Here is a 72,089-nt window from a genome sequence, read left to right as displayed (position 1 = left end):
CATCTCTATTGTCTTAAATTGATATTTGATATTTAATTGTTATGGGTTACTCGATCTTCAAAACATTAACATAGTTCATGATTGTCAAATACAATTAATAATTCATTATGTGTACATGGCCTTTCCTTCATTTCTAAGTTAGTTTTGGACTTCTAGAAGTGTAGTAGTTGTCAAAGGCATAAGATCTTATGGTATGTAATCAAATTCCTGAATGCATTGATCTTCATGTTAGTATTTCTGATGCTTTGACTCATAGTGGTTGTGCATGCATGCCTTACAGGAATATTTCAGGAAATTCAACCCACCTTGTTAACGCTAATTATGTGAATGCTTTGCCTCACCGTGATGTTCTGTTTGACCCTGCAGCGGAGCTCTATGAACTAAAAGTTGTGATAGAGACATCTTAGTTGTAGACCCCTTTATAACACCATATACCATATTGGAAATTGGAAACCGAGACCAGGAAAGAGATATAGCTGATCAAGAGAGGAGTGATTATGGGTTCCCCCGGCCATCTTGTTAACGCTAATTATGTGAATGCTTTGCCTAATTATAACCGTGATTCTCTGTTTGACACTGCAGCGAAGCTTTACGGCATCAAGCCTGAAAACGTCTGCTGCGTAATCCAGTTGAAAAGCGAGATCTTCGCAGATGCCGAACTCTCGGAGTGGCTGCGAGACCAGTTGAACGCCACTATGAACGCACGTGATGCAATGGGTGTTCTCAAAATTAATCTGCATCAAGCCCGGCCCTTGGTTCTCATCTTAAGAGATGGAGATGAAGCTGAAGCTGACCTCGAGGAGACGCTGGAGAAGCTCAATAACTTGGTGACCTTGAGGTATAAAAAGAAGGCCTTAATTTCTTTGATTAATTAATACAACCATTCGAGGCATTTATATTAATTATATATATAATTCTTCTAGTCAGGTTAATTTCTTTTCCTCCAAAGAAGGGGCTTCCCATTCATTTGTTTGGTTGTATACATACTGGGCCGGGAGTTGCGGCCCATTGGCAATATCAACCTTAACATTCTCTCTTTCTGTGTATCTAATAGCTTCTCTTTCATGTGCATGGTTAGTTTGAGATTCTTTTACAGATGCTCTCAAAGTTTACTTATTTATTATTTATTATTTATTTTTTATATATTTTTATGTTTAAAATAAAAATTAAAAACTAAATATATCACAGGTCATGCTAGTCCAAACCCTGGGATCGGTGGGCCGTTTCGGCCCTAAAAGATTAGAGACTTTAGTGCCTAGTTCATTTTGGGCTAGCGCGTGCTAAATAGTTTGGCACCTCCAGAGATATATTTATAAAAAAAAACTATTGAAATAATTTATTTGGTGAAATCTTCCTAGTAAGGGTTGGGGCTTGCGATCAAAAGTCTTCAGACTCTTTATTGAATTAACAGTGAGAGTTGGATCTTTTATCTGCAGGCCCATTCTGGAGGGATTTAAGTTGGTGTGCGTCGAGCATGAGAAGCTGACGACGGTGTTAGATGGCCTTCGCCGGAGGAAACATAATCTCGATCACAATCTCGGCAGGATCAAAGCTTGGAGGAAGGCATGGAACATAGCTCAAGGGATAGCCAAGTTCGGAGTCACTGTGCTCTCTGTGCTGATCCCGGTGGCAGGTGTGCGGCCAGCTGCCACCGCCGCTAACAACGGAGCCAGCGGAATGATCGGGCTTCTTCAGCCGTTGGTTGACTCCCATCTATCTGGTCAACAGAGGTCGTGCGAGGTTGAGATAGACCTCACTGCAAAGATCTTGAACGAAGCTTGCTTCATATTTCATAGGGTCAACAGCGCCCGAGTTCTTGTGGAGGAGTTGCAGGATGAGATGGGGTTGTTGGCTAAGTGTGGTGAGTTCCTCGCTGTGGCTGGGGAGGATGAAGATGGGGTTGTGAGCAGAGAGATGGACAAGATCAAATGTAAGGCCGGAGAATTGGTGGATAAGATTGAGAATTTGGAGAAGGAGGTGGATTGCAGCCGCGTGGATCTCCGCAGGGCTGCGTTGACTCTACTTCAGACCGTCACTGACCAGGTATCTATCAATTGAAGTTAGAGATATATATGATCTAAGTAATTTTTTTTATAAATATTATTAACCCAAATTAATCACAGTAGTCATATTATATTTATTCATCAGTTTATTGGTATAGTCTATACATGAATTATGATGTGGGTACTGGGCAGAGGCCGGGTTGGAAATTTTTAAATTTATAGAGTTTGATGTTAGTTTAAGGATTTTCTAATTAATGAAGCATTAAAGTTTAGCAACATTAGGATTGAAAGAAGAAGAAGAAGATAGAATTTAGCAACTATCTCAATCACAAGTAGTATAAAAAAAAACTCTTGAAATGGTATGAGTTCTTGGGATACTGTGAAATGTTAAATTAATGAGTTATATGAATGTATGAATAATTTTTGCAATTGTGTACGCATATGAAGCATTTTAGAGATAATTATCTGCATAAATAATGCATAAATAATGATATGGCTAGTGTTTTTGTTTTAATATGAAATTCTAAATTGTATACTAAAAATTATTTTCTTTTGTATTTTTTACAAGGTTGGAAATTCTCAGCAAGTGTCCATTGAGATCCCCGCTTAGTAAATGTGCCCATTGAGATCTTCGCTTAATAATTAAAGGTGATTCTTATTTTGTATTTTATATGCCAGTAAAACTATCAGCATGTAATAATGGTTAAGAGCAGTATCAACTCTCAAGCGGACTTGGTTTATGCTTGCTCTATGATAAGTGGACATCTATGTTATTTTGCTTATGTTTGTTTTCGTATTGTACTTCTGAACTTCTGTACTTCCTCTTATTTAAGATTGTGAGTGAATTAGAAATTGCAATATTATTATTATTGTTGCTATTTGTCTTCACTCAAAGTCTAATATTGTTCAGTGAATGTCACAACGAATGTGACTTATATTACATGAGCTTATATTTGGTTTAACAGTTCTATATTTAGCTCAGGTTATAATAAGATAAACACATGAAAACTGGTGCATGCCCATAGACAGGACCATGAAAGCATGGAAGGCCTCTAATCTAAACACCACATGTGTGTGTGTGTGTGTTTTAATCATATATATATATATATATATAACATTTTATTTTCCTTTAATTCCTTGATAATCATACATCTATCTATTATTAGAGGTGCAAATGGCAGGCAGAAAGTTGATTTGGTAATTTGGTAATTTGATAACCTCTTTGTGGACTTTGAAAGTTTTTCTGAGATAGTTTGAGATCTCTAAAGCAAATGTTGGAATATTTATTAACCCTAAGTATCATCATTGAGAAAATTTCATTCATCCGATATTACTTCTATCAATTAAATAATTATATTCATATTGAAATCATAGAATATTCTCCATAGATTCATGATCAACATGAAGAGGATAAGTTTTGAAAAGTTGGCAAAATTGTAATCCACCTGGGGAAAAGAAGAATATGTTTTAGAATTCCCATTGTTTGAGTGTGCTTTCAGAGAAAATGTGACCTCAAATTGAGGTGCTTAACAGTTACTGATACTCCAAGTTATGCTTAGAAATGTTTCTGTCGAACCTGCGGTTGTATAAGATTCTGCAATACTTGCGGCCATCCAAACAGTTGGAGTTACTTTTTCTCTTGTTTGAATATATATTTTGCAAGCAAATCTCCTTCAAATGCACCTTCAGCATTTATACTCATCTATCCATCTTCTTAAAATTTAGCAAAATGCTTAAAAGTACTTGTGTTGATACTAATGAATGCACTGAAATGAATTTTAATGTGTTCTAATCTATAGAGTTCTAATTAAAGTTTTGTATTCTTGCTTCACTGCATGTCTATGGTGAAAGTTAAAAATACTGTCTATTATTTTCTATAGAAAAATAGCTCATTTTCATCTCCATTTCTGCAATAAGATTGAAAATAATAACATTTCCAGATGACACCAGTAATGAGGTAAAATATAAAGGCTTAATAAATAACATGAATACCCACAAGAATCATAATGTATCAATGGTTTGTGAGTACATTTATGATTTATCAAATGCATGAGTGAATGTAAGAAAACAACATTGATCATGTTTTTTTGTACTATATACCCATTGCAATTGGTATGATGCCAAACTGTTAGTTGATGATGTTAAAACATGTGCAATCAGTGATCTAAATGTTTAACCACTTGTTTTAATAGAAGAAAAGGAGTCTGATTATTAGAGATTTATATTTCATAATTATTGCACAGGTTTGATTATTATCTTGTACATCTCTATTGTCTTAAATTGATATTTGATATTTAATTGTTATGGGTTACTCGATCTTCAAAACATTAACATAGTTCATGATTGTCAAATGCAATTATAATTAAGGGAAAATTACTGTTCACCCATCGTAATTTTCAAAACTTCCCAAAAACCCCCTCCAACTTTTGCACACCCTGACACTCCGTTATATTTTACATTCCTTTTAACCCCCCGCCGGTAAGTTGAAGTGGGTCCACGATATGAAATTCCTTTTTTGCCCTTGCAAAAGGTGGGAAAAAAATGGCGTCCCAATCATAACTTTCTTTATCGATAGTTTTTTTCAATGCCTCCCGCTTGCTTTTTCTCAAACAAAGTTTAGAAGGCTCATATCTTGTTCTTCTTCTTCTTCTTCTTCTTTTTCTTCTTCTCATTTGGTGTATTCAATTTTAGCTCTTCCGATTAAATTATGGAGAGTTTTTTTGTGCTATTGCTAGATACAACGGGGAGGGGACGAGTGCTAATGTTCACTGTACCGACTTCTTGGGAATCGATGTTAGCTGAAATATGTGAGCGATGGGGTCTCGATATTTCCGTGTCGAGGTGAAGTTTATCACACCCGATGGACATAAAAGCAGTATGTCTCATATAAAACGAGGTTGACTTCCAGTAGCATGTGTCGCGTGCGACTCCATCTTCAAATGTTCCGTTGTTGATCTTGTTATTGGGAGCAGGATGATGTGGCATCGTATCCTACTGAAAACGAGTTCTTCTCGTTGTAAGTTTCTTCTCGTTTATGTTTATATAGTTGTAGAAGTTAATTATTGTTTATTATCCGTGTCACTGTTTACATTTATCAAGTTTCCATTTAAACACTATTGTCTCCGATTAACTTATTAACTTATTATTTAACTTTTTGTTTTTAACGCTTTAAGATTTATGTTTATCGCTTTAAATATTTTTGTGTCTCTGTTTAAATATTGATCGTGTTCGTTTAAACTAAAGTGTTGGCGGGAATTCGAATCCCGGCATCGCTCTGCTCCACATCATGGCGAGCTCGAGGGTGTGGCTGCCTTCCTTCCTCATCCGATCAGTCGAAGTGTTGTCGTTGGATATTGGACAATGTTTTGAAGGCGTTGAACATTTTCGAGACGCACTTAGGAATTTTTGCAATCAAAAGGAATTTTTGACTTCAAATTCATCAAGAACGAGAAACACCCGGGTGATCGTGGAAGGAAGCTTCGACTTCAAAAATGGCGTATAAGGAAGCTATATTCCCCATACCGAGACAATGACGAGCCGATGGATGAAAAATCGCGAATCGCGTTATGCATCACCTTTGTGACGACAAGGCAACCTCGGGTGTCCTAGATGAAAGAGGATCGAGTCGTAAGCGTCCCGAGGGTCCGCAGAGTTGCGTTGTAGCCATTACACGCTTTCGGTCACAATCGCGGATCGTGGAATGAATCTGTTGCCGACTAGGCATTGTGTATATACTTCTTATTATTGTTTAAATATTGAACTTTATATTTAAATATATCTCTTACGCTTTTAAATATTTTTATTCTCTGCTTTTAACTCATTATTTTTATCGTTTAAAAATAAATTTGTATCCGCTTAAAAATGTACTAACGGGATGGTGCTAGCGGTTCCCCAGCGTAATTAATACACGCTCGGTTCCCCCAAGCGCTTTCCACTCCCGTCGCATATAAAAATCGGAACATTACATTACACTCTATAAAGAGATTATTAAGTAATAAGGATATTTTTAAACGGAAAATATTAAGTATATTTTTGTTGTAATTACATTGATATTATTAAATAATAAGGATATTTTTAAACAGAAAAATATTAAATTTAAAGCAGAGAAACCTAAACTTAAACAAAGTAAAACGAAAGTTAAAGGGTAAAAAGTTATCATTATACGATTAAAATGAATGTTGATATTAGCCGATAATGAAAAATGAAAATGAAAGCAGAACCCTACCCGATAATGTACCCTGCGGACTACAATATCATCCAACAAGACAGAACCTCAAAAGCGAAACAAAAATGATATTTACACCTATCTGATGACTATGACCCCGCTATGCGTACACTCCCCTCCGGTTCGCTTTTTACACGATAGAAACGGAGTTTAAAACAATTACATTGATATTTACACAATGAACTATATACTTAAACACTCGAAAGTGTATGTTAAACAATGAATCGGATTATTAAAGAAAGAATCGTGTATACAAATATAGAAAGAATGACTAAGAACCCGCCTGCAAGACTCCTCTCGGGCCGTGATGCCTACCGCCTCCCTCCCTAAGTATGCGGGAAACATACCTTAATCGCAGATAAGGGACGTCAGTCTGCGGTACTCGTAGCTTCTCACCGGCGAGTAACTGCTCGATAAACCGCGATGACATAGACGCTGCGATCGACACTTCCTTTTTTTACGTCGTGGGGCTTCGATGTACGTGAACAAGCGGGTACTTTATGCGATCGCCGACTCGCCCAACTCCATGTCGATACTAGAGGTCGAATAGGTTCCAGTGTCGAGATATACAAGTTCATATTAGAATGCCGATTATTTACCGAACACTATTACACAAACACAAATTATTAAAGCACTTACCATTTCTAGCGTGCTTTTTATCGTATTCTTCGCTTTGGCATGAAGAATAATGCACGTATTCTTGTTTTTCATTGTCAGGGGACGACGACATGGAAGTGGCCACTCATAATTATCGGAAGGATGACGATGTCCACTTCATGCAAGTTGCGCGGCATCTCCAATCATAGCCATCGTGGATTCATGTGCGTCGTCGCCCTGCTTTGACATGAACAAGGCCAGTGGCCGTGTGATGGAGGCGCGCCTCTTATAACGATATGACACTACGCTCATCGTCTTTTTGCAAGATACATACGAATCGTCCCATCACATCACATCGCGACCATCTCCTTCCCCTCGAGCAGGTCGAATAGATTGGCCCGTGTGGTGCTGACAGAGTCATTCTTCCACACGACAGTGCTGTGGTTGAACGGAACAAAGACATGTAAACAATGTTGTAAGTATAAAATTAAACGTTAAAGTATAAACTTTAAATTCTATATTGAATGTTTAAACGAGTAGCGGTAATATTTAAAAGGGTATCACTTATAAGTTAAATGTTATCTCAGAAATTTTAAACGTTAACACTCCTACTTAAATGGTAACTAAAAAGCAGTTTTAAACAATATCATAAAAAAACTTCAAACTTACTTGTCCATAGGGCGATTGAGGAAGATCCTTATCAACTCCCCGCTCAGTACTTATTGAGGCTGATTGGCAACGATTTTTTTCTCTTGAATGAAGACTTTCCGAAGTTCTTCTACTTTTTTATTGACTTCCTTTAATGGGGGCACGACGGCGGCATCAACGGGAGACACTTCCTTACATGCTTCTTGTTCTTGTGGGATTGTGTCTGCCTTCGATGCGCAGCGATCGACCGTTGGTTCCACCGTGAATTCCCACTTCGTTGAGGATAGACTCAACGACCTTCTCAACCGTGAGTTCCACGGCAGCGAAAGCATCAATGGGAGACACAGCGTTATCCGGTTGTTCTTCTTCATGGATTGTGTCCATCTTTGATGCCACACTGTCAGGCGCCGGTTCCACCGTATGCATGATGTCGTCAACAACAGAGTCGACGATCTTTTCCACCGCGACAAACTCAGCGCCATCTTCAATCTCCTCCACCGTGATGGCCATGTCATCAGCGTTAACAACATCGACCGCCCGATGGTCCTGCTGCCGATGGTGCTCGCTATTATTTCATCGTCGGTAAGACGCGGGTGGAGACGGAGACATTATTGTTTTTCCTCTTTTTGCAAGCTTCTTCGAATGAGGGCCGTCTTTGAAGGGCCACCCCGATGATGTCCTCGTCGTCGAACTCCGACGGTGTATCCGTCCCGGGTGCTTCATTTGTTTGAAGGGAAGGCGCAGTCGATTGTGACTGTGACCGGCCTTCCAATGCCTCCACCCGAGCGACAAGCCGAGGGAACTCGGTCATCAAAAATCGCAAGCCCGCATGAGAGTTGCAGTGACATCCTCGCTTAGTGCCCGGCGAGGTGCCACGTTCAGGGCGACACGGTCGGGGAAAGCCACGGTCGGGCGGGGTGGGGAGGGCTTCTCCGGCCTCGGCGAGATGCGTTTTGGCTCGAAGGCGGAGAGCGGGCGTCCCAGTAGCGCAAGGAAGAGGTTGCCCTCTCATCTTGCCTTTGAGCAAGCGGTTCCGGAGCAATAACATCCGACCGACGGTTGGCCCGAACAAATACTTCTTCATCAGCATTCGCCGGAACCAGCTCAGGAAACTAGCATGTGTAAAACAAACAATCTTAGCGAAATTATTTAGTTTAAACAATTAAAACTATATTTACACATGTAACTCGTATATTTAAATGTTATAACCTATTGTGTTAAACGATAGAACAAACAAATTAAACATTAAACTAAAAAGTTTAAACGGTAGTTGAACAAAGTTAAAGCGGTAAGTTATAATGTTAAACGATAGATGAATAAAGTTAAAGCGGTAAATGATATGGTTAAACGTTAACGCTCTGACGTTAAACAAAATATTTTTTTGAATTATTACCTCTTTTCCTTCGAGAGATGACAAACTCGTCTCTATCGTCGCTTGCTTCGGTAAGTATTTTTCACCGTAGTACAAGATCCTTGGGATCTTCAGAACGGACTTTCTTTCCGGTTCCGGTCACTCAGTAAAAACCGGATGTTAAGCGCCACAGTGCAGACCCTTAACATACCCGGTGTTGGTCTTCTTCCCCGCAGCATCTAGATTGCACTCGGGTAGCGGCTTGTGGTATGTCCTCCATAAGCCACTCATGCGTCGCTTGCGCCCATGCGTAGCGCCCCATTCCGGTAAATCATCGACATAATCAACGATCCGATTAGGGAACCGAGCGGGGAGGTATTTGGGAAGAGGATTGTACCCGGGAGGTACACCATCGATGGTTTGGCAAAATTCTCCTCTTCTCCCTCCGTCCAACGAGTTCTCAAGAGTGCTCCTCGATGGAGTCTCCCGTGTCTCTCGTGACGTCTTCGATAAATACCTCTCTTCGAAAGTCGACCGTGTTTTCTTCTTCAAACACGATCGCCTCCCCATCGCAACGCGAGCCAAGAACGATTGCCACATCTTCGAGGGCTCGAAAGTCGCATGCTTTTCCCGATCCCGAATTTATTAGTGCGGTTATCGTATCTCTGCAAGAGAGTCAAGAAGGGCCCGCTCTTGGTATACTGACTCCAACTCGATAGAATGCTCGTGAACGGTGTCCTTCGGATGATCTCCCGATGTCGAGGGATCATGTGAACTTTCAATTCGACCCACGGTCTCCACCACCGGTGTCAAGTAGCATCGCCCATTAACTAGATTGACCGCCATAATCACAAAGCTCGCGACAATAACAACACATTGTTAAGCTTAAAATGTAATTTGTTAAACGAGTAAACACTCGGCTCTTAAACACCGATATCATTTTTAAGCAGATGACGTATACTATTAAACAGAGATACAAATAATTAAACGGAGACGAACTAACTTAAGCAGTAAAAGCTCATTGTTTAAACGGAGACCCTCATTTTTACAACTGCAACCATATCAACCTGAAAGGGTAAAGCGTAGATTATAAACATTACACAAAAGCACAACAATCTGAAAACCATTTCGATCGTATACATAGACGAAAATGTAAAAACAAAAACAAAAAAACCCTAGCCGAGACATCTCCTGCAGACTAACAAAACCCCGACCGATTAATCCCCTCGAAAAGCTTTTAATGTCTTCCAACAAAAAAACAAAATCACAAACCAAAACCGAAAAATGTCTCTTCGTAACAGAATAGTTAACAAAAAAACCATAATGAATACCTTAGACTGCAAAGTGACGAAAATGCCGAATACTTGACTGGGACTTCTTCGAGACGCGAGTGGAAAGGGAAGAGCTTCGGTGGGAAAGAGAAGAGTCGGAGACGCGAGTTGAGATGGAGTCGCGAGTTGAGAGAAGACAAGCATTGTAATGCTAAGAAAAAACCCACCCACTTCCTCTCACACTCGCGAAATGGGTGCACCACGACTTCCTGCAAGGGCATTTTTCGTCCATAAAATTTTTAAATACACTCCGTTTAATGCCAGTTACGTACTTTGGGGGTTTCAAAATCATGGAGTTGAAAAGGAAGGGGTTTTTGGGTATTCCGAAACTATGGGGGTTTGTTTGGCAATTTGGCAAAGTTGTAGGGTTTTTTTGGCAATTTCCACTATAATTAATTATCTGTACATAGCATTTCCTTCATTTCTAACTTAGTTTTGGACTTCTAGAAGTGTAGTAGTTTTGGACTTCATTTTAGTATTTCTGATGTTTTGACTCATAGTGGTTGTGCATACCTTAATGGAATATTTCAAGAAATTCAAGATCAATAATAATTGGAGGTTGGTTTAGATGTCCCAAGAAATGATTAAATGTGATAGTTTTGGCAAGTTTGACAGTGTGATAGGTCCATGAAATTACATAACTTTTGAGATTCTATTCTGTGTTCCTATTTATGAAACTTACATTTATTTCACAAGTATTCGAGCACAAAGTTGCATGTTATGTGTAATTATATCTGTTGTTATTTTAGGTTGTTGCAGATCCTTCATTAAGTTTCAAACAACAATCTCTCATAGTTGATGCAGCATGGGCGCTTGACAAGGCAAAAATGATGCGCATTGATGAAAAAAGTGGCAAAATTGATCCTGGACAGAGGTTGATCGCATAGTTAGTTATTATTACCTTCATATTGTGTATTTGCTTAGTTGATTAACATGGTGGCTCACTCATCTGAATTTGGTAACATTGTTGTTAGAGAAGAGGAACAAGAAAAGCTTGAGACTTTGCTGAGAGTATCATGTCCTTTGGAAGTGAAGCGGGGAGCTACTGACAAGTATGGAAAATTTTCAATCTTAATTTAGATACTTTCACATTTATGCAGGAGTATATTCATACAAATTTACTTTCTGCATATATCTGAAGAACTAAATCACGGTTTAAGTGGCCAGATAACTCATTCCTATTTCTTGGTTGCATAGTTTCTTCTTGTTGAGATATATATATATATATATATATATGTATGTGTATATATATATATATATATATATTTGTATTATGTTACTTCTCTTGCAAATGTCGGGTGTGCCTTGCATTAGATCATTTACAAGAAGAAACTAAGAACTATTCAATGGCATATGAAATGATGTTCCTTCGTTTCTGAAATGCCTCTTCTGTGACTGTTTTTGCAGAGGTTGTGAGCAGTTCATGTCAAATGAAAGTCAACTTTTGAATATCTTGTTAAAGCGTCAATTTTTTATTGAATGTTTGTAAGCAATGTCTGGAAGCAATTTCTTTTTGAATGTTTGTAAACATTGTTTGAGAACAAGCCTTGGTTTCATTTCATATGTTCTTGCTTGTGAAGATGTGTGAACAAATTTGTAAATTTAACTTTGTAACTGTTTATAAATTATTAATAAAATTTTTATTATTTTTTTTAATTTGAATTGAAGGTATGAATGAGATAAGAATGGTCACTACTCACTAGTATTTTATCAATGCTGAGAGAATTCTTTTGAATTCATAGATTCCTAGTTGTGGATTTGAGCTATTACTGTCAAGGTTTAGGTTTGTTGTTGTGTCTTGGTGGTTAGATGTTTCAAGTTTTCCTGAAAGCATTTCTCTATATTATCAATTTGTAATTAAGGTTTGTTTCAAAGCTCTTTTTCTGTGTGATTCCTTTCGTTACTTTTCTTGCCCAAGATTTATTCTTTAAGATTCTCAGTTTTCATGGATGTTAATTACTATTTGATCAAAGTTGAGAGAATTAGTTTGAATCTGTGGATTACTGCTTGTGGATCTGAGTATTTCCTGCAAGCATTTCTGTCATCCATCTTTCTTCATATCTAGATGTTTCAAAATTTCTTGTGAGGGTTTCTTTGGATTCTTATTTTGTAATTGGGTTTTATTTCAAAATCTTAATGCTCTCTTTGTGCAAGATTTCCTTGTTTCTTCATGTGTGAATCCATTGATTGTTGTTTGTGGACCTGAGTCATTCCTGTTGGTGTTTGGTTTGTCAAGCTTCCTTTGTGCTCAGATGGTTCAAGATTCATTTGCCTTTTTTTAAATAAATTGGTATTCATGATTTTGCTGCTTTTATTTTTATTTTTTTTGGTTTCATGGATTTTTTTTTCAGTGTTTAATAAGTTTTTCAGTTTTTTTCATGAGTCCATGAATTTCAGGTTTATGATATGAGTGCTTTTTGTTAGGATTTAGGACTGTGATTTTTTATTTGATTTTGTGATTGTTGTTCTTTTTTAAATAATTTCTTGAACTAATTTATTAGATTCTCATTAATTCAGATTATTGTTCAATTAGCTTACACATCAAATTTATTTTATTTTATTTATTTATTTTTTATATTCACACTTAGTTGCCAAATATCTAAGTTTAATGGATACAGTTGTATTTGATCAAAATTTATAAGAAAATTCAAATTTGTGAATTTAATTTTATGAGCTCGAGGGTGTTTTTTGTTATTTGTAATTCTAATATGTGATTTTATGAGGACTTATTTTTAATCTAATTGCTTCATGATTTTATTGGATTAAGTGTGTTTCTTTGATAACATTTCTTGAATATGTAACCCGTGGTGCTTATATTTTGATCGGAATTGAAGTTGATTTCTGGGTATTATTGTCATTGTCTATCTTTCAAAGAATTGTTTTCTTGTTGTACAACTTTTTGGTCTTCCACTAAGCATTATTTCATTCAAAGATAATAATTGTTTCATTACTCTATCTTGGAGATACCAACCTAGGTAAGAAATAACCACAAATCAAGAAAAAGGTGTATCTTCAGTGCACTTGCCAACTTGCTGACTTTTTTTTTTGCTTTTTCCAATAGTGGTTGGAAATTTTGAATTTAAACATTTGTTGTTCATTACACTAAAGTTCTTCATTCTTGCCTTTGTCGTGTCCTTTGGAGATTATTATTTATGATCAGTTGTTGGCATAGCTTTTGTGATAGATTTTTTGGATGGAAATCATGCTAGAATTTCTTTATTGTCTAAAGAATTGTTATGACAAAATTGGGAGGCATCTCTGACTTAGATGCCATATTATTTAATTGTTGCTATGTTGTTTTCCACCACCCAATTTAGTAATTATAAGTAGAATCAGTATGTTATCTTCTTTTTATGATTGTGATTGTTTTGCTTTATTGTAAAATTGATCAATTTAGATATGAGAAATTACAAAATCACTGTATACTATTGATATATATTAACTATTGGTATCTAGACAGTATGAATTTTTACTCTACCCCAAACAAATATAAATAGATAAATGATTTTTAAGCTCTTTAGTTTTATTTAGCACATGCAGGATAGAAATTTCCCAAATGGAAGGTTCACCATGAACATGTTTAATCAAATTTTGTTGACACATTCTTTAGAAGTCACGCTCTGCCATGCTGCTGTGTGAAAATATATATTTTCATTCACAAGTGTACCATAAAACTTTTACTATTCTTTGTGATTAATTCCTGAACTTTTGGGGCATTTTAATATAATTAAATAGCTTATGAGCAACTAGACTACCTAAGCTAGCTGTTGATTAGTGTGTGATGCAATTTTAAATTAGCTGATTTCATAGTAGTTATATTATTTTATGAGCTACAGCAAGGACTAATGCTTGGTTGGTTTTCCTTTTTTGCTGAGAGATTGCTAGGATTGTTTTCAGACTACAATTTATTTTCTACATTTGCGCAACACTGGTTTGTTAATTATAATTTGCTTTATTATTATTTTTTAAATTTTCAAATGAATAATGATTTTAGCGAATCTGTCAGTGCTAATATTATACATACATATAAATTCTATTTTTAAAGGGTTAGGGGATTATAAGTTCACTATGTGGTAGAATATAAGATTGAAGTTCAATTTGTTTCTATTTCCTAACATTTGAAACACAAAGCACATGACTGAGAAAATATTGGTAAATACTAGTTGTCATTGTGCTAGCTCCCAGCGTGGGTTATCAAAAAGAATGATCGGATTGGAAGAGACTTCTTATAGAGTGGACCTGATATCGAACGTCCTGAATGTAGACTTGTGGCTTGGAAGAACATCTACCGTTCGAAGGAGCAAGGTGGATGGGGTATCTTGGATCTTTCCTCCTTTAATCTGGCGTCGCTAGGGAAATGGAAGTGGAAACTCTTTTCTGATTCGAGCTGGGGAGGGGCGAAGATTTTAAGATTCAATTACGTTGGACCCAACTAGGATTTGTTCAGGCGCCCGAATGGCAGAGTCTCCTATTTCTGGTCTGGGGTCGCCCGTTGCCTCTCGGCTTTTAGAGATTGTGTCTCAGTTCAGGTGAAAAGCGGGGCTGACTCTTTTTTCTAGAAGGACAGATGGTTCAATAGTCTTGCACCTATGCATATCTGGCCTGAATCTTTTCTATTGTCTCGGCTTCCTAATGGGATTGTCAGAGTTGGCGTCTTTGCTTGAGAGCCCTCTGTTGGACTCTGACTCATTGTCGTTGTAACTCCTAAAGAGGCTACGTTTCGCTGATGATAGCGATCAGGATTCTAAGGTTTGGAGTTTGACAGCGAATGGGATTTTTTTTTCGGTAAAATCATTTTATTGTCTTCTGAATGACGGGGGATTGCGTTGTTCGATGGCAAACTCCTTTTGGAAAAGCCCTGCCCAAGGAAGGTCAACATTTTTAACTGGTTAGCTTGGAAGAATAAGGTTCTTTCCCTAGAAAATCTGACTAAGTGCCATTGTAACAGGCTATCGACAGACACTTGTGTTCTATGTCATTCTGATGTCGAGTTGGTTGATCACATTTTTCTTCGATGTCGGTTCTCTCGAGAGATGTGGGCACACTTTAGTAGGACTCTTCAGTTACCGGTTCTTCCCCTTTCTATGTCTCTTTTGTGGGGCGACTGGAGGTCTGCTTTACGTCCAGCGATCCGGGTGGTCAGGGATGGGGCAGTTAAAGCCTTTGTGTGGTCTATTTGGCTAACAAGAAATGATTATATTTTTTCTGATAAATGTGCGCATCCACACTCTGTTATGATGAAGACTGATCATATAATCTTATCTTGGTTCTCTGCAGCTCTTGAGGGCTTGACAGTGAAATTAGATGATTCTATTTCTTCGGGCGCAGCTTAGAGTTTGCTAGACCTCGTCCTGAGGGGGTGAAGGAAGAGTTCGCGATCGAGGTGGCTCAGGAGGTTAGTCGGGAGTAGTTGCCATTTGTGCTTGGGTCAGGAAGAGACCCGTTATTCCTCCTTTTTGTTTTATTTTGTTTTCACATCTAGTAGAAGGGTTGTTGTAATTTTTGGTGTTTTCTATTAATGCATGTGGTTTATCCACTTTATCAAAAAAAAAATATATATATATATTGGTAAAGATGTCCATCAAGAGCCTTCAAATTACAAACACCAACACTATTTAATTTAATTTTAATTTTCAGGTAAAGATGTCCACGGGAAGAAATATTACATGTGTCTGGTAATTCTATTTTGTTTTTGACAAAATCAGCTACACATACTATTTTAAAAAAATGAGTCATTCAATTTATTGAATTATTGATGGGCCGTCCCTAAAGAGAGTGATATAAACAAAAAGTAACATGAAATATAAAATTAGCATGAATGACAACCCAATAATGCTTCACAACCTGAAATCACATCCAATCTTTCCTCTGCCACCTTTATATAAACAAGTGAAACAATCAATAATGAAAATAAGGCGGGGAGGGACGATGGACTCTTTGCACGGTGATCTCTTGGCCGGTGGTGTTTCCCGTGGTGGTGGTTATGGTGGAAGGAAAAATGGGCAACCTCGTAGGTCCTTCCGCCAGCAGGGTGGAGATCGACGCAAAGCGTATGCGCGCCCTCCGGCGCGGAGTGGGTATGTGCGTCTTGGCACCTCCTTCGCTCAGGCGGTGACCCCTCCCAAAACTCAGTCGGCTGAAATTGTGGGCTCCTCGGAGTTAGTATCATCCAAGGATGAGACGATGAAGTTGAACGAGGGGTGGACGTTAGTGACTAAGAAGAAAAACCCCCGTAGTCCTAGCCATGAATCCTCGTCGTCGCCTCCCGGTTTGCCCAGCTCGAGGGGAACAAAACGTTTACGCTCGCCGCCTGCGTGCGGCCACTGCCTCCGGAATACACATAAAACCGAGGAATGCCGGCATCTCCTGACTTGTTTGCGTTGTGGGGGCGCGGGTCATTTAGCTGCTAGCTGCCGAGTGGAACTAGCTTCGTCACCATGGAACAGGCGTGCCCGACCGAAGGCGAGGGAGCGGGATACAGCTGAGACAAGATTTGAGGTGCCAAAAAAGGATTTTTTTTCCGGTGGTGGATCGCGCTCACCCTCTGAAAACTTCGCTGTCCGTCTCCTATACTCAGGAGACTTCGCGGCTACGCAAGGACCTCTCAAAGGTGGTGGTTCTAGAGGTCATTTCCGGCCAAACAAATGAGGAGATCCTTCTCGAGTTCTTGCCGGGAGCCTTAAACACGCCACGGGTCGATGCCGTCTATGAATTTAGGGGGAATTCTTTCCTTCCCATTCTCTACAGTGAAGAAGAAGCAGTGAAAGTAAGCAAGATCGGGGAGATCAGTCTGCCGTCGAGGATGGGCCCATGCGTCTTTACCATTTCTCCTTGGTCGGCAGATATCGGTTCCGTGGTTACTGCGGTGGGGCGAGGTCAAGTTCTGCTCATTTGGAACTTGCCTCTCCATGCGTGGATATGGACCGTGCTGGTGGAGCTCTTACGGCCGATTGGAGAGCTGGTTGCGATTCCGCAACCGAGCAAACCCCACAAAGCCTTTATTTCCGTTCTGGTCCGCTGCCGGCCACGAGTATCCCTGCCGCATGAGGTCTCATTCAGCTTCGGGATGAGAAAATTCTTTGTTCTCATCACGGACAACCGGCTGCCTTTTCCTACCTTCAGAGCTAACCTGGAGAAGTTCGTCTACCCAGTGGAGAGTCCTTCGAGAGAAAGCTCCCAGATCCAATGCGAGCGCCCTGAACAACATCAACAGCCCCATGATATCCCTGACCAGCCAAAAGAAATGAAGGGGAAAGCAATTCTGGAGGAGAGAGCTGGCCTTCAGTGGGGGAAGAAGAAGAGTAATGTGCAAGCGTTGGAGGAGAGGCGGTCCAGTGGATTAGGTGGTGAGTCTTACTGGAGACCCAGGTTGCACCAACGTCAGGTCTGTTCGGTGAGCAATGCTCCCGAGACCTCCTCGACTTCTCATGGCGAACCAAAAACAAACCAGGAGAGCGCCACTCCGGGCGACTCTTCGACCTCTCAGAATGCTCCGATGACCTGTCAGGTGAGCTCCGCTCCCGGGGTCCATTCGAAGCAGTCGACGGAAACAAGATCCCGACCGGTGAGCTCTGCTCCCGAGGACATTCCGGTCACGGCGGAGAAAAATGATGATGTCGTTGCCGACGCAACTGCTGCGTGTATTGCACAGCGGACACGACCCCTGGGTCTCCCACCATTGCCCAGCAGTTCTCGGCCAGAACCCAAAAACCTGGCATTAGCGCCAACAAAGGATGGAGTTATCGGCCAGCTATTGGTCGAGGTCGCTGGGGGACAGGGCGACAGCGACTGCGCTCTTCTGAGTGGTCAGCTCAATGAGCCTGTCAGATCTTTGTTGACCGCCAACCCCGCGACGACACTTGGCAAATCGGGATTGATTTTAAAATCATCAATTTTAAATGAGAGCACGTGTTGTAACATTGTTGAGTCAAATCCTATTCATGGCCAGATAACTGCATTGGAAAACCCAAATAAGACGATTGGGCCGACCTCTATTGTTGTTGGGCTTGAGGAGAACCTAACTAACAAACACCCAATGGAGAATGCTCCTGTTACTTCTCACCCATCTCATAGCAATCTGTCTCGGGGTGTGGATGTATTTTGTGATCCTACAAATCCACCTCCGAATTTTATTCCTCCTCCAAACTTTAATTGGGTTTTCATCCGGGGGGTGTGGACCCTTGCCCCGGTGGAATTTTCAAAAGATCTTCAAGCTTGTTCTTCCTTGGAGGAGGAAAAATCTCATTCGGATCACTTGGAGGCCATTTCACCAAACATTGGCCAAGATTATGTTCAGGAATTAGCTAGTGAGGATAGCCAGGACTCAGCCGACTCTGACTCTGATTTTGGTGAGAAAGTTATTCGCTTACTACATACGGGGCAAGTGGAAGACCCTTCTAAGGGCACCAGAAGAAGTGAACGAAAAAAGAAGCCCTCTTCTAGATGGACCGAAGAGGCGGGGTTCCTACCACAACCACCCAAATCGGTGAAAAAGAAGGGAACTGCTACTTCCACCCCGGAAGAAGGTACCTCCTCCACCCTTTTTTTACTTTCTGAATGGAATGATGTTCAATTGAATAATTATTGCTCTGCTTGTGGAATTACGTTTGACTCTTCACTTCATAGAGATAACTGTTTTACGCATATCCGTATGTTAGAGTCATTCCACACATCCTCTAATGAGGATCTTGTCGGCTCCTCAGTTTCAGGAGCCGCAGTAGGCACTCACTAGTTTTCCTTATGAATATCATCTCTTGGAATGTTAGGGGTCTAGGAAGGTCTTCAAAGCGCTTCCTAGTTAGAGATTTCCTGCAACTTCATCATGCTGATATTTGTTGCCTCCAAGAATCTAAACTTAATAATATTGACTCCGCCTCCTGGAGATCGATTGGAGGCACTCGTTTAGACCATTTTTCCTTTGTCCCTGCGATTGGTTCCGCAGGTGGGATAATCATTGGCTGGAATAATAACCTTTTTGAGGGTAACTTAATTTTTAAGGGGACCTATAGCCTGACAATTAAATTCACCAATCGATCTTCTAATATTGTTTGGGTTTGCACCACAGTTTATGGACCAAATGCTAGACATCTCAAACTTGATTTCTGGAATGAAATTAGATCTTGTCACTCGAACCCTGCTTTACCTTGGGTGATTTGTGGTGATTTTAACTCGATCTTTTCCCCTTCGGATAAGTCGAACGGAGCATTCAATTGTGAAGATATCCGTTTGGCCCAAGGCTTGGTCGCCGACCTGCACCTGCTTGAACCGCCCTTCTTTGGTAAGCGCTTCACTTGGACTAATGGCCAAGATAGCCCGATTTGGGTTAAACTTGACCGTTTCCTGGTTAACTCTAGATGGGTGGAGTTTTTTCCTAGGGTCATACAAAACTGCCTTCCGCGATTGGGATCGGATCATGTTCCGATTCGTCTGGAATCTGGAATCCACATCCCTAAACCTCGGCCCTTTCGTTTTGAAAAAGTCTGGTGCTCGGTTGATAACTTTTTGGATCTAATTAAGGATTGGTGGGATCTCCCACAACCAAAAAGATCAAGCACCTTAAAGAGAAGCTGAAAAAATGGGCTAGAGAGGATTTTGGTTCAATTAGACTTAAAAAACTAGCGCTTTTACATGACATTGGTCTGCTTGATGGTGTCAAGGAGTCTCGTCTTTTAACTGATGAGGAAACTCAAAAAGAGAACGACTTACGAGCGGAGATGTATGGTATTCTCAAACAGGAGGAGATCTATTGGAAGCAAAGGGCCAGAGCCACTTGGCTTAAGGAGGGCGATGAAAATACAAGCTATTTTCACTCAGTTGCCAATGGACGAAAAAATCGAAATTTCATTAATGGGATCCGGCAGGAGGGTCATGTAATTGAGGACACACATAGGATGGGTAACGTTTTCACCTCTTACTATAAAGACCTCTTTGGCTCTGTTCAGGATCATCGAAGTCAAATCAATTGGTATCATCTTTTAGGGCCAAAAACTCAAAATGATCTTACAATGTTAGATAGCCCTTTCACTCACGAGGAAATTAGGGCAGCAGTCTTTGGCATGCACCCGGATAAGGCCCCTGGACCGGATGGATTCCCAATCTTATTTTTTCAAAAATTCTGGGAAATTGTCAAATTTGACATCTTTAAACTTTGTGAGGACTTCTATAATGGAAATATCGATCTTGAAAGAATTAATTGGGCCAATATTGCTCTAATTCCGAAATGTCAAACTCCAGATGATCCCTTCCATTACCGCCCTATTAGCTTAATCAATTCAACGCTGAAGATTGTATCGAAAGTGCTAGCCAATAGACTCAGTTGCTATATTGACAGTCTAGTGGATTCAACACAGTCAGCCTTCATTAGGGGACGGTGCATTATTGACAATATTTCTACTGCTCAAGAACTTTTCTTCTTCATGCAAAAATTCCACTTCCCGGGGTTGATCTTGAAAGTGGATTTCACCAAGGCTTTCGATACTGTGGATTGGAAGTTCCTCCTTGACTTACTTACGGCCCGGGGCTTTAGTGCTAAATGGACTGGATGGATTAGTTCCATTCTCTTGAGCTCTAAAGCATCATTCCTTATTAATGGCACCCAATGTGGATATGTGCGGTATCGCAGGGGGCTTTGTCAGGGGGATCCGCTGTCACCTTTACTGTTTGTTCTTGTGATGGATGTCCTCAGCACAATGTTTAATGTTGCTTTATCCTCTGGGATTCTTCATGGCGTTGTTCTGGGGGAAACGGGTGGGAAAATGTGCCATTTGCAATTTACGGATGATCTCCTAGTGATGACGACTGGGGGAGGAGAAGACCTCCGTATTATTAAGCTCATACTTTACTTATTTGAAGGTCTCTCTGGACTCAAAGTCAACTTCAATAAAACATGTCTGTACTCATCACAAAAGAATATTGAGATCTCGACACACTTGGCAAGAACGATGCATTGTAAAAGGGACATTTTACCCCTGACCTATCTGGGCATCCCAATCTCGGGTTGCCGCCCAAGAAGACAAGATTGGGAATTCCTCATTAGTAAGGTCCGAAATAGACTTGCAGCCTGAAAATCCAAACTCCTCTCCCTTGGGGGACGCCTAACCCTTGTTAATTCCGTTTTGTCCGCTATCCCAACTTATTGGATGTCTATATTTAAGTTGCCTTGTTGGGTAATCAAATCAATTGATGCAATTCGTCGGGATTTCCTTTGGTCGGGCCCCGATAATCACTCGAAAATGAGACTGGTGGGTTGGGAGAGACTTTGCAGGTCTAAAGAACAAGGAGGGTGGGGAATCCTCAACCTGACTACTTTTAATGATGTCCTCCTGGGAAAATGGTGGTGGAAAATTAGCAGGAATAAGCACTGGTGCGGAGCCCAGATCGTCCGTGTTAACTACTTCCGGAATATTCCTGAGTGGAATCTATTTCATAAACAATGTACTCGAAGATCTTACTTCTGGAATGGGATTCTTAATGTCTTACCGGCCTTTAGAAAAAACCTTACTTCTGTAGTTCGCAATGGGGACTCTACCTTATTCTGGCTTGACAACTGGGTAGACGGACGTGCACCAGCTGATATCTGGCTGGATATCTACCTTTTAATGCCACATAAGGAAATCACAATTAAAAAACTGGCTAGTGCCAACCACTATGCTTTAACTGAAGATTTCCCATCTATTCGCTCCCTTTTACATCAATGTGTGTCGAACCTCAGTCTTTCTAGGGACGATAAGCGTTGGAAACTAACTGCTAACGGGACCTTCACGGTTAGGTCCTTTTATAATTTTTTGAATGACGGTGGCCTGAGATGTGGGTGGACTTCTCTTATTCTTAAAGGCCATTGCCCTAAGAAAATCAACCTCTTCAACTGGTTGGCTCGAGATAATAAAATCTTGACCTTGGAGAACTTGGCTTTGCGGAGCTGCAACCGTCTTCACACAATCACGTGTGTCATGTGTCATTCGGATATTGAATCCACGGATCATCTTCTTATCCAATGCCCGGTGGCATCCCACATCTGGAATTTCTTTAGCCATTTGCTCGGCCTTAGGAATGTTCCAGGGTCGGTCTTGGACTTGTGGGGAAATTGGAGGAAAAGCATCCGAAAACCACTGATTTTTCTCTGGGACCTCCTTGCGAGGGCAATCACTTGGAGCATCTGGCTCGAAAGAAACATGCGCATTTTTAATTGCACTTGTCTTCCCGTTAACTCCATTTTGTCTAAAATTGTTCACTTGTTTCTTCTGTGGTTTTTGGTAGCTCCTGACTCAAAAAAAGCTAGATTGGAGGAGCCTGTGGCTAAAGTCAAGCGGAGTCTTGAATTCCTCTCCTCTGGGGACGCGGCTACCAGTGTCCTTCCTGAGCCTGCCCCAAATACTGGCGAGATTTAGTCTTTGTACTTCTGTTTCTCCCTAGAGGGCCTTCCTCTAGGTTTTGTGTCAGTTTGTTCTGTGGCTTGGGCCACCCCTGGTGGTTTTTCTGCCTCTTTTCCTTTCGTCTTGTTGTTTTGTTACTTTGAGTCTTTGTTTGCCTCTTGTGGGCATGTTTTGTTTCTGTTGTTCCGTACTTCTTTGATCTATTTATTGTGGTTTATCCATTTTTCAAAAAAGGGGCAGAAATAATCTTAGGCAACCGAAATGGTTTAAAAAGGATCTTTAATTTATTGACAGAATCTGAGAACACAATCATCTCATATAATTTAGCAACAATTGTCTAGTTCTGGCCTCTTAAGAAAATATTCACTCACAAGCCTTTTGAATGTTTGTCATCATATCCTCTGTTAAACATGAAATAAAGCAGTTACCAGGGCAAACCTTGAGCATATAATATAAGAAGAAAGATATGTAACAACACAAACAAATCATCCATTCTTACGATGTTTACAACACTTGTTGATTATTCAGAAACAATAATGCTACTAGTTAAACATCTGCAATTAGCAAATAAGTCTCCTGAAAAACCCGCACATTCTTAGTTTTCAACACAAAGCACACGGCTTTCATTTATGAATATGAGATTAAGGAAAGAACAAAAACCTAGAAACAAACAATTTCCTTGATAATGCATTCTGACTTGAAAGCTAGCTGGCATCATGACTTTATTAACATGCAATTTTCAAGGAAACACAATCCATAAAAACAAAATAAACACACAACAACCATTGAAATAATCTTGAGTGAGCAAAAGAAATAATCTCCGATTACAGGTAAGCCAAAGATAGCATATTTACCATATTGATCTCATTAGAAAACACAATAATCTAATTAAATTTTAAAAAGAAAATGCAACTATAAGAGCACAATCAGACTCTGTCACAATTGAAACAGTCATCACATTTGATATCTTAAATATCCATATGATATATAACCGTGCAAGATACCTATCCATCTTTCACCATGTTTTTAACTTTTACAGATCATCCAAATGAAATAGGAAACAATAAATATTTTGATCACAACTTAATAACATCCACGCATCAGTTTTTTTCACAAACACAGAATCTTTTATTCATGGAAAAAGACCTTTATCACCTAGAACAACGTATATGAAAAAAGATAATGTAAAAAGCTTTATTAAAAGCATACTTCTATTTATGAAATGGATCCAAAAACCCAATTGCCCAAATTTAATAAATGAATATAATCACAAAATCAAACCATAAAAGATGGATGCTTCTTGGAAAACACACACACCCCTTTATTTTAGCACAAAAATATTGACCTTAAGTATTTACAAGATGGATTTCAATGACAAAGGATTAACACTTGGAAAAGTAAACATAACACACATGCGCACAAAAAAGTACATTTGTAAGACATCCATTTGGACAGACAAAGAATTCAATTTATTTCTTGGATTCAAAAAGCATAAACAAATTGAAACCAATACAATATCACGATAAAATACTTAGCAACCTCAAATCATATGTCAATCCCCTAAACTCTGTCAGACCATAATGAAAACGTAATTTTTGTTTTTCTTCTAGACGAATAGGATATTGGGATTTTTTTCCCAAAACGTGTTTTTTTTAAAAAATCACTTCCGCATTTAGGCTGAGCATACAAGGAAGAATATTTTCAAATAAGATCTAAAAGGCCAAAATTAGAGTTATGAATAGCCAAAGACACATTCAGGCTACAATCTAAAATTCACAGATCAAATTTTCTTATAAACTTTGATCAAATACACCAATATAAATCTATTAAACTAAAAATAGGGTATTTGACAATTAAGTGCAAATACAAAAAAAAAAGCAAATGAACACCCAACTAAACATAAACACAGATTGACAAACATAAACCCTGACAGCAAGCACTTAGATTTAACCAATCCATTGGCTCAGAAAAAAAAAACAACTCTTTAAATTCTGCCAAACATCCGAAAATATTAATGAAATGATGAACATCAGCAGCAAAATCATGCATATGAATTAAAGAAAAAAGGCAAATGAATCAAGCACTCGGATGTTAAAAAATCAAATTGATTAACTAAAACATGAGTAAAAAAATATATTATAATATAATATAATATATTTCAATGTTGTTTCATTTGTTTGTCCTCTTGTTTTCTAATGTTAAAGAACATTATTAATGAGGTAGTCAATTCATGAATAAGAACAATAGGTGCGTATGATAAAAAAGTTATCAGGAAAACAAAGGCGGAGAATTTCTAGGAAGGTGCAGGTTGGCCACTTGGCTTGGATTTTTTTTTATTACATTTTAATCCTTTAATTTGAAAACACAATTTCAGTTGATATAGTTTTCATAAATATAGATTCATAGGTATCGTGTGAAAGTTTTGCAGAGACTCAAGTCAATGAACCAATAATTTTATTAAATAAACACTGAAGTAAAAGAATAGAAGATAAATATACCCAAGATGAGTCATCTATGCTTTCTTTTCTTCTTTTCTTCTTTTTTTTCTGATAATTAATTCAGCCAACATCAAGGTTGCTGTCATTCATGACTTTAATTAATTCATTGAAGCAAATTGATATAAAAATGTCTTAACTAATCTAAATTGGAATGATATATATATATATATATATATTAATGAAAGAACAAAAAGAAATATGTTTAACTATTTGCAACATTTGCTTACATGTTATTATAATGCTAGACACTTAAAAATAATAATACTATTAATTTATTAAAAATTAAAATAAAATTAAAATTAAAATTTACTACTAATATATAAATACCATTAATATATTAAAATATATCTTTTCCTTATATTGCAGTCTTTCTCGGAAAGTTTCCTTTTTTTTTGAAGGTGTGTTAGGTCACATCTTGTATACATGCATCATTTTGAATAAAGATGGAACACTTCCTTCTAAAACTTTGAACGTTGGAATCTTGGACCTTGGTTTGTCCATGATAAGAATTAAAAGTAGTCCAATGTTATCTAGTAGTGTTATTATTACAGGAAATTGCCCATTAATTAAAATATTTAAACTTCAAATTTTTCTTTCAGATAATAATGTCCATATGAATAAACGGCTCATTACTTAATACAAAAGTCTACATCTCCAACCACTTATTCTTTTTTCTGTCAAAAAATTCAAAGGCTCTCATGAGAAGATAATCACCATCTTCAATTCAGGTTTAAAGTTGGTATGACATTCAGATGAAAATTAATGATTAAATAAATATTAGGGAAAATTACTGTTCACCCCTCGTAATTTTCAAAACTTCCCAAAAACCCCCTCCTACTTTTACACACCACGGACAGCCCTTCCGTTAGTGTTTAACTTCCCTTTTACCCCCTACCGTTCACTTCAAATGGGTCCATGTTGTGAAATTTCATTTTTGGCCCTGAAAATGGTGGGAAAGGAAAGCGCCAAATCACATCATGTTCAACCTTTTGAAGGGCTTTTCGCTTTGGTTTCGATAGACAATGCCAAGGAGTTGCATTACATCTTGTTGTTCTCCTCATTATCATACCCGAAATATATAAATCGGTTTCTAACGTAAAAATGAAATTGATTTCCATCGGATCGGGTCAAGTGCACTTCATCTTCAAACGAGTCGTAGTCGATTTTTATTGTCGAGGCGCAGCATGTGCCATTGTCGCCTTCTCGTTTATGGTTGTAAAGTTGTATTACGACGAGAAGAACGAGAATTACTGACGAGTTCATTTCGTTGTAAAGTTCTTCTCGCTTATGGTTATCTATTTGTATATTTTTAAATAATGTTTAACTATTTGCTATTATCCGTTTAAATATTTTACTAATATGTTTAATAATTGTCATATCCGTTTAATACTTCCCATCTCCGCTTTAACATTATCTTTACATGTATAACTATTCATAAACGTGTAAATTCTCAAAGTCTCGCGTAAAATGGTGATCTTTTTCGCTTTGATCTCGAATTGTTGGCATGTGCACGTGGCGTGGCGGTGAGAGTATGAGTATCCCGATGCGTGAGAATTAATGACGGCATTAATTCTTATGCATGCAGTAACATAAAATTTCCGAACACACGCTCGCTCTCATCGATCGAATGCGGCCACTGTGCGTTTAACTTTTTCTGGATCACGAAGAGTCACCGCTTGTGGACTTCACACCATAAATAACCGGGAAGAACCCTCCCCACGGACAACCACCTCGCCGTCCCTCATCATCATCCTCCTCCTCCTCCTCCTCTTCCTCCTCTTCCCATGGACAACCACTCTATCTGAAAGGATGTTTCGTGAGCCTTCTTCCTTATCTTGAGAATCAATTAGCCGTAATCACCGAACTAGTTAAACTATCTTTTCCTGCCCAAGCCGAAATCCTCTCACAATCGCCTCGAATGCGGAGGATTCTCCAGCTGATGGATGACGGAAAGCAATTAAGAGAGCATTTCGACTTGGGTAAGAAAAGAAAGTTTTCACGTATTAGCGTGATTGCGGAGGATTCTCTAGAGGAGGAGATCGTGAAACATCCTTTAAGACGGGTTGACATTTACCACTTGAGACTTTCTCGTTAACGCTTTAAGAAAATGACGTCGCTGTACACAATCATACGCTCGCTGTTTAACTCATCGGGATCGCTCGCTTTAAGTCCTACCATGACACATTGATTAATAGTCGCTTTTCATGAATGTGTGTTGTTTAACCTTTTTAATGTTGTACGCTTTTGCGTGTTCAAGTTGATGCGCTTGTTATGCAAATCGCTGTGAGCATTCGAATGTCTGCAGACACTTGTTTCGTTATACTGAGGGTCGAGTCGTGAGTGTCCAAAGTCCGAGCGGACGTTGTAAATGTTGTAAATCTTTGTAAATGTTGTAAATGTTGTAAATCTTTTATAAATAAAACGAAACAATCGTATTTGACTCGTGAACTCGAAATTTAAAGCGAGACCTAGTAAAAAAACAATGTGGAAACAAAAACGCTCATTGTAAACAATAGAAAAAGTTAAACAATACTCAAGTTACTCTTTTAAACAATGACAACGGTGTTTAAGAAAAATACGTAAATATGTTTTAAACAGATGACTCGAGGAGGTACCCATCTAGCAACGCTGATGTCGAGTGAAAGCATTCAATTTAAAACAATAACATATTATTTACATGATATAGACTTTAGTTAAACAGTTAACCGTTATGTTAAACACTATATGTATTGATGGGCAACTTTCCATATTTAGTTAAACAATAAGTGCATTTATTTAAACAGAGAAAGTGTTATTTTTAAACGGCACAATCGTAATTTGAAATATTTTAAAACTCGATGTTTAAACGATATATACTATATTTAAACAATGAAAGTGAAATGTACACAATTACAACGTAAATTAAACAATGAAATAAAACCGAATGGAATTTAACCCGCTTTTACAATTCAAAAACAAACAAAATTTACATTAAGATATACAAGTCATGTTCTTCGAACACGAAAACAATGAATTGAATTTGTCCAGATTTACATTTGAAAAACAAAATTGACGATCGGATATACAAGACATGTTATTCAAAAAAATGTAATTTAACCCGCCTGTGACGACTCCCCTTTGTCATGGACGCCACTGCCCTCCCCTCCTTAAGTATCGCGGGTAACATACCGTAATCCGAGGTAAGGAACGCCTGCTCTGCTGTAGCCGTAACTTCTCACCCCACGCGAATTGCTCGATAAACCGCATGACGTGGACGGCGCAATCGACGCTTCCTTGTTTTCAGCGTGGGGTTTTACGTGCGTCGCGAGCCGGGTACTGTTGCTCGCCGACTCGCTTAACTCCATATCGACACAAAGGTCGAATAGATTCCACTGTCGAGATATGCAAGTCGAGATTAGAATACCGATTTAAATACCAAAACTGATATTAATCGGACATAATTAAAGAACTTACCATGTCCAACGCGTCCTTATCGTACTCTGGACGTGAAGAATAATGCCTGTATTCTTGATTATCATCGTCTGTGACTGACGGCACATGGAAGTGGCCATTCATGATTATCGGGAGGATGACAATTTGAACTTCATGCGAGTTGCGACACAGCATCCCTCGATCATAGCCATAATTGTGTCATATGCGTCGTCCTCGCTGACATAAACAGCAGTAAGCTGATCTCGATGATGGGAGGCGCTTCTTGTAATGATATGGCTCTTTCGCTCAGCGACTTTTGTATTATGCATACTGAAAAGCATCCATCACATCATCGGTGACCATCTCCTTCCCCTCAAGCAGTAGTATAACCCTCGTCAGCGTGTAGGTCTCGACATGTCATTCTTCCACACGACGATCTTTCGAGGTTAAACGATAATGATATTAGAAGACCATATTGTAAATATTTAAATGATATTATCAATTGTTACATGATATTATATATAATTAAACGGTAAAGGCGAAAAACTTAAATGATAACATAATGGTATTAAACACTATTAGGTAATAGTTAAACACTATAAGAAACCCTTTAAACAATATCATAAAAACGTTACACTTACCCGATCCATAGAGCAGTTGAGGAAGATCCTCATCAACTCCTCGCTCAGATTTTGTTAAGACGACTCGAAAGCCAACCCATTTCTTCTTCTTCGAATAAAAAGCTTTCCCGAGCCGTCCCCGGGTCCAATTTTTGATTGGCCTTCATCATCTCTCTCGTTGCTTTCGGTCGGGGTCTTCATCGAGATCTTCCTTCGATCGCGGGGACGATGGCGATGACGATCAATCGCACACATCCTTACATTGTTGTTCTTGTTGTGGGATTGTGTCCGGCTCGACGCGAGGGACGAGCAGCGACAAAGCATCAACCGCGACACTTCCTTACATGGTTCTTGTTGTGGTGGGATTGTGTCCCGCTTGTCATGCAGATCGTCGAGCCACGCCACTGCGAACGGATTCGACGATCTTCTCAACCGTGGCCACGACAACAGCATCATTGGGAGACACACCCTTAACTTGTTCTTGACCTTCAGGGATTGTGTCCATCTTTGATGCCGCGATCTCGGCAAATCGGTTCCACCGGGTCGACGATTTCATCGAGAGAGAGTCAACGACCTTTCTCAACCGCATGAACGGCCACATCATCTACGATGTCCCTCCACCGTCATGGCCATGTCATCAACGGCGACAGACTCGATAAGACGATCGACCACCGATGGTGTTACTATTGTTTCATCGCGACCGGCTGGAGACAGAGGCGATATTATCTCCTCTTTTTCGCAAGTCTCTTGAATGTGGCCTTTGAATGACCTTCCCGATGATGTGCCGTCATGCAAATTCGACGCCTCGCTCGTCCCGGGTGCTTTCGATTCTTTCGAGGATGGCGCGGCCCTGGGTTGCGAGCGTCCTTCCAGCCCTCCACACGAGCGACAAGCCGAGGAAACTCGGTCATCAATATCTGCGTACGCGCGATAAGAGTTACGGTGACATCTTCGCCCAATGTCACGGGCTGGGCCGCCACGCATCGGAGGGGCCGCCATGGTCGTGGGACTCGTCGCTATCGTGGTAGGGGGTTGTTGCAATCGGGCGGGTAGGGGAGGGCTTCTCGGCCGAGGAATGCGTGCGCGTGGTGGGGTCGGAAGTAGGAGAACAGGCGTCCCGGCTAGCACGCGATGGGGTCGCCCTCTCATCCCGCCTTCGAGCAAGTGGTTCGGGAGCAATGGCATCCATCCGTCGGTTAGGGCGCCAACAAATATTTCTTCTTCAAAGATTCACGTGAACCCAATTTCAGAAACTAACATATGTAAACCAAACAATTTCATATGAGATCATTCATTTTAAACTATAAAAACTATATATTTAAACGTTATAGAATATAATTAAACGGAGAACAAAATATTTAAACGGTAAATACTAAAGTTAAACGCTAAATAAAATGTTTAAACATTAAAGACTTATGTTAGACATTGTCCATGATTTATTACCTCTTTTCCATCGAGCGATGACAAGCTCTGCTTCTCACCGCCAGCTTCCGTAAGTACTTTCACCGTAAAGCACGAAAGATCCTTGGGATCTCGCGAAACGGACTTTCTTCCCCGCTCCGGCCACCAGAAACCGGACGCTAAGCGACCGAGCAACCCCTAATGTACCCCTCGTGCTGGGTCTCTTCCCGGCAGCATCTATCTTGCGACTCCCGGGCGGCCGCTATGGAATATCCTCCATAAGCCACTCGTAGCCGCCTGCGCCCTACGCGTATCGCCCCATGGCTCGGTAGATCATCGACGTAATCAACGATCCGACTCGGGAAACCGAGCATGATGTATTTGGGAAGAGGATCGTCCCCTACGAGGTACACCATCGAGTTTGACAAAATTATCTTCTTCTCCCTCTGTCGAACAAGTCGCACCGTGAGTGCTCTCGATGGAGTCTCCGTGCTCTCGTGAGGTCTTTGATAGATACCGCCCTTCAACGCCGACCGGTTTTCTTCTTCGAAAGACCACCGCGTCGCCATCGCAACGCAGACTCAAGAACGAGGGCCACATCTCGAGGTCTCGAAACTCGAAAGAGCTTTCCCCGATCCCTGAATTTATTAGTGCGACCATCGCATCTTTGCAAAAGAGAATCCAGAAGGGCCCTCTGGTATATGGCTTCCAAACTCAAATAACAGCGCAAACGGTGTCCTTCGAATAATCTCCCAGATGTCGAGGGGTCATGTTAACTTTCAATTCGCCTAAGGTCTCCACAACCGTGTCAAATAACAACGCCCATTAACTAGGGTTGACCGCCATAATCACAAGCTCGCAGATGTGACAAAAAGTTTAAGCGGAAATATAAGGTTTTTAAACGCAGAACTCTCGCTATTAAATGTAGATATAAAATGTTAAACAGAGACCCATTTTGTTAAAACGAGACGATAATACTTAAATGTAGACAACAAATGTTAAATCAGAACATCTCATTTCTTAAACGCCAACCCTCATTCGTAAAAATCGCAACCATATCAAACGAAACGGAAATGTACATTATAAATATTATACTAAATCATAACAATCGAAAAACTATTTTCGATAGTGTATACATACGAAAATGCAAAACAAAACAAAACCCTAGCCGAAATCTCCTCGCAGACTAACAAAACCCCAAATGAAATCCCTCGCAGACTTCAATATCTTCCAACAAAAACAGAGCACAAAAACAAAACCGAAAAATCTTTCTTTCGTAATGGCACGCTAACATAAAAACCATACTCAATACCTTAGATTGCAAACCCGATGAAATGCCAACTAGTTGCTCGGGGATTTCTCCTTCGAGATACCGTGGAAAGGGAAAAGTCGATGAAAATGCCAATTACGGAGGCTTCAGCGAGAGACAACTCTGAGATGACTTCGAAAACGGAAAAAGTCAAGACGTGAGTTGAGAAAAAGCAATTAAAGCAGCTCCAATAAATTGTCTCTGGGGTTATCCTACGGAAAAACCCCCACTTCCTCTCAAATCGCCGAGATGGGCTGCAGCCCACGACTCCCCATGCAAGGGCATTTTCGTCCAAAAATTTGAAACTCACTCCGCTCACATCCGTTCTGAGGGTTTGGGGGTTTGAAAAACATAGACTTTAAAAAGAGGGGGTTTTTGGGGATTGCAAAACTAACGGGGTGTTTTTGGCAATTTTACAAACTTAAAGGGTTTTTTTGGCAATTTCCACTAAATATTAATAGTCTATGCTGCCACTCAAGAGTCAGGCACCAAGCAAAATAATTTTATAAAAATTCTATTTTTTTATTACCCTCTTAATTAAGTGAAAAATTTATGTCAATTTTTTTTAATAATGAAGTATTATTTATATATTTTATTAAAAAATAAATTAATATTTTTTTGAAAAAGAACTGTTATTTTTTAAAAGAAAAGGACGGATCAGTTCTGTTATAGTATAATTGATATTTTATTTTATTTTTCTTTAAACTCAAAAATTGATGATCATTTAGAATTTGATGATCATTTAGCAACATTAGAATTGAAAGAAGAATTTAGCAACTGTCTCAAATAAAAAGCAGAAGAAAGAATTTAGCAACTATCTCAAATAAAAATAGTATAAAAAAACTCTTGAAATAGTAGAAGTTCTTGGATACTTTTTCTCTTGTTTGAATATATATTTTGCAAGCAAATCTCCTTCAAATGCACCTTCAGCATTTATACTCATCTATCCATCTTCTTAAAATTTAGCAAAATGCTTTTCTAAAAGTACTTGTGTTGATACTAATTTCAATGGTTTGTGAGTATATTTATCCAATGCATGAGTGAATGTAAGAAAACAATATTGATCATGTTTTTTTTTTTTTGGTTACTATATATCCATTGCAATTGGTATGATGCCAAACTGTTAGTTGATGATGTTAAATGATGGTTCCGGTGGGGGTGTGATGTGCTAAGTTCACTCAAAAACTCACTCAAAGATTAAACACTCACACACAATCAAAGCAAGATAAAGAAGACAAGCAAATTGGTAACCCAGTTCGGCACAACCTTGCCTACATCTGGGGGGCCAGGCCCGGAGAAACAATCCACTAAAAGAAGTATAAGAACAAGGAGTACAACACTCACTCACTCACTCAATACAAAGAATATCCTCTCAAGATTGTCCGACGGCCACACTCTTAACTCTCACCGAAGAGTCTCTCACTGTTGGCTCCGTCCTAAATCTTCAAGCAGGATCTCTTATATAGACGCACCGACGTCTCATACAGTTACCTCTTTTAGAATTCTCCGCGGTTTCCTAACTTGGACACCTTCTAAAGTTAGATGTTGCAACACCCAATTGCAACATGACCCACCTCATCGAACATGATCGAGTTCTAGCCAGTGCACCCTGGATCTGCGACCTTCGACCTCCCGGTTCCTTCCCGGTCAGCCTCGTAGCGATTGACTCGACCCGAGCTCCCTCCTCGCCCGGTAAATGCTTCCTTCCTCACATCACTCAAAAGGTCTCCCTCTCCCGAGGGACGTGCCCACTAAGGCACACGCGCCATCTCATCGAAGATAGCCACCCGAAGATCTCCCGATCTTCCTTTCCAAACTTAGCCCAAGTTTGGTCTTCCAAAATGATCTTCGTTTGACCCATGGAAATATTGTTACTAAACTTGATCTTGTCTTCATCCAAGTTTAGCCTTCAATATCTTCAAGCATGATCTTCAATCATCCATGCTTGGATCTCCAAGTCTCTAATCATATCTTAAACAATCTTCAATCAATCTCCTCATATGACTAGTCTCCATGAATAGTTCCGCCCATAGATAGCTCTTGGATCTTTCTTCAATTAGTGATGCTAAATATGGTCTTGATTGATCTCCTTGGCATGTCTTTACTTTATTTAGTTTGTGTCTTCAAATAGCTTCACACCAAACTAAATCTTGTGTCTTCTAATAGCTTCATACCAAGTTTAACTTGTGTCTTCTAATAGCTTCATGATGTTGAATTCTTGCCAATAATAGAATATTCCTCTCTCTTCAAATAGATTTTTCTAAAAAGGAGCTCTATCAAAGATATGAATTATCATCCCGGATCTTACCAAGGATAAATAATCATACCTAAAATAAAACTTGCCTTTCTAGAAAAGATCCTATAGTCTTGATGCACTTTCCAAAAATAGTTTATCATCACATGATAGTATTGAGAGAAATATCTACTAAATAAAATCTTCAACCTAGATCTTCATCAAATCTCCACCTTGATCTTCATCACATGTCATGACAACATCCTTTACCACATCATCATCCTAGTCATCTTTTCCTTTGATGAGTCACCACATGCCACGTCATCATCCTCTTGCCATGTCACCACTTGGCTTGTCATATAATGTCAATCCACGTCATCAGACTTAACATTAAACATCATCAATCAATATAAAATTTTCACCACTTTTTTTAATAAAAGAAAAGGAGTCTGATTGTTAGAGGTTTAGATTTCATAACTATTGCATAGGTTTGGTCGCTGTTGCAAAAGGGTCAGACGTTGGAGACTCAATGACCAATGGCGACAGGAACACCAGAAGGAGCTCATGCCAGAATCAAGCGAAAAAGCACATTAAGTTTAAGGATTACATTATGAAATGAATTACAGTGTTGTTACGATGAATGGTTGTAATTAGGAGAATTAAACAATTAGCGAGGTTGTTATGCAATTTCTCCATGTACTGGCACAGTAGGTGTTTGTTAAAATGCCAGCTAGTGAATTTGTTAGAAATTTGTTATAATTCGGTACGAATGGGCTATAAGAAGAGAAATGAATGAAATGAAGGGAATCTTTGGCCTGGAAATTCTCAATCTCCTCCCATCTTCCTCTTTTCTTCATCTTATTCATCATCTTCTTCTCTTTTCTCCTTCAACTTCCCATAATTCTCCTCAATCCCGCATCAGTCGCATAGTTAGTTATTGTTACCTTCAATGCTCTGGTGTTGAGACTTACAATGAAATCCTCAGGCACCACATGAGTAATAGTGAAGTTAGCATTAATTCTGAGGTAGCTCTTGACCTACTTCTCAGTTTGTATTTGTGTTTGTCATCAATTATTTGCTACTAAATTTTCATATTGTGTATTTGCTTAGTTGATTAAAATGGTGGCTCACTCATCTCAATTTTGGGAACATTGTTGTTAGAGAAGAGGAACAAGAAGAGCTTGAGACTTTGCTGAGAGTATCATGTCCTTTGGAAGTGAAGGGGGAGCTACTGACAAGTATGGAAAATTTTCAATCTTAATTTAGATACTTTCACATTTATGCAGGAGTATATTCATACAAATTTACTTTCTGCATATATCTGAAGAACTAAATCATGGTTTAAGTGGCCAGATAACTCATTCCTATTTCTTGGTTGCATAGTTTGTTCCTGTTGATATATATATGGGTGTGTGTATTATGTTACTTCTCTTGCAGACATCGGGTGTGCCTTGAATTATTAGATCATTTGCCAAGAAGAAACTAAGAACTATTCAATGGGATATGAAACGATGATCCTTTTGTTGCAGAAATGCCTCTTCTGTGACTTGGTTTTTGCAGAGGTTGTGACCAATTCATGTCAAATGAAAGTAAGATTTTTGAATGTCTTGTTAAAGCAATAATTTCTTATTGAATGTTTGTAAACAATGTTAGGAAGCAATTTTTTTTTTAATGTTTGTAAACATTGTTTGAGAACAACCCTTGGTTTCATTTCATATGTTCTTGCTTGGCAAGGTGTGTGAACAAATTTGTAAATTTAACTTTGTAATTGCTTATCAATTATTAGTAAATCTTTTATTATTATTAAATTTGAATTGAATGGAGTTCAATATATGGTATGAGATAAAGGTTCAAAATTCTTATAATTGCAAAACGGGGTTAATAAAAAATTTAAAAATAATTTAAAATTTTGACTTGCACTTGCGGTGGTTTCAAGTCGCCAAGCAATAGTGATTATTATTATCCCCAAAAATAAAAAAAAAATAAAAACTACTAACATCCATCAAATGCAAAGTAGTGTTTATATTATGTATTTCATGGTAGTTTGAAGGGTTGTCAACACCTAATCATTATCATGTAATGATCATTGATACCTGCTATATTATACTTGATTTGGTTCGTTGATGGGGGATAGGGTTTCTATTAATTCTTTAAAAGAAAATCTAGTTAGTAATCATAGATTTTTTTTTTAATCTATCTATTTATTTATTTATTTTGAATAAAGTGGACACTATGATTCAAATTTCTGATTTTCAACATATACTTATATATTTTTGGTTAGGATCTATTTATGTTGCCTTTTGAACAATTCTTGTATTCAACTAAATTGTCTTGTGTTTAATTAATCGGTAAAAACTAAGTTACAAGGGTTGCTCTTTCTTAATTTAACTTCTCACTCTCATTATATTAAAAAAAAAAATCATTTTGATACTTGTGTTACAAAACTTTTAAACACATTTTTAATGGATTTAATTTATATATAAAAAGATTGTAAATTTTTATAAGGGTAATATTCAGCCACATAAGTATCATATTAAAAAAAAATATTTTTACCCCCGTATACTCTTCCCTTCATTTTTTCTTGTTTCCTTTTAGATTTTTTTAGTTATTTTTACTTGTTAATTTAAAAAATTTATGTAGCATTAAATATATTTTTTTAAAATTTACTCTTTATATTTAATGTAGTTGTACACATTCCAATAAATTATATTGAATTACACATTTTTAAAACATATTTTATATAAAGGTAAATTAGGAAAGTTCATATAATTATTTATAAAATTTAGAAAGTAATTTTAATCAGTTATCTTAATCTAAGTGAATTAGGCAAATTAGATAAAGTAAAAAAGAACGGAGGATAACGGTAAGCAAAGAAAACGTATGTTTAGAGGCTGCCTGGTCCCGAGCCAGTAAATACTAACTCAAGTTTGGGTCAAATCGGGCCAAGCCCAGCGTAGCACTAGGCCCATTAGTTGAAAGAGCCTATAAGTACTGCCTCCCAGTACTCGGGAATGCAGGCGATGAAGCCAATGGCGTTCCGAGCCGAGAGGCCTCTTCATCTTCCAGCCGCGGGCGATCTCGATACGACTTCCGATGTTTCCTGTTGGAATTTATGATCTAATGTTGGAGCTCAGATTTTCGGGTGAAAGGAAAGAAAAAGAAAAGGAAAAAAGTTACATATACGAATCTGGGATGGATCAGGGTTTTTAATTGCTGCGAACAGTCGGCAAGGCGGAGACCCGGACGGCTAAGAGGCAAAAAGGTAAAAACCTATGGCGTGACTGCACCCAATAAATCTGGTGCATTCGTGTCCGCACCATGCGCCTACGTGAGTTCAGAATTTATAAGCTAATTTCCGAATCCAAACCCTGAAATTTGCACCCCTGCGTCTGCGCGTAAGAGAGCATAACCACTAAAGCAAAGTTAAAAGATAATGAATAGTACTATATATAAAGTGGATAATTCCTTGTTATGGGCCTAAAGAATATGAGCCCTCTAACATTCCCAACCCCAGTCCCAATGTTACTGTTACTGTTTCTTCTTGATCTCCATGAATGGCGGCCTAGTTTTTGAAAATCTTCGAATTGGGTTTTTGGGGTTTCGATCTTTCGTTTTTTGTTTAAGTGTTTTAAGATTTTCATGGGCATAATCTTTTCTCATTTGGGAAGTATTTCTCTAATGGTTTTCACTGGATTTGTTTGTTATGCTTTGTTTCAAATTCTAATGCTCTCTTGGGGCGAGTTTCTTCGGTTTATCATTTCCAAACCTAGATCTGTTGATTTTAGTTTCTTGCATGTTTAAGAGTGTTTGATCATGGTTGGAAGAAATTTTGCATTAAATCCATGAACTTGGTGGTTCTGGGTTGTCTATCTTCTTGGTGTTTAGATTTTTCAAGATTTTCATGTGATGAAGTGTGTTTATTTTTTTGTGAAGAAATTTTCAAATAGGTTTCCCTTGATTCCCTTGTTGTAATTTAGGTTTTAGTTTTAAAATTCTAGATGCTTTCTTCAATTGCGATTTCTCTCTTTACAATTCCAACCTTTGATTTATTGATAAGAATGGTCACTAGTATTTGATTAATGTTGAGAGAATTCTTTTGAATTCATAGATTCCTAGGTTTGTTGTTGTGTCTTGGTGGTTAGATGTTTCAACTTCTCCTGAAAGTATTTCTCTATATGATCAATTTGTGATTAAGGTTTGTTTCAAAGCTCTCTTTCTGTGTGATTCCTATCTTTACTTTTTTTTGCCCATAATTTATCCATTAAGATTCTCAGTTTCATGGATGTTAGTATCATATCAAAGTTGAGAGAACTAGTTTGAATATGTGGATTACTGGTTATCTACATAAATGACTTAATACAATTGTTAATAAAAAAACCTACTAATATAGTAGGTTCTCTCAATAAATGCTTTGAGGTTAATATAATAATTATTAATATAATAATTAATTATGACATGATAAAATTATTCATAAAAACTAATAACATAATATAATTGTTAATAAATAAATATAATCCTAAAAATATAACAAATTATTTAATTAACTTGGGTGGTAATAAAATAATTATTAATATGATTAATAATTATGTCATAATACAATTATTATGTCAAACTAATGTTTTAATACAGTTATTAATAAATAATTAATCTAAAGGTTATCTAATTATAAAAAAATTACTTTTTATGGTAAAATGGATGAAATATGATCTCTGTATTATTAAGAATGTCATCGAAAATTATCAACAAACACCCGACCAATTAAAAGTTAAAATAATATTAAAATAGGAGAAAGAATCCCGTTTTCTACTTTTTTTTTTAAAAAAAAAAAAAACTGAAAAGCCTGTTTTCCTATTTAATAATTAAAAAAAATTCCGTTTTCTTCACAATGAGCAATTTTTTTTTATTTAAATGTGGATAAACCACAAAATGCGTATTTCCGTAAATAATACATAATATGAGCATTTCAATGATTTTTTTATAATATTAAAAAAAAAAGAGCTGATTTTGTTGCTTATTTATTTATTTGTTTTACTTTTTGGTTTCATGAATATTTCTCAATTTTTTAAATAATTTTCAGTTATTATTATATTTATTTATTTATTTATTTGAGTCCATTGATTTTTGAAATTGATTCTGGGTATTACTGTGATCGTCTATCAGGTGCGAGGCTGGCGGGAAGTCGATCGTCACGTGCCTGGGCTTTCTAAAGCAAGCGTCGAACCAGGCCTACTGCGCGGCCCAAAAAGCCCCTACAGTGGCACGTTCTCTCGCCACCGAGGTCCAGCGCACTGGCGTCATCACCACGGCCACAAACACAGCCCATCTCGAGCTACGAGCCATTGGCCGAGGAGAACGCGGTGCGAGGCTGGCGGTGCCTGATTTGCCATTGGTGCCTCTAGATAGGTTTGCTAAGGCGTTTGGTAACTAGCCCGGGTCGCCCGTTGCTGACGGCACGTCGAAGTCAGAGGTGGCTTCGGCGGCGGAGTAGGTCTGTATATTTTTATATTTTGCACTTGTGGTTTCTTTATTTTCTTTACCGTTTTTTAAGTTTGGAAATCAGTGGAAACTGGAAAGTGACCGGTGGTGAAGTGTTGAGAAACGGATGTTGTCACTTGGTTTAGTAAATCGCAATAAATGTTAACGCCTAATTATTATTATATGATGATCATTGACACTTTTTATATCACTTGATTTGGTTCGTTGATTGGGGTTGGGTGTCTATTAATTCTTTGAAATAAAATCTACTTGGTAATTATTGAAATATATATATATATATATATATATATATATATATATAATTTTTTTACAAAGTGGAGATTCACATATATGTCAGCATGAAACTCTTTTTTTTTTTTTAAGACTCTATCAACGTTGCCTTTTGATTAATTTTTTGTATTCATATACATCTAAATGGTCTTGTGTTTGATTAATTAGTAAAAATTAGGTTGTAAGGATTGCTTCTTAAAAATTAAACTTCTCATCACCTTCTCACGAGGGGAAAAAAAACATTTTGATACTTGAGTATAAACCCTAGACACATTTTTAAATGTTTAATAAATGTTATATATGTTTTTATATAAACTTGGTGGACATCTTCTTTTCATTTATTTAATCATGATGTATCCCTTTTTTAATATGGAGATCAATATATGTTAAAAAAAATCTCCTCAAATTTTTTTTAAATTAGATAATTATTTTTTAAATATGTTTTAACTAGCTTATTTACTTTTTTGGTTTTGATTTTTTTTAGAAAAATAAATCATATATATATATATATATATAAGAGATGATAGTTTGCATTTAAAATAGGAGAAAAAGAATTGTTGCAATTGTTGCATAAGATTAAAAAATAATAAATTTTACTTTTTTGTAAATGCAAAATTGATCCAGAAGATAATAAAAATTATTATATAAAATTTATGCATTTAAAATTTTAAAAAATAAAACTATAAAAAAAAACTAATTTTTGTTGGAATGTATGTATGACATCAGACTTTAAAAAAAAACCCCAAAAAAACCTAATTTTTGCTGGAATGTATGTATGACATCAGACTTAAAAAAAACCCAAAAACAATGACATTTTATGTTTCAAGATTTATATTAGTTAATATTTTAATTTATCAACAAAGATTTAAACGCTTTCTCTTTCATGGATATGTTGGGATAAACTTGGAACAAGTTATATGACATGATTGACATCAGACTTTTTTAAAAAACCAAAAACATGATTGACATCAGACTTTTTAAAAAAATATTAACTAAATGTAAATCTTGACCCTTGAAATGTCATTGTTTTTGGTTTTTTTTTTTAAAGTCTGATGTCATATATACATCCAACATCTCCAGGAAAGAGCCACGGCCTCCTTCCAGCCAACTATCCGTCGTCCCAACCAAGACCACGATGTTTTTCCTCTATATAATATTATAAAAAAATATTTTTAAAAATTATTTAATATTTATTAAATATTTTAAATAAATTAAAATATTAGCTAAATTTAAATCATAACCGTCAAAGTCATACATGTGAGACCCAAGAGGTTGTCCATGTGATGCCCTCCAACTAATGTGATGGATTCCATGGAATTTTAAATTCATCTAATGTCATGGATTCTTAATTATCAGTTTATCACACACCTCTTTTCTGTATAATTAATCCCCATATATCATATTGGAAACCATGGGTCCATGACTACCAAAGAGGTTGCGGGATTCCATGGAATTTTAAATTCATCTAATGGCATGGATTCTTATCACACCTCTTTTCTATATAATTAATCCCCATATATCATATTGGAGACCAAGTTTTGAAAAGAGGTAGAGCTCATCAAGGGAGGGAGGGGCCAAGAGAGGAGTTATCATGGGTTCCCCCGGTCATCTTGTTAACGCTAATCATAGGAATGCTTCGACTAACTGTGATGTTCTGTTTGACACAGCAGCGAAGCTTTACGGCATCAAACCTGAAACCGTCTGCGGCATAATCCAGCTGAAAAGCGAGATCTCCGCAAATACCAAACTCTTCGCTTTGCTGCAAGTCCAGTTAATGAGCACGATGAAGACATTTGATGCAATGGTTGCCCTCAAATGTAAACTGCGTCAAGAGGGGGCCATAATTCTCATCTTAAGAGATGGAGATGAAGCTGACCGCACGGAGATGCTGGAAAAGCTCAATAACTTGGACACCATGAGGTATATAAAAAGAAGACGTTAATTTCTTTGATTAATCAATACAACCATTCATAAGGATTATATATAAATAAATAAATAAATATATATATATATACATATACATAAAGTCAGCGAAGGCCAGGTTTATAAACTTGGCATGAGACAGGAACTGGGCCCCGATGAGGAGGCTGAGCTCTAAGGTGCCGTCGTACCGTTTACAACAAAGTTTAGTAGATGTGGGCAGGCCTCAAGCGCGGGAGCTGTGTGTATATATATATATCTATCTAATAGGTTCTCTTTCCTATGCATGGTTATTTTGAGATTCTTTTACAGATGCTATCAAAATTTACTTTTTTAGTATTTAAAACTTTTTTAAAATGTTTTATATTTTAAATAAATATTAAATATTAAATATTCCACGGGCCATGCTAGCCCAAACCCTAGAATTGGTGTGCCATTTTGGCCCAACAAAATTAGAAGACGGGACATGCTGTGCTAGCAGGGGCACACTTAATGCCTAGCCCACTTTGGGCCAACGCTGTGCTAGACAATTTGACAACTCTATATATATATCGAAAAAAAAAAACTTTGGAAATAATTTTTTGGTGAAATCTTCTATTTATTATTTGAAATTTAATTAAATGGTTACTTAACACTAGGGGTGAGCAAAATCAGATGCCCGATTTGATTTTTAAAACCGGATCAGATACTGAGGTTTTCGAATTGGCAAAAAATCACTTAAAAAGGTATTGAAAATCGGGTATCCAATTAAAACCCGATTGGATATGGAATATTCGAATATGAATTTAAGTTTTATTTACTCCGTGAATTTGTTTTGTAAAATAACATCTCATAAAAAACAAATATGAAAAACTTATAATTTATAAAGAGAATTAAACTCTTATATTATTCTCCACACAATAAAAAGTCATAACACAAATAATAAAAAGTTTTATTAATTTTAGGCATTAAAAAAATTCAAATATTTTTTGAAGCATCAAGCTATTCATCAATAATGATCATTGGTTATCAGACAGCAGAGATTTGGATGGTGACAAAGATTTAGAATTTTTTCTTTAAATGAATTTATATTTATTAATATATATATATATAGTATATAACGTTTTATTTTAGCCCTTGTAAATTTTAAATTTATTAATATATATATATATAGTATATAACTTTTTTTATTTTAGCCCTTGTAAATTTTAAATTTATTGATATATATATATATATATATATATATATATATATATATATATATAAAACTCTTAAAAAGTTTAGATGAGAAATTTGGATTTTTTTTTTCTTTTTAGGCAATATAAATTTTAAAATTAATATATATATCTATATATAAGAATTATAAGAATATACTAAAAAAGTAAAAATCGGTTCGGATATGGATACTCGATTTTTAATTTCTCGACCTAGACTCGGTTTTTATTTAAACAATTTGGATTAGGTGCTCAATGTTTTTTTTATGATATACCCAAAAAAATTAGAGGAAAAAAATTCAATAAATAATAATAATAATAATGAATTAACAGTGAGGGTTGGATCTTTTATCTGCAGGTTCGTCCTGGACGAATTCAAGCTGACGACGGTGTTAGATGGCCTTCGTCGAAGGAAACATGATCTCGAGGACAAGCTCGGCAGGATCAAAGCCTGGACGAACGCATGGACCATAGGCCAGTGGATAGCCAAGTTCGGAGTCACTGTGCTCTCTGTGCTGATCCCGGTAGCAGGTGTGCGGCCAGCTGCCACCGCCGCTAACAACGGAGCCGGTGGGGTGATAGCACTTCTCCAGCCCTTGGTTGACTCTTATTTGGCTGGTCAACAGAGCTCATGCGAGGATGAGATAGGCCTCACTGAAAAGATCTTGAACGAAGCTTGCTTCATATTTCATAGGGTCAAGAGCGCCCGAGTTCTTGTGAAGGAGTTGCAGGATGAGATGGGGTTGTTGGCTAAGTGTGGCGAGTTCATCGCTGTGGCTGGGGAGGATGAAGATGGGGCTGTGAGCAGAGAGATGGACAAGATCAAATGTAAGGCCGGAGAATTGGTGGATAAGATTGAGAATTTGGAGAAGGAGGTGGATTGCAGCTGCGTGGATCTCCGCGGGGCTGCGTTGACTCTACTTCAGACAATGACTGAACAGGTATCTATCAATTGAAGTTAGAGATATATATATGATCTAATTAATTTTTTTAAAAATATTATTAACCCAAATAAATCACAGTAGTCATATTATATTTATTCATCAGTTTATTGGTAGTCTGTACATGAATTTTGATGTGGGAAGAGGCAGGGTTGGAAATTTTTAAATTTATAGAGTTTGATGTTAGTTTAAGGATATCCTAATTTTTAAATTTATAGGGTTTGATGTTTGTTTAAGGATTTTCTAATTTTTAAATTTATAGAGTTTGATGTTAGTTTAAGGATTTTCTAATTAATGAAGTATTAAAGTTTAGCAACATTAGGATTTAAAGAAGAAGAAGAAGAAGAAGAAGAAGAAGAAGAAGAAGAAGAAGAAAGAATTTAGCAACTATCTCAAATAAAAATAGTATAAAAAATCTCTTGAAATGGTAGGAGTTCTTGGGATACTGTGAAATGTTAAATTAAGGAGTTATATGAATGTATGAGTAATTTTTGAAATTGTTTATGCATATGTAACATTTTAGAGATAATTGTCTGCATAAATAATAGTATGGCTGATGTTTTTGTTTTAATATGGAGTACTAAATTGTACGCTAAAAATCGTTTTCTTTTGTATTTTTTACAAGGTTGGAAATTCTCAGCAAGTGTCCATTGAGATCCCCTCTTAGTAAATGTGCCCATTGAGAGCTTCGCTTATTAATTAAAGGTGATTATTATTTTGTATTTTATATGCCAATAAAACTATCAGCATGTACTGGATAAAAGCAGCATCAACTCTCGAGCGGACTTGGTTTATGCTTGCTCCATGATAAGTGGACATCTATGTTATTTTGCTTATGTTTGTTTTCGTATTGTACTTCTGAACTTCTGTACTTCCTCTTTTAAGATTGTGAGTGAATTTAGAAATTGCAATATTATTATCGTTGTTGCTATTTGTCTTCCCTCAAAGTCTAATATTGTTCAGTGAATGTCACAACAAATGTGACTTATATTACATGAGCTTATATTTGGTTTAACAGTTCTATATTTAGCTCAGGTTAATTATAATAAGATGAACATATATGAAAGCTGGTGCATGCCCATATACAGGACCATGAAAGCATGGAAGGCCTTTAATCTAAACATCACATGTGTTTTTTTTTTATCATATATATATATATATAACCATTTTTTTCCCTTTAATTCCTTGATAATCATACAGCTATCTATTATTAGAAGTGCACATGGCAGGTAGAAAGTTGATTTGGTAATTTGATAATCTCTCTGTGGTATATTTATCAAATGCATGAGTGAATGTAAGAAAATATTATTGATCATGTTTTTTTGTACTATATATTCATTGCAATTGGTATGATGCCAAACTGTTAGGTGATGATTTTAAAACATGTGCAGTAGTGATCTAAATTTTCACCACTTTTTTCAATAGAAGAAAAGGAGTCTGATTATTAGAGGTTTAGATTTCATAATTATTGATAGGTTTGATTATTATCTTGTGCATCTCTATTGTCCTAAATTGATATTTGATATTTGATTGTTATGGGTTACTCTATCTTAAAAACATAGTTCATGAATGTCAAATGCAATTATAATTAATTATGTGTACATAGCATTTCCTTCATTTCTAAGTTAGTTTTGGACTTCTAGATGTGTAGTAGTTTTCAAAGGCATAAGATCTTGCTGTATGTAATCAAATTCCCAAATACATTGATAACATGCTTCATTTTAGTATTTCTGATGTTTTGACTCATAGTGCTTGTGCATGCCTTAATGGAATATTTCAAGAAATTCAAGATCAATAATAATTGAAGGTTGATTTAGATGTCCCAAGATCAATAATAATTGGAGGTTGATTAAATGTGAGAGTTTTAGCAAGTTTGAGAGTGTGATAGGTCCATGAAATTACATGACTTTCAAGATTCTATTCTTTGTTCCTATTTATGAAACTTACATTTATTTCACAAGTATTCGAGCACAAAGTTGCATGTTATGTGTAATTATATTGCTCATAACATGCAACAATCTCTCATAGTTGATGCAGCATGGGCGCTTGACAAGGCAAAAATGATGCTCTTTGATGAAAAAAGTGGCAAAAATGATCCTGCACAGAGGTTGGTCACATAGTTATTATTACCTTCATAATGTGTATTTGCTTAGTTGATTAACATGGTGGCTCACTCATCTGAATTTGGGAACATTGTTGTTAGACAAGAGGAACAAGAAGAGCTTGAGACTTGGCAAGAAGCTACTGACAAGTATGGAAAATTTTCAATCTTAATTTAGATACTTTCACATTTATGCAGGAGTATATTCATACAAACTTAATTACTTTCTGCATATATCTGAAGAATTAAATCATGGTTTAAGTGGCCAGATAACTCATTCCTATTTCTCGGTTGCATGGTTTCTTCTTGTTGATATATATATATGTATATGTATTATGTTACTTCTCTTGCTGACATCGGGTGTGCCTTGCATTTTTAGATCATTTGCCAAGAAGAAACTAAGAACTATTCAATGGAATATGAAATGATGTTCCTTCGTTTCTGAAATTTTTCTTCTGTGACTTTGTTTTTCCAGAGGTTGTGAGCAGTTCATGTCAAATGAAAGTCAACTTTTGAATATCTTGTTAAAGCAACAATTTTTTATTAGATGTTTGTAAGCAATGTCTGGAAGCAATTTCTTTTTGAATGTTTGTAAACATTGCTTGAGAACAAGGCTTGGTTTCATTTCATATGTTCTTGCTTGTGAAGATGTGTGAACAAATTTGTAAATTTAACTTTGTAACTGTTTATAAATTATTAATTAAATTTTTAGTATTTTTTAATTTGAATTGAAGGTATGAGATAATAATGGTCACTACTCACTAGTATTTGATCAATGCTGAGAGAATTCTTTTGAATTCATAGATTCCTAGTTGTGGATCTGAGCTATTACTGTCAAGGTTTAGGTTTGTTGTTGTGTCTTGGTGGTTAGATGTTTCAACTTTTCCTGAAAGTATTTCTCTATATTATCAATTTGTAATCAAGGTTTGTTTCAAAGCTCTCTTTCTGAGTGATTCCTTTCTTTACTTTTCTCAGTTTAATGGATGTTAATTACTATATGATCAAAGTTGAGAGAATTAGTTTGAATCTGTGGATTACTACTTGTGGATCTGAGTATTTCCTGCAAGTGTTTCTGTCGTCCATCTATCTTCAAGATTTCTTTTGAGGGTTTCTTTGGATTCTCATTTTGTAATTGGATTTTATTTCAAAATCTTAATGCTCACTTTGTGAATGATTTTCCATGTTTCTTCATGTGTAATTCCTATGTTGACTATTCCAAACCCAGACTTTATTGATAGGATTCTTAGGTGCCGTTTGGTTCACGGAATGGGAATAAGAATAAAATTGTAGGAATAGGATTGGGAATAAAAACTGTGTTTTGTTGGGAGGAGTGTCATTGGGAATTAAAAGAAATAAAATTTAGAAATGTGACAAAATTACCTAAATACCCTTAATACAAATAAATAATTTATATATATATATATATATATATATATATATAATAATGAATAATATTCACTGATAATTTTTTTTAATTTATAAAATTTTTAAATATCATTGTTAAAAATAATTATTATGATTAAATATTTAAATTAAATGTCTCTTTCATCATTATTACCAATCTCTTTCATGATTAATATAATTATTTAATAATTTTTATTTAATTAAATATGTCTCAAAGTAATAGTGTCATTTCATTGTAATTATAATAATTAAATACGTAAATTAATTATTTTATTTGATTAGATATTTATTAAGGGTAAAAACGTCATTTCACTTTAATGACTATATTACGTAACTCATATTACTTATTATTTTTAAATTATTTTAACTAAATACTCAAATTAGTCTATTTTGTTAAATATTATTTATTTTAATTATTATAATTAGTTATTGAAATTAATAATTTTTATTTAATTAAATTTAATCAGGAGTAAAAATGTCATTTCATCATGAATAATGTTCATTACTCCACATTCCTCCCAATTTTGGGGGTATTACAACTCCTTAACTGTAGATAATTGGATTATCTACAGTGACCATTACCATTCTAATAGTTGGTTGCCCAAACATGGGATTAAGTTACTGTAGATAATGAATCTCATTCTAATTGTGCCCAATCCTTGCATCCAAACGCCCCCCTTAGTTTGATGGATTATTCCAAACCTGGACTTTGTTGATCTAACTTCATGTGTGAATCCATCGATTGCTGGTTTTGGACTTGAGTCATTCCTATTAATGTTTGGTTTGTCAAGCTTCCTTTGTGTTCATGTGGTTCAAGATGCAGTTGCAATTTTTTTTAATTAATTGATATCCATGATTTTGCTGCTTTTTTAATTTTTAATTTTTAATTTTTTTTAAAGTTTTTTGGTTTCATGATTTTTTTCTCAGGAAATTGCCAGAAAAATCCCCTAACTTTGCAATATACACAAAAACACCCCCTAACTTTGTGTATCCCTAAAAACACCTTCCTTTTAAACTCAATGATTTTCAAACCCCCAAAGGTTGTAACCAGCGTTAACATAGTTAATTTTAAATTTTATGGACAACATTGCCTCTTGCATGTGAAGTTGTGGCAGTGCAATCATGTTTCCGGTTTGAGAGGAAGTGGGGGTTATTTTTTTGGGTAATCCCTATAGATAACCATCAATGGCGCCGGTTATACATTTTTTCTCTTTTCGCCTCTTCAACTTTTCTTTTTGCCTGGGCATCCTTGTCTCGAAGTTCTTCTTCGCTTTCCACCATTGTCTCGAAGAAGAATTCTCGCTCAAGTATTCAGCATTTTATCAGTTTGTAGTGTGAGGTATTGAGCCAAGGTGGACGCTGTTGAAGAAGTTGTGTTTATGAATTTTTTTTATAAACGATTATGTTAGAAAAAGAGATTTTTCGGTTTGTTTTGTGGTTCTGTTTTAATTGGATGATATTGAAGTATGCAGGAAGATTTATCGAATAGAGTTTTGTTTTCGTTTTCATTTTTGTCTGCGGTTTTGTACACGATCGAAAGAGATTTTACGATTGTTATGCTATGTAATGTTTAGAATGAACTTTTCCTCTTTATGTTAATATGGTTGCAGTTTTAAAAATGATGTTTCCATTTAAATAATGAGATTTTATTTAAACATTTGATGTTTATGTTTAAGAGTTGTTATTTCTGTTTAAATATTTATCTTTCTGTTTCAAACTTTAGGTCACCGTTTAAAAATATTATTTTCCGCTTAAATTTATCTGAATACTGTTTAAATTATGGTTATTATCGCAAACTTGTGATTATGGCGGTCAACCTAGTTAATGGACGATGCTATTTGACACTTGTAGTGGAGACTATGGCTAAGTTGAAAGTTCACATGAGTAGACGATACTGGGAGATGATCCGGAGGACACCTTTTGTAGCATTCACCGAGATTGAAGCTGTGTTCCAAGAGAGGGACTTCCTTGATTCGTTGCTGCAGAGATATGATGGCCGCACCAACAAATTCAAGATCGGGGAAAGCTTGGTAAGTTTCAGGCCCCAAGATGTGGCTCTCACTCTTGAACTGCGTTGCGATGGAGACGCATTCGTATTTCAGAAGAAGAAGAAAGCATGCTCCGCTTTTGAGATAGATATTTTTCTAAAACCTACGAGAGACATAGAGACTCCATCAAGAGAACACTTGAGTAGCTTGTTCAGCAGAGGGGAGAAGAAGAAAATTTTGTTAAGCTCGGTTCCGAACTGGATAGTTGACTATGTCGATGACCTACCTGCCATGGGACGATATACATGGGTGCAAGCGACGCACAAGTGGCTGATGGAGGACGTCCCACAAGTGGTCGCTCGAGTGCAAGCGAGATACGCCGGGAAGAAGACGAACACGGGGTACGTCAAAGGTTGCTCAGTCACACTAAACATATGATTTTACGAACTGATAGGCACTTGGAAGAAGGTGCGATTTGGTAAAACACCGAGGATGCTATGCTACGGTGAAAATAGTTACTGGAAGCAAGCGACGATAGAAGCCTTATTGTCATCGCACGAATGAAAGGAGGTAATAAATCATGAGTCTCTGTTTAAATATCAAAATTTTATGTTTAAAAAATGTAATTTAGTGTTTAAACTATTGGTTCTTTGTTTAAATATTTTGGATATCATTTAAAAACATATGTAAACCGTTTAAATATTTGAGTTAACTGTTTAAAACTATTTGTTATTGTTTAAATTGAATGCTTTCACTAACATTATATTGTCTATCTATGTTAGTTTCCTGAGCTGGTCGCGGTGAATACGGATGAAGAAATCTTCGATCAGGCCATCCTCTTCAAGGCGCCCTCGACGCCGTTCACTTAATGACAACCCAACCCACACACGAATTCCTCGGCGCCGGAGGAGCCCCGCCCTACCTCACCCGGCCGAAACACCTCTTCTCCCAACGACAGCATCCCCTCCTACCGGAACAACCCCGCCGATTGCAACAGCCTCCCCCGAAAGTTATGGCCCCCTAGTGACAATGTTCACAGCACGTCTGCCGCAGTGCCGTGCAAATCGATGATCGAGTTCCCTTGGCTTGTTGCTCGGGTGAAGGCATTGGAAGGACGGCCACAATCAAATGCGCCGTCCTTACAAACAAATGAAGCACCCGGCACGGACGCCACCCAAAAAAGCTTGTGTCCCCGGTTGATGCTGTCGTCATTCCCGTGATTGACAAGATCGTTAAAAACATTGTCAATAAAATCCCTGTCTCAGTGGAACTAGCGGACGACTCCACCACATCGAAGAGAGAAACTATCCCACAACCGTCAACAACAGCACCTGGTGATGAACCGAAAAATTCTGCTGACGCGGGGCAAGACAACGTCAGCGAAAAAATAATGATCGGTGCTGTGGTTGACAATACGGTCCTCGCCAACCAACAATACGAAAAAGTGCGGACGAACTTTCGAGCGAAGAAGAAAAGATACCCCTGGCGGGGGCGCCTCGACGTGTTCGAGCAGGAATTATTAAAGATCTACCTGAATTGCATGATGGATTCGTAAGTATCAAGTATTTCCGTTATAATTTAAATATATATGATATCATTTAATTTTATGAGGTACCGTTTAAATATATTTGTTACCATTTAAATATTTATGTTACTATTTAAATGTTGGAGTTACCACTTAAATAATGTTTTCTCCGTTTAACTTTATCTTTTACTATTTAACCACAAGACTGTCGTATGGAGGGATGACTGTGTCAGCACCACATGGGCCAGCCTATACACGCTGCTGGACAGGAAGAAAATGGTGATGGACGCATTCGTTTATATAATCTAGAAATCTCTTATGAAAGTACCATATCCATATGCGCAGCGCGCCTCCATCACACAACCGCTGGTACTATTCATGTCCAAGCAAGAGGATGCCCATGAAACATCTCTCGCTATGTTGGGAGATGTCGTGAGTACCCTGCATGATGTTGATATAGTCATCCTGCCAATCATCATGAATGACCACTTCCATTTAGTTGTTCTTGATAACGACAAGCAAGAATACATGCACTATATTTCAGCCGAAAGTGAGGAGTATGAAAGAGACGCCGGAGAGATGGTAAGTGCTTTGATAACTAGAGTTTTATAAATAGTGCTATCTTAGTCGGGATTCTAACATCAAATTTTAAATCTCGACAGCGGAGACTATTCGACTTTTGTGTCAATATGGACCTGGGCGAGTCGGCGACTCTAACTTACCCCTTTATTCACGACACTGATACCCTAAGGCAAAAACGAGGAAGTGTCGATTGCGCTGTCTATGTCATGCAGTTTATCGAACAACTACTCAACGGTGAAAAACTATGGCTACCTCAAGCTGACGCTCCTCATCGGGCGCTTAAAAATATGTTACCCGTGATACTTAGTGAAGTGGAGCACACCGATCACTTAGAAAGGGGATTTCGACTCGGGTGAAAAAGATTAATATGTAATTATGTAAAACAGAATTACCATGTAAATAACATTGTATCTCATTTAAATATAATTGATTTTGTTTAAATATCATTGTCATTGTTTAATTTCTAAATTTCTCTGTTTAAACAACATTGTCTCTCTGTTTAAATATCATTGTTGTTGGTTTAAATACCGTTGTCTCTGTTTAAATACTAAGCGTTTTTGTTTAAATTTTTGTTTATTTACAATGGCCTTTTTGTTTCTCAAAATGTTTAAGTAAAACATTAATAGAGAATGTCTCTATTTAAATATTAAAAGTTGACACTCAAATAAGTTTGTTTCTTTTAAAATATTTGTTCATTTACAATGCCTAATCGGACCTCGGACACTTATGACTCGATCCTCTTTCATCTATTAAGATCATCGACACAACGACTATTATGAAGATTTTGGCTTTCCTCAATAAGTATCTCTATCTTCAAATGTATGTCTGGGCATAAGTAGGTCTCCCATTTGTTCGCTTGCTCACGGCGGTTGCATAACATGCGCATCAACTTAAACCTGTACAACGTAGAATACGAACACTTAAACAAGGTTAAGTAAAGACACTAATATTTAAATAGAAAAAAATATTTTTAAATGGTAAGATTAGAAATTAAATGAAGAGCTAGATAGTTAAACACAGACAATGATGTTTGCACAGTAAGGAAAAGATTATAAAGATAAGAACAATTCTTAAGTGTTAAATATTAACTCCGTCTTAAAGGATGTGTCATGGTCATCCTCCTCTGGAGAATCCTCCGCAATCAAGCAATAAGTGAAAACTTTCTTTTCATAACCAAGTCGAAATGACCGCTTAATTGCTTGCCCATCATTGCTTACTCGTCAGGTAATTACGTGGGCTTTCCGACTTGAACAGGAAAAGATAGGTTAACTTGTTGCGTGATTGCGGCTGATTGATTCTCCTGAAGAAGATGACCATGACATACCTTTTAAGATAGAGTTGATTTCAAAAATGTGGTATGACTGAAGCGCATATCCTGGACACCCTCTCACTGACTCACGGGATCTCCATCCGAGAAGAAGCAGAGGAGGAGGAGGGGGTGTCCAGGGGAAGGGGTCTTCTTTCTCATTTATGGTGTGAAGTCCACAAGCCGGTTGACGCTTCAGATCCGAGAAAAAAAAGAAAAACGCACGGGGGACCGAGCTTGACTGATAACTAGGAAAAATATATATGCTTCCGATATTTATGTTAAATTTTAGAAAATATAATGGCGTTATTAATTCTTGCGGGACATCCTTAAACGACATCCTTAATTCAGTTTAAACGAAAATGATCAATAGTTTAAGGAGAACCTGTACAACGCAAAACACGAACACTTAAACAAGATCGATCTGATGACAACACTTCAGATTGATTGCAAAATTTCGAAGTGCGTCTCTGAAATGTTCAATGCCTTCAAAACATTGTCCAATATCCAACAACAACACTTCAGATTGATCTGACGAAGAAGGAAGGCATCCCGCACCGTCAATGTCGCCATGGGGTGGGATCGGAGCGTGCGCAGAATCCGAATTCCTGCCAACACTTAGTTTAAACAAAAACGATCAATATTTTAAGCAAAGACATAAAACGTTTAAATGATAAATTAAAAATTTAAACATTAAGTCAAATATTTAACGGTTAATTCAAATATTTAAACAGAGACAGAATAAATTAAATGGAGAAGACAATGTTTAAATGGAAACGTATATATTTAAACAGAGACTGGCATAGTTAAATAATAATTAACTTATATAACTAGATAAACATAAAAGAGTAGAACTTTACAATGAGAGGAATTCGTTTTCAGTAGGATTCGACAATGACACATCGTTTGTCTCGACAACAAAATTGACTACAGCGCATTTGAAGATAGAGTACACGTGACATATCTGCTGGAAGTCAACCTCATTTTCTATTGGACAAACCATTTTATATCCATCGGGTGTGATAAACTTCACCCTGACATGTGAAACATCAAGACCCCATCGCTCATATATCTCAGCTAACACCAATTCCCAAGAAGTCAGCGTCATGAACATTAGACTGCTCCTCCCTCACTGTATCTCAGTAATACCACAAAAACTCTCCATAATAAACCTGTATTTTTAAAAATTTTATTACTCCCTCTCTCCAGCAGAATGATCAAAGTGAGAGCAACGAAGAAATTTTCACCTTATTAGGAAACCGACAGAACTCAAATCGAACAAACCAAATGAGGAGAAGAAGAAAAAGATGTGATAAGCATTCTAAACTTTGTTTGACAAAAAGCAAAGTTCGAAAAGGCATTGCAAAATTGTATGTATAAAAGTTTCGATACGATGTGATTAAGCTGCGTTTTTCATACTATTTTCAAGGACAAAAATGGAATTTCATAATACTGACCCATCCAAGAAACTGAGTAGGGGGTAAAAAGGAACTTAAACAATAACAGAAGGGTTGTCCGGGGTTTGCCAAAGTTGGAAAGGCTATTTAGGAATATTTGAAATTCACGAGGGGTAAATAGTAATTTTTCATTTTTTTTTTTTTTCGGTTTTTAATAATTTTTTCAGTTTGTTTTTTCATGAGTCTATGGATTTCAGGTTTATGATATGAGTACTTTATTTATTTTTTTTTACCCACATAAATGTTTAATTGTTAATACTTTATCAAATTTTGTGGACACTTTCTTTAGAAGTCACACTGCCATGCCGCGGTGTGAAAGTATATTTTCATTCACAAGTGTACCATAATACTTTCAGTATTCTTTGTGATTAATTCCCGAACTTTTGGGGCATTTTGGTATAATGGTGAAGACTTGACTCATTTGGGGAGGGGGTGGGCTCAAAGGACAAAATTTGCGCCTTTGACTTGTATTAAATAAAGGATAAAGTAGTTTGTAAATAACTGGAGAATGGTTGGCTTTTCTTCATTAAAATGATCACTATTGTATACATATGGGTCTATGGCCAAATATAAAACATTTTCTATGACATATAAATAATGATCTAAGATTGCAATTTAAATTAAGATATAATTTGTAAATAGGAACATATATATTTTAGACAGTTTTTATAATAAAAGAGGAGTCTTCTCAAGTAATGTTGAGGGTTAAATCAGGAATTTAAAACAATGATTGAGTGTTGTGCCTTTATCTATATTTATTAATATATATATATATATATATATTTATTTATATATTAATATAAAATTAATTTTAAAGTTTATTTTTGAGATTTATTGATCAAACTAATTGGTCAAAAGTCCATTGTATTTTCTTTTTAAATGGTTGCTAGTCTTGTTGGATGCAGGTATTTGAATTTTTAAGGTAGTAGGTTTGTTGAGTTGCCAATTTACTTTATAAAATATATCAAAAGATTACAAAAAAAGTGATATTTTATTTACCTTCAAAGTCCAAGGCCCAACTCAATGGTTTTTATATTCAACTCAATGGTTGAAGATTCACAGTTTATCTATACAAAAATTGCTGACAGAAAAATCACATTCCTGTAAAACTTTAAAACACATATATTGATTGTAAATAAGATCATGGACATTGATTGTAGCATACACAAGAAGGGAGTCCATATTAGAAGTCAATATCGAGAACAAGCACGGAAACCAACAAACACTGAAAAGAAAACTAATTTAGAAAAGCCATTGTAACTCCTCTTTTATCAATGAAAAATGAAAAGTCAAACATAGCCTCGCTGAGTTAGATTATGCTAACTCCTCAAAACCAATGTTTTCAGAATCGAACCGGAAAGTGAACCGGCCAAACAACTGGGTCATGGGTTAATCGGTTAGATTTGATGACCCGGTTTGGTTGAACCAGATGACGTAATATATATATATATATATATATATATATATTAATACAAGTATCAATTATCCAAGCTCACATGTATTCCGTTATTTCAAGGGTAATTCAAACAAATGAAAATAACTGCATCTTTTATAACATGATATCAAATAAATAAACACAAAATGGTAAAACAATAGACCCGAGATGTTCCCATGATGTGTTACAATCGGCGAGCATGGAATAGTTCTCCGAGTGCCAAGTCCCCTGTTCTTGCTCGGTGACTCAAAGCAGATGTCCAGCACATCAAACCTCGTATGGTTTCTTGCATTCACTTCTATCCCTTCTTTGTTTAATAGACTCGTAAGAAAGCCATGAATCCATGAACCAATTAAGCATCAATATAAATATATATATATACATAGAGTTGTCTTCTGGCTATAGCATGGTGTAAGATGGTGTTGCCTTTGTCATCTTGGAGATTCAAAAGCTCATTAAAATCATCATCAACCTCTAGCTTCTTCATTAAGAACTCAAGTGTCTCAAAGGAGTTGGACCGAACGAGCAGGTGGAGGATGCTTTAATTTTTGGTATGTGAGTGTCGTTGTTGACTCTAGACATACCTTGAGAGTTCTTCCAAAATGTCAATCCCGGCTTCCATGGCTATGGTGTGGATTGGTAACTTCCATCTTTGTCTTTCGAAAACAAAGATGAGAGCCAATCTTTATGATCAAAAGCTTAACTATTTCGAGGTGGCCATTAGATGAAGCCAAGTGCGATCTGAAAGACCTCCGGGTTGAGCTCTAAAGCAAGATGAGGGTTCCTAATGATGAGCTCATTTGTTAAGTCGAGATATCCAAGTGAAGTCTGTAATATGGAGTGGGTTGTGATCACTAGATGCGTGGATGTCACTCGAGGTCGTGAAGGAGGAGCTCTGAGGAGGCTGTGTCAAAACTCAAAAGAATAAAAAAGAACTTAAACTTAAAAGTTTAAAAATAACAAAAATTAGAACCAGGGTCAACCTGGTTCGGGTCAACCCGGCCGGTTCGGCGGGTTTGACCAAGTTTCACCGGGTCAACACCCGGTCAATGATTTATATTGAACTAGACCGGACTGTTGGCCGGTTCCCGGTTCTACCGGTCCGACTGGCCGGTCTGGTCCGGGTTTCAAAACATTGCTCAAAACTCTCAAAACCGGATCTTGGATCATCATCATTGCCGTTGCAATATTCTCTTTTGTTTGAGATAGGATTCTATGAAACGAAACGGGATACCACGTCAGCTGGTATTCCCATCGAATGAAAACTTGCCACATCATTTTTTTTTTAAATTTTTAAAATAACATATTTTGTTACAATATCATCCGCATTAACTAATCTTATCACTTCTTTTACCTGACCTTCACAGCTGCCTCCTCCTCCCAATCTCAGCACTCACTCTTCTCTAAACCTCACACCAGCCTCCTCTTTCTGTGCATCGTGGCCTCTTCACCCACCCCACCCCTCTAATCAACGCGTGTGATGGTCATCGCCATCCATCTCCAATCCGGTGGCCTCCCACACCATTCTTTTTTTTATTTATGGGATTTGAATATATTGTTTTTTTCAATTGCTTTTTATTCTAATTGTTTTTTTTTGCAGTTATAATTTTATGTGTTATTTGGACTTTTTCTATGATTTTAGAAAAAGGATGCACCTGCGAATTTCTCAAATTTCGAAAAGATGGATTCCCTGCATGGCGACCTCCTGGGCGGCGCTCACGGAGGTGCGTGTGGAGGGGAGAGGGGAGGCAAAGGGGGATCACACAAAGGAGGAGCGGGCTTTCGGAGGGGTTTACAACATCATTCTTCTGGGAGCAATAGGGGCGTCGAAGCTAGGGATTCCCTAGTGCGTCCAGGGAAGTCGTTTACACAAGCTGCAAGTCCGCCGGATGATGGACCGCCCCTGAGAGAGCTGGAGGTAGAGGAGGGATGGGTCAAAGTACAGAGTCGCAAGAGCAAGAACAGCCCCGGCATGGAGGGAGCGGGAGGGGTCCACACCCCTCAGGGTTCTCCCACTGGTCGCCGCTCTACAGTGGTGGGGTTAAGAGGCAGCGGTCTCTGCCGAAGTGTGGGAATTGTCTCAGGACGACGCACAAAACCGAGGAGTGTCGACACCTGCTGACTTGCAAACGCTGCGGCGGGGCAGGTCACATGGCATCCGGTTGTCGCGTGGATCTACCTTCTCCAACGAGGCAGCGGAGGGTACGACCGACATCTAAGTTTACTAGACCAACACTCCGGAACTCGGAGAACCCAAGCCGACACCCGGTGGATTGTCTGAATCCTTTCAAGTCTCAGATTTCTATCTCTCTATCTCAAGAAACGTCTAAGCTTAGGAAGGAGCTGGCCAAGGTTAATGTTCTCGAGGTCGTCTCTGGCCAGACCAGCGATGAAATCCTTCTTGAATTCCTTCTTGGAGCCCTTAATACTCCAAGAGTGGATGCGGTCTACGAATTCCGGGGCAACTCTTATCTGGCTTCTCTGTGCAGTGAGAGGGAGGCTCTTAGGGCTAGCAAAATCGGGGAACTCAGCTTGCATTCCCGACTGGGCCCTTGCGTTATCTCTATCTCCCCTTGGACGGCAATTCCACAACCGAGCAAGCCACATAAGTCTTTCCTCTCTGTCTTGGTGCGTTGTAACTGCCAGGCTCGACTCCCGGTTGAGGTCTCGCTTAGTTTCGGGATGAGAATGTTCACTATCCTTATCACCAATAACAAATTACCATTCCCTTCCTTCCGACGAGACTTGGAGAAGTTTACCTATTCCTTGACATTGCTGGCGATGGAGGAGGAGAACCGGGTGGAAGACCGAGCATGTTTTACTCATGAGATTCCCCAGGAGGCTAAAGGTAAGGGTGAAGTTGAGATACGGGGAGGAGAGGTGCTTCGAAGTGAGAAGCTTCTAGTGGATAAGGGGGAGGAGCTTTCCTGACCTACCAGGGAGGCGCATTCTCATTCTGCTGGAGAGAGTAACCAGCAACGAGTAGACGGCGAGCGCCGTAACCAGGAATGGAGGCCGCGTCGGCTTGCATCGTCGAACCGCCTAGAAGAGAGGACCCAGCCGGTGAGCGAAGCTCCCAGGGTCATCATGCCCGTCGAGGCCCGGCCGGTGAACGCTGCTCCCGGGGTCGCGCGGACATGTACCAAAGAGATCCGTCCTGTGAGCCAAGCTCCCGGGGTCATGCCGATAGCTCTGAGAGTCATTCCCGGTAGCGAAGCGGTGGCTGATGATCGGAGAAGGACCTCTCACGATCGAGCCTTGGAGGAGCTTCGGACCGATGGGTCGATACCGTTGGAGAAGACAAGGGATCAGGTGGCTATTTCCATTGGATCAAAGATGATGCATGGCGACGTGCATGAGTGTGACAACAACCTCGTTGTCGAGCTGCGGTTGGACGAGGTTGTCGCATCTTCTGAAGACAGAGGCAGAGACACACAGGGAACTCAATGTAATTGGAATCTGACACGTGGAGATATCTCAGCACCCACTCCAGATGTGTTTCTGACCGAGCGTGACCCTGTAACGGATATTAATCCATTGGGCCTCTCCCCTTCTAGTGATGCTGCTAAGGATCGTGGGTTGCCACTGTCAGGCCCATTCGGAGAGATACTCATGGGCTTTCTCTTGGAGATGGACCAGAGAAGGTTATGGAGGCCCAGCAGGATAATTCAAGTGCTGATTCTTTTTGTGATCCTTCAAGGCCCCCACCGATTCATACCCTTCCACCTAATTTTACTTGGGTATTCATGCATGGGGTGTGGACTCTTGTTCCAATTAAATTCTCTTCTGAACTCACATCTAAGTCCCTTCAGACTGTGAGAGAAGAGGATAAAGCTAACCTTGAAATTTAGAGTGAGGAGAATCAGGAGGAGGGTTTAATTCAGGGGACTGGGGAGAATCCGGATGACTTTTGTGCTGAGCAGGAGGATGACAACGTGGCTAGTAGATTATCAGATGACTCAGAGTCTGATTTTGAAGTGAAGATCAGGCGCTTGCTTTATTCAGAGCAAACCGATGACCCCTCTCAGGGGACCCACAGAAGCGAGCGTAAGAAGAAGCCTTCCTCCAGATGGAATGAGGAAGCTGGTTTTATTTCTCAGCCGCCCAGATCTGCTAAGAAAAAGGGGAACTCGATCTCTCCTCCGGAAGGTACTTCCTCCACCCCCCTTCTTATTTTCTGATTGGACTGATATTCAATTGAGCAATTATTGTACGGCTTGTGGCATCATCTTTGATTCCATGCATCATAAAAATAATTGTTTTGCTCATCTGCGTTAGCTTGAGACCAAGCGTTTAACCCCCTTAGGGGATGTGGCGGGGACATCTAAGGCGGGCCCCATTGTAGAAATTAACAGTTGTCAATGAACATTATTTCTTGGAATGTACGCGGTCTAGGAATGTCGTGTAAAAGATTCCTAGTTAAGGATTTTCTTCATATCCATCATGCGGACATTTGTTGCCTCCAAGAATCTAAGTTGAGCTCCATCGACTCTTCAATTTGGAGGTCTATTGGAGGACACCGGTTAGACCAGTTCTCGTTTATCCCGGCCAACGGATCAGCGGGGGGAATCGTTATTGGTTGGAACAACATTCTCTTTAAGGGAGAAGAGGTCCACAGAGGGGTTCATTGCCTTTCTATCAAATTTACTAATCTAACCAATAATGTGTCGTGGGTTTGTACTTCCGTGTATAAACTCGTCAATCGACGTTTGAGACTGGGATTTTGGAATGAAATTCGATGTTGTCGGCCGGGAATAGACATTCCTTGGACGATTTGCGGGGATTTCAACTCAATCTTTACCCCTATGGATAAGTTGAATGGTATCGTCAATCGAGAAGACATTAGATTAGCACAGGATTTTCTCAGGGACCTCCAGCTTCTTGAGCCTCCTAGCATGGGAAAGAAATATACTTGGACAAATGGGCAAGCTAATCCAATTTGGGTTAAGCTAGATAGATTCCTAATTAATTCGGACTGGGTTGAGATGTTCCCTAAGGCCATACAACACAGCCTCCCTCGTCTAAGGTCTGACCATGTGCCAATTAGGCTGGAATCTGGGGCCCACAGTCCTATTCCTCGATTCTTTCGTTTTGAGCAAGCTTGGTGCATGGCTAAAAACTTCGGGAACCTCATTAGGGACTGGTGGGACTCCCCATCCTTGCAGGGATGCAGTACATTCATTCTGGCAAAGAAGTTTTCGAGAACGAGAGAGCATCTCAGAAATTGAGCTAAATTTGATTTTGGGTCGATTAAACTTAAGAAGCTCGCCCTGATGAATGAGCTCGATGATTTATATGCTATCCGTGAGGGGAGATCCCTCTCGGAGGAGGAAATCTCTATTGAGGCACTGAGGAGACAGGAGTTGGACTTAATTCTGAAACAAGAGGAAATTTACTGGAAGCAGCGAGCGAGAGTGACCTGGTTGAGAGAGGGGGATGAAAATACTAAATTTTTCCATTCTGTGGCCAATGGTCGCCGAAATAGAAACTTCATCCCTTGGGTTTTGAATGGTAATGAGAAGGTTGATAATGACAAGAAAATTGGAGAGGTGTTTACCTCCTTCTTCCAAAACCTCTTTGGCTCGACTCAGGATTATCATCATCAGATTAACTGGGATGCTTTACTTGGCCGGAAAACCCAACACAACCTCTCCTATCTGGACGCCCCATTCTCCCAAGAGGAAATCAAGAAAGCGGTCTTCAGCATGAGTGCTGATAAGGCGCCTAGGCCGGATGGGTTTCCGGTGTTTTTCTTCCAAAATTTTTGGGACTTGGTAAAAGATGACATTTACAAACTGTGTGATGACTTCTATTGGGGTAGGGCCAATCTTGAGCGAATTAATTGGCCTAATATTACACTGATTCCGAAAACTCAAACCCCAGAAGACCCCTCGCATTATCGCCCTATTAGCTTAATTAATTGTTCCCTCAAAATTCTCTCCAAGCTTTTGGCGAATAGGCTTAGTGGCGGGATTGGTGATTTAATTGACTTGTCTCAATCTGCCTTTATCAAAGGTAGATGCATTGTAGATAACATAGCCGCCGCCCAGGAGCTCATTTACTACATGCAGAAACACCGTTTGCAGGGGCACATCTTTAAGGTGGATTTTTTTCAAGGCTTTTGAAACGGTTGATTGGAACTTTCTCTTTGAACTCTTGAAGGCTCGGGGATTTAGCGAGCGCTGGGTGGGCTGGATTAAATCCATTCTTTTTTCGTCCAAGGCCAAAATTCTTATTAATGGGAAGGAGAGTGGATATGTTAGATTCAAGAGAGGGCTTCGGCAGGGGGACCCCCTTTCTCCTTTGCTCTTCACTCTGGTTGTGGATGTACTGAGTACCTTATTCAATAATGCATTAAATTCAGGAGTTCTAGTTGGTGTCCCCCTGGGTGAATCTGGTGCTAAGATGTGTCATCTGCAATTCGCTGATGACCTGCTTATTATGACGGCAGGGGGTGGGGAGGACCTTCGTATTATCAAGATGATCCTCTTCTTTTTTGAAGGCCTCTCGGGTCTAAGGGTTAATACGGAGAAATCATGCTTATTCTCCTCCCAGAAGAACTTGGAGCCTCCGACTTACCTGGCTCAAACCTTGTATTGTGGTACTGGAGTCTTGCCTATGACCTACCTGGGGTTACCAATTTCTGGTAGCCGGCCTAAGAAGCAAGAGTGGGATGTTCTTATTCTTAAGATAAGATCCAAACTAGCGGTTTGGAAATCCAGATTTCTTTTCCTAGGGGGACGTCTGACCCTGATTAACTCGGTCTTTTCTGCTATGCTAACCTACTGGATGTCAATTTACAAGATTCCTTGCTGGGTCATTAAAAGCATTGATAAGATTAGAAGGGACTTCTTGTGGTCTGGCCTTGATATCCAACATCCTAAGATTAGATTGGTGAAGTGGACAAGGCTGTGTCGGCCGAGAGAACAAGGGGTTGGGGTATTCTTGACTTGGCTACCTTTAACATGGCCCTTCTGGGGAAGTGGTGGTGGAAGCTTGTGTCTGGCAGCGGATGGTGTGGCGATGCTGTTTTTCATGTAAACTATTTTCAAAGGAATCCCTGTTGGAATCTGTTCCACAAGCAACCTAAGCGGAGATCTTTTCTTTGGAATGGGATTCTCCAATCCTTGCCGGCTTTCAAGATGAATTTGACCACCACGCTGAAAGATGGGTCCATGACGCTGTTTTGGCTGGACAACTGGTTGGAGGGTCGGGCTCTGGCAGAGTTATGGCCTCATCGTTTCTTATTGGCCTTGGACAAGGAAGGAACGGTGAGGGATTTGATTGGCAGAGTATATTGGCTTCCTTGGGGAGATTACCCCTCTTTGAATAGTTTAACTCTGGGCTTGGCCAATTCGACTAGGCCTGGAGAGGATCTAAAGCGGTGGAGATTATCCTCAAATGGGGTGTTCTCGGTTAAGTCTTTTTATTCATTCCTGATTGATGGGGGGATTCGATGTCCCTGGACGGCCATTATCCTGAGGGGAAACTGTCCGAGAAAGATTAACCTCTTCAATTGGTTAGCTTGGGGGGATAAGATTCTGTCCTTAGAAAATTTAGCCTTAAGGAGATGCAACCCTTTACCATCGACCACTTGTGTGATGTGCCATTATGATGTGGAATCCACTAACCATCTTCTCCTTCAGTGTCCTGTTGCTTCACGTGTGTGGGGTTTCTTTAGACATCTTTTTGATGTCCGTTCGAACCCTTCTTCCATGGAAGACCTATGGGGAATTGGAGGAAAAATTTTAAGAGGCCGCTATCCACCTTCTGGGATCTCTTGATTAGAGCCATTACTTGGAACATTTGGCTTGAAAGAAATGCTTGCATTTTCTCTTCTTCTTGTGCTTCACATGATACTATTATTGCGAAAATTGTTCACATGCTTCTCATGTGGTTTAATGCAGTTCTTGAAGCTAAAAGAGTAAAACTGGAGGAGCCCATAAAGAAAATCAAGAGGAGTCTAGAATTCTTGTCGACTGAGGAGGTGGAGCTCATTGTCCCTCCGGAGCATATCTCTCCAACGAGAGAAGTTTAGCTCTGTTGTTTGTCTGGGAGATGCCCCCTGTCCTGTGGGGGGCTCTCAGTTTGTTTTTGTTTTCTGGTGACTTTGTTTTGGTCTCTCCCACTGCTGGTGGATCTGAAACTGTGTTGCTGCTTCTTCTGTAATTTTTCTTCTTAATGGAATTGTGGTTTATCCATTTTATCATTCTCAAATTTCACAAGCTTAATAACCAAATTAAGTTGTTCCCAAGAGAAGAAGCTAGAGAGATCATCGAAGGGGAAGAGATGGAAAGGGGAGAAGATTAAGAGAATTGGAGAGAAGAAATTTGGGTTTAAGCGGGCCATTATCGTGGGAAAAGAAATTTCATGGGAAGAGGAGAGCGCTCATCAAGGTAGGAGGAGTGGTAAGATAAGTTAATGCCATTTCTTGTGGATGATATTATAACATAATATGTTATTTTAAAAATTTTAAAAAATGATGCGGCAATTTTTCATTGGAATCCTATCTCTATACTTGTTTATTGTCAAAAGAGAGATTCAAGGATGCAACTCTTGCTGACAATATTAATTGAAGTAATTAATTTATCCATTTTATTAAAAAAAATTCATATTCTCATCGCAGTAAATATTCATTATGCTTAAAAAAATTCAATATAGATAAGATAAACCAAATCATATGTTGAATTATTTATATAATAGTATAAATATATTCCATATTATCAAAAATAGTAAAAATTTAATAATTGAAGAAAAAAAATGATATATTCATATTTATTAAGATTTTTAGTAGATAACATATAAAAATATAGCTATTTTTATTATAGCATATTTTTAACAATTTATAAGAGCTTTGTGTACTAATACAGTTATTTAACAAATTTAAATTATATATTATTTTAAATTTAGTTTATGTATTTTAAAATATGCAATATCATTTTAATCTATTTAAGTGACCACCTCCATATAATTGGAAGGATAATAATTACTCTTTGTCTGTTAGATGAGAAGTTAAAAAATTAACTTTCTTGCAATATTTATTAAACTGAGTAATTTATTTATTTTATTAAAAAAATTAATTAAAATATACAATATTTTATTAATAATTATGTGATAATAATATTTTCAATGGTGGTTTATGTTATGTCACTAGATGACATCATGACATTGGTTGGCATGTTAGTTGTCATAAAGAACAAAAGAAATTTCTTCCCGCTATTTTTTGATAAAAAATATCAAAAACATTAACCTACGATTCCAATTTTAACAGTTAAAAAGAATGTTGGGCCTTCAACAATGCAACTATGCTAGAAGATTTTACTTAATATATAATCTAGAAACTTTAGAAATCATAATTTATACAAAATAGTCAAATGCTTAAAATCCTGAAAGGAAACAAAAAAAAGAAGGTAATTGCCAACCCAGACCAATTGACTGTAATAGAGGTTATAAAACAGGCTGATCCGCGTGGATCGATGGAGAATATATATATATATACACACACACTTTAAATTTATTTTAAGTTATATTAAATCAATGATTAGTCAGATTTTTTTAATTTGCATGCATACCCTTCTAATAATACGCAATTTTTTAAATTAAAAAATTATCTTAGATAATAATTACATGCTTTTGCATGGGTATGTATACAATTGCATTCAAATGAAATGTATTCAATAGCGATTATCTAGTGATTTATATGTATATATATATATAAGAATAGTCAAATAAGATTTGAAAGTTTTATTTAATTACATATAAAACTTATAATAAATAAACAATAAAATTGACTGATATTATAAAATATTCGTAGATTATCTTTTATAGTTAGACTATCACATAGTTTAATGCCATGTCTCTTCATCATTTATTAACTATTAAGCTCTTAAATTCATGGATTATCTTCTGTAATTATTATATTATAATATGTGTCATATAATCATTCTATTTATTATTTCAATTATTAATTTATTGTATACAATTTAGAATAGATATATTTTAAAAATATTAAAAAATTTACATATTTTTTTAATAAATATGTAGAGAAATTTGAATTTTATAAAAAATTATTGAATTTAAAGTATGTAAATATAGAAGCGTAGTCCTATTCACAATGGGAAGAATGTTATTTTCTCAATATTGTTAAACCCGGACCGGTCCAATTGATTTGACCAAAAAAATGGAAACCGGCCATGAGATCGTTACAACTATACCCTTTGACTCGGCTTTGAAATAATCCGGTTAAAAATCGGCTGATCCGGCTAGTTTACTCAAACACCCGTAGCGGTGGAGGTGCAAAGTGAAGAAGAAGGACTTAAATGTTGGAACATGTTACTCTAAACCATGACCAAGGCTGTGAGATTTGACCGCCCTACGTACGTTGCATGGTGGAGATTCGGCGCTGTAGTGATTGGGCGTCTCGAAGAAATGCTGGGCTCTGATTGGATGGCCCTTTTATCTATTTACTTTAATGCATGTGTGTTGAGTCAGAATCCTATGTCCTTTATGTTACTTTTCGTTCTCTATATATTGTATTGCTTTTGCTTTTGTAAGTCAAGTCTTAATTCACATTAAGCTTCAGTTATCCTGTTTGACTTGTGTGTTATCTGAGTCCATATCCTCTTCTCTTTTGGTTCAAACAGTGGAGAGGTCACGAAGGCAGGCTAGATATAGAGCAAGATCACACGGAGGAGAGGGCATTATATGTCAAGGGAGCTTCATTTCGCGAGCATGGCAGCCGTGGAGGTAGAGGGCGAGGCCGAGGGTTTCACAGAGGAAGAGACCGTGGTTGTGGATGGCACTCAGACCAACCTCGTGTGACTAAAGGTGACAAGCAGCATAAGGGAATACAATGCTTTGGGTGCAAGAGATATGGGCATATAAAATCTCAGTGTCGTTACAAGAACAAGGAAGCAAACCTAGCTGAAGACACAAAAGACAACAAGGAGGCTGATGAAGGACTGTTGTTCATGGCTTCTAGTGAAGATTCAAGTGAAGGAGGAGGTATGTGGCTCATTGACTCTGGCTGTTCTAATCATATGTCAGGAAATAGGATGTTATTTCAGAACTTGGAGGAAGTTTCAAATCAAACCATCAGGCTAGGTGATGGTAAAATCTTGCAAGTTAGTGGAATTGGCTCCATTGCTCTTCGCTCCGACTGTGGGAGAACAAACACTCTGACCAACGTGCAGTACATGCCTCATCTCGCACACAATTTGTTGAGTGTCGGGCAGCTAATGAGCACTGGATATTCAGTGGAATTCGCAGAAGGTGAATGTGTCATCAGGGATGCAACCACCAAAGCCAAAGTCGCACAAGTGAGTATGACTTCTCACAGACTTTTCCCTCTTGAAGCAAATGATGTTGGAGCAGCAAATGCAGCTCAAAGTGGAGAATAACTATCTGAGATCTGGCATAAACGCTATGGTCATTTGAACCAGAGAAGCCTTAAACATTTGGCAGAGAAGCAAATGGTTGATGGGCTTCCAGAAATTCATAACATTGAATCTTGTGAATCCTGTTCATTGGGTAAGCAGACACGAGTTGTTTTTCCCACTGGGCATGCTAGGAGATCAAACGCACCTCTGGAGTTGGTTCATGGGGATCTTGTTGGTCCAATGCAAACTTCGTCACTAGGAGGTAATATATACTTCTTCTTACTAACGGATGATTACTCTCGCCATAGCTGGGTTTATTTTCTTCAAAGGAAATCTGATACTTTGGAGAAATTCAAGCTATTCAAGCTCTTTGTCGAGAGACAGCTCTCATTGCCACTAAAATCCCTCCGCACGGACCGTGGTGGAGAATTTACAGCTAAGGAATTCAAATCATTCTATGAGCTCACCGGAATTCGGCAACAATTCACTGCACCACGCTCTCCACAGCAAAACGGAATCGCGGAATGAAAGAATCGTACCGTGACTGAGATGGCACGAACAATGTTGAAAGAAATGTCGATGCCTACACAGTTTTGGGCTGAGGCTGTGAGCACCACCGTTCATATCCTAAACAGATCACCAACATCGGCACTTGAAGACCAAACTACCTATGAGGCGTTGACGGGGTCAAAGCCAGGCGTGAAGCACTTTAGAATATTCGGGTGCTTGACCTACTCTCTCGTTGACCCATAGCAGAGACGAAAACTTGACTCCAAATCCACTCCCGGGGTATTCATTGGATACTGTGACAATGCCAAGGCATACAAGATCTTTGACCCACTCACAAAGAATGTGCAGGTCAATAGAAATGTAAAGTTCTTTGAAAAGAGGAAGTGGAATTGGGCAGGAGACGTTGACTCAGTTGCAAGAAACTGTATGCCATTTGATGATGAAAATGAAGGAGATGTAGTTGATCAAGGTGCCCTTTCTCCAAGTGATATTCCAGATGAACAACTGGTTACATCTCAGGATCACGACAACTCACGATCTTCGCCCCCAATCAACACAACTGAAGATGATGATCCACCGTCGAGGTATAGAAGCTTAACTGATATATATGATGAATGTTCCTTCGCTCTAACTGTTGCAGATCCTACATCATTCATTGACGTGACCAAGGATGAAGGATGGCTCGCTGCTATGCAGGAGGAGTTAGAGGCGATTCATAAGAACAAAACCTGGGAGTTAACCACTCTACCAGAAAGAAAGAAGGCCATTGGCTTGAAATGGGTTTTCAAGTCCAAGTACAATCCTGATGGAACATTGCTGAGAAAGAAGGCAAGGGTTGTGGCCAAGGGCTACAGTCAGGTTGAGGGAGTTGATTTTAACGAGATATTCTCCCCGGTGGTTCGGATGGAAACAATTAGACTTTTTCTTGCTGTCGGTGTTCAAAGAGGATGAAGAATCTTTCAGTTGGATGTCAAAACGGCGTTCTTAAATGGTGAGCTAATGGAAGAAGTTTATGTTCGACAACCAGAAGGTTTTGGCATCAAAGGAAAAGAAGATCATGTCTACCGACTTCGCAAGGCGTTGTATGGGCTTCGACAAGCACCACGAGCCTGGTACAGTCGAATTGATGCTTATTTTCAGCAGGTGGGATTTGTAAGAAGTACAAATGAACCAACGGTGTATAGGAAGACAATTGCAAATGCAGAAACCTTGATGCTATGTCTATACGTCGATGATATTATATACATGGGAAGTTCGATTGAATTGCTAACTCAATTCAAGGAAAGCATGATGAAAGTATTCGAGATGTCTGATCTTGGACAACTAAAATACTTTCCTGGCTTGGAGGTCACACAATGTAAGGATTCTCTGTTCGTTTCTCAACGAAAGTATGCTGAAGACCTTTTGAGCAAAGCTGGGTTGTTGCACTGCAATCCTGTTGGAGGACCAATAAATCCAAACGAAAAACTACAAACGGAGGATGGATCCGGGGATGCAGATTGCACCAAATACAGGAGATTTGTAGGGAACCTTCTTTATCTTACTCACACTCGCCCTGACTTAATGCATGCCATCTCCGTAGTTGCACGCTTCATGCAATCGCCAACAAAGCATCAATATGGGGCAGTCAAGCGAATCTTACGATATGTGAGTGGCACCACTGGATACGGAATACATTATGTTAAGAATGACCAGTTCAAGCTTGTTGGGTATTCCGACAGTGATTGGGAAGGATAACCGGAGGATCGTCGGAGCACTACTGGTTGGGTTTTCTCTCTTGGTTCAGGAGCAATTGCTTGGTGTTCCAAGAAACAGCCAGTGACGGCCCTGTCTAGTACCGAGGCAGAGTACATCTCTGTTACTTCCGCTGCATGTGAAGCGGTCTGGTTACGTTGTCTATTGGCAGATATGAACGTTGAGCAGTTGTATCCTACAGTCATTAATCGCGATAATTGTTCTGCAATCTCCATAGCGCGTAACCCCATTCACCACAGTCGAACAAAACATATCGACACAAGATACCACTTCATCCGTGATCTGATTAAAGACAAGGTCATCAGCGTTGTACACTGTAGCACCAATGTACAGGTCGAGGATATTTTCACAAAGGGACTGCCGTGCAGCAAGTTTGAATTCTTCAGAAGCAAGCTTGGTGTGCGAGGTTCAGAGTAAGGGGAGTGTGTTGGAACATGTTACTCTAAACCATGACCAAGGCTGCAAGATTTGACCGCCCTATGTACGTTGCATAGTGGAGATTCGGCGCTGTAGTGATTGGGGGTCTCGAAGAAATGCTGGGCTCTGATTGGATGGCCCCTTTATCTATTTACTTTAATGCATGTGTGTTGAGTCAGAATCCTATGTCCTTTATGTTACTTTTTCGCTCTCTATATATTGTATTGCTTTTGCTTTTGTAAGTCAAGTCTTAATTCACATTAAGCTTCAGTTATCCTGTTTGACTTGTGTGTTATCTAAGTCCATATCCTCTTCTCTTTTGGTTCAAACATTAAAGAGAGGAAATGAGGGAGCTACGGTGATAGGAAGAAGAGGAAATTGAATGAGCTATAGTGAGAGGAAGAGGGGGGATTTTTCTTTTTTTGTGAGTCCAGACGGAAGTGATTTTTTTAAATTTTTTGGTGAGTCCCGATGAAGCCTAGGGTGAGAGGATTATCATTATTTTTTTAATGTTTTATATATTTTAAAAATCATATAAAACTAAAATTCTAAATATTAAATTTATATTTTAGATATTTAAAAAATTAAGGAAATTGAATGAGCTATAGTGAGAGGAAGAAGGAGGGGGGATTTTTTATTTTTTTAATTTTTGTGAGTCCATACGGAAGTGATAATTTTTGGTGAGTCCTGATGATTATCTTTTATTTTTTTAATGTTTTTATATATTTTTAAAAATCATATAAAACTAAAAATTCTAAATATTAAATTTATATTTTAGATATTTAAAAAAATTAAGGAAATTGAATGAGCTATAGTGAGAGGAAGAAGAAGGGGGTTGGGGAGTGATTTTTTATTTTTTTATTTTGTGAGTCCATACGGAAGTGATTTTTGTTTAATTTTTTGGTGAGTCCCCATGAAGCCTAGGGTGAGAGGATTATCATTATTTTTTAATGTTTTTATATTTTTAAAAATCATATAAAACTAAAAATTCTAAATATTAAATTTATATTTTAGATATTTAAAAAATTAAGGAAATTGAATGAGCTATAGTGAGAGGAAGAAGAGGGGGAGGGGGTGATTTTATTTTTTTATTTTGTGAGTCCATACGGAAGTGATTTTTTTTTTAATTTTTTGGTGAGTCCCGATGAAGCCTAGGGTGAGAGGATTACCATTATTTTTTTTAATGTTTTATATATTTTAAAAATTATATAAAACTAAAATTCTAAACATTAAATTTATATTTTAGATATTTTAAAAATTAAGGAAAATATATAAATTAAAATTTTAAATATTAATTTTAATTAATTGTGTTTTTTAGTTATTAAATATACATTATATTATTATTAATAATTATTATATATATGTTTAATATTTTATTATTAACCCTGGTTCAACGCTTTTCAATCCGATCGAACCCATCAACTCCTGACTTTTGCCCTGGACCTGTAGGGTCAATGTTCAAGTCGGGTCTAACAACATTGACTTTTCTTTCAAAATGAATAATGTATTTATAGATAATTTTTTTTTATAAAAAAAACAAGTATAGTTGCAAAAGATGCAACAACCTTCTCATTAAAAAATGTTGTGAGCCCCAACCATCTCTTTTAAAAAATATAGATAGACCAAGATATAAATATAATGCTCATATTAAGCCATTGCTTAATATAAATGTGATTGATCAATAACCTTTTAGTCTATTACCATTAGATTCTTTATGTATATGCTTGTGCACATCTTAACTTCCTTTAAAGGTATAATAACCTAATTGGTCCCTCTACTTTTCTCTCTCTAACGTTTTAGTCCCTCTACTTTAATTTTGTCTTTTTAGTTCCTCTACTTATAAAAACGGGTAAATCAAGTCCCTCCCCCGAACAGGTCCTTTTACTTTTTCCTCTCTTCTCTTTTGGTCCCTCTACTCATAAATGCTCCCAACTAGTCCCTCTACTTTTGAAAATGAACCCACTTAGTGGGCCTATTTTCAAAAATAGAGAGACTAGTTGGGAGCATTTATAAGTAGAGGGTCCAAAAAAAAAGAGAGAGAAAAGTAGAGGGACCAATTCAGGTATTACACCATTCATGAAAATGCCACATCAGCCTGAGCTAACGGCTCATATGAAGCCGTTCTGGGGGAGGGACTTGATTTACCCGTTTTTATAAGTAGAGGGACTAAAAAGATAAAATTAAAGTAGAGGAACTAAAACGTTAGAGAGAGAAAAATAGATGGACCAATTAGTTATTAACCTCCTTTAAATGAGAGTGTTTGTCATTTATTTGTCAAATATATATATACATACACATACATGCTATTGTTAAAATGCGATTTTATTTTATTTTTTTAGAAATTTGATTGTATGTTTTAAGATAATTATTTTATAATTTATTTTACACTTTCTTTTTTGAGTAATAAATAATA

At 37.8% G+C, this 72,089-nt stretch overlaps 3 protein-coding genes and 1 long non-coding RNA gene across 8 annotated transcripts; all 4 read left to right on the top strand.

The window, feature by feature from the left end:
• Nucleotides 1-1,340: 1,340 nt before the first annotated feature.
• On the top strand, nucleotides 1,341-11,760 carry LOC120264442. 4 transcript variants are annotated; one of them, XR_005537431.1, is made up of 5 exons: nucleotides 1,341-2,043; nucleotides 2,572-2,651; nucleotides 10,915-11,029; nucleotides 11,130-11,207; nucleotides 11,563-11,760. XR_005537431.1 is itself a non-coding variant. In XM_039272253.1 (2 exons), the coding sequence occupies exons 1-2, from the start codon at nucleotides 1,678-1,680 to the stop codon at nucleotides 2,611-2,613; spliced, it is 408 nt and encodes a 135-aa protein (XP_039128187.1). In that variant the 5' UTR covers nucleotides 1,341-1,677; the 3' UTR covers nucleotides 2,614-2,881. The 4 variants fall into 4 exon arrangements, 1 of the variants encoding a protein (XP_039128187.1); XR_005537432.1 differs by having other exon boundaries at nucleotides 10,905-11,029; nucleotides 11,135-11,207; XR_005537430.1 differs by having other exon boundaries at nucleotides 10,905-11,029.
• Nucleotides 11,761-34,879: 23,119 nt separating this feature from the next.
• On the top strand, nucleotides 34,880-35,723 carry LOC120264586. Its single transcript, XR_005537480.1, has 3 exons — nucleotides 34,880-35,023; nucleotides 35,109-35,236; nucleotides 35,436-35,723. It is a non-coding gene; the product is annotated as an uncharacterized LOC120264586 (long non-coding RNA).
• A 5,919-nt stretch (nucleotides 35,724-41,642) lies between these two features.
• LOC120264584 (UPF0496 protein 1-like) lies at nucleotides 41,643-46,558 on the top strand. Of its 2 annotated transcripts, XR_005537479.1 has the most exons (6): nucleotides 41,643-41,684; nucleotides 43,236-43,818; nucleotides 44,444-44,523; nucleotides 45,847-45,925; nucleotides 46,022-46,069; nucleotides 46,395-46,558. XR_005537479.1 is itself a non-coding variant. In XM_039272407.1 (3 exons), the coding sequence occupies exons 1-3, from the start codon at nucleotides 41,650-41,652 to the stop codon at nucleotides 44,483-44,485; spliced, it is 660 nt and encodes a 219-aa protein (XP_039128341.1). In that variant the 5' UTR covers nucleotides 41,643-41,649; the 3' UTR covers nucleotides 44,486-44,789. The 2 variants fall into 2 exon arrangements, 1 of the variants encoding a protein (XP_039128341.1); XM_039272407.1 differs by lacking the exons at nucleotides 45,847-45,925; nucleotides 46,022-46,069; nucleotides 46,395-46,558 and having other exon boundaries at nucleotides 44,444-44,789.
• Nucleotides 46,559-60,421: 13,863 nt separating this feature from the next.
• Nucleotides 60,422-60,844, top strand: LOC120264774. The gene has a single exon (XM_039272605.1). It carries the CDS (start codon nucleotides 60,422-60,424, stop codon nucleotides 60,842-60,844), a length of 423 nt encoding a protein of 140 aa, XP_039128539.1.
• The last annotated feature ends 11,245 nt before the right edge of the window (nucleotides 60,845-72,089 follow it).

The sequence above is a fragment of the Dioscorea cayenensis genome, chromosome 7 (assembly GCF_009730915.1).
Source record: "Dioscorea cayenensis subsp. rotundata cultivar TDr96_F1 chromosome 7, TDr96_F1_v2_PseudoChromosome.rev07_lg8_w22 25.fasta, whole genome shotgun sequence".
NCBI lineage: Eukaryota > Viridiplantae > Streptophyta > Magnoliopsida > Dioscoreales > Dioscoreaceae > Dioscorea > Dioscorea cayenensis.
Note: the sequence above shows the minus strand (reverse complement) of the source record. Positions and strands in the feature narration are given on the sequence as shown.

Coding starts and splice junctions, on each gene's coding strand:
- LOC120264442 (XM_039272253.1), top strand. CDS start 1,678: ATGATCGGGCTTCTTCAGCCGTTGGTTGACTCCCATCTATCTGGTCAA. Junction 2,044..2,571: donor TTCAGACCGTCACTGACCAG/GTATCTATCAAT, acceptor ATTTTTTACAAG/GTTGGAAATTCTCAGCAAGT.
- LOC120264584 (XM_039272407.1), top strand. CDS start 41,650: ATGCTGGAAAAGCTCAATAACTTGGACACCATGAG. Junction 41,685..43,235: donor AATAACTTGGACACCATGAG/GTATATAAAAAG, acceptor TTTTATCTGCAG/GTTCGTCCTGGACGAATTCA. Junction 43,819..44,443: donor TTCAGACAATGACTGAACAG/GTATCTATCAAT, acceptor ATTTTTTACAAG/GTTGGAAATTCTCAGCAAGT.
- LOC120264774 (XM_039272605.1), top strand. CDS start 60,422: ATGGATAAGTTGAATGGTATCGTCAATCGAGAAGACATTAGATTAGCA.